This window comes from Triticum aestivum, chromosome 7D, assembly GCF_018294505.1.
Source record: "Triticum aestivum cultivar Chinese Spring chromosome 7D, IWGSC CS RefSeq v2.1, whole genome shotgun sequence".
NCBI lineage: Eukaryota > Viridiplantae > Streptophyta > Magnoliopsida > Poales > Poaceae > Triticum > Triticum aestivum.
The window spans coordinates 193,874,869-193,946,366 of NC_057814.1; the positions used below are offsets into that span (position 1 = coordinate 193,874,869).

Sequence of the window (71,498 nt, forward strand, 5' to 3'; positions counted from 1 at the left end):
GTGTCGGTCCGGGGTTAGTTTCATTCAAATCATGCAAATTAGAGTCCAAAACAAGAGGAAAAGTGTTAGGAAAAGTAGATACGTTGGAGCGTATTAGATGGCCGCAATGGCGTGGGGCGCCGGTGCCGCGAAGTGCACGACGAACAGGTCGTGCAGCTCCTCCCAGGAGGCCACCGAAAATTCTGGTAGGCTGAGCAGCCAGGCGCGTGGCACATCCGTTAGAGCCATAGGGAGCCAATTCGCCATGACCTTGTCGTCGCCGCCTGCCGCCCAACTGGCCGCCGCATACACCCGGAGGAACTCCACAGGGTCTGACGCGTCGTCGTACCGCAGTGGCAACTCCGGCCTGAACTTCAGCGGCCACTACACCTGTCGCAAGGCATGGGAGAAAGCTCGAAGGCCCGCGATGCCCCCGAAGGCGCCTGGCGGCCAGGCGGGTGGAGCAGCGCCTGCCATGGAAATCGCACGGCGCGGGCGGGGCACGACTGATGGAGAAGCGGATCTTTGACACGCCCCTACCTGGCGTGCCAAATGTCGTATTCAGGGCTCCGCAGACCCAAGAAAGGTTCAAACTCTGGGGTGTGTGCGAAGAACTCAACCTCTCCGGCTAACCGATGCGTCACCCTAGAGCCTAGCTCGAGGAACAAGGAAGAAGATGGACACGTCAGTTTACCCAGGTTCGGGCCACATTGTGGTGTAAGACCCTACTGCTTTGTGGTGAATTAGCCTCACGAGGAGCTGAGAATGAACTAGTACAAGGGAAGAACAACCTCGCGAGGTCGGTTCAAGTGTGAGGTGGTGAGGTGTGGATCGGATCCCTTTCCATGGTAGTGGCTAACCTATATTTATAGTGGCCTCAGTCCTCTTCCCCCCAAACGAAGGTGGGAAGGGATCCCACATTAGCCAATTCGAAAGGGGACAAGTAGTACATCTTATCTACACGAAAGGTGGTCTTCTCCTGCAAAGCTTCTGGTTGTGACACTGCGGTGGGCTCGACGATGACACCCGTCCTGGCGGTCTTGGTCTTGTTGCATGAGAATGGAAACCTTTGGCTGATGTCGGCATCCTGGGAACGGGGGTACCCAGACTTGCCTGCCTGCAGCCCATGGCGTGGCTCCTTCAATGGCCCGGTACGGCCCAGCTTCAACAACAACGCAAGACCCTCGCGAGGGGCCAAGCCTCGTGAGGCGGACGACAACAAGACCTCCCTGGGGGCGGCCTCCCCAGGATGGCTCCCGAGGGGTGGAGATATCTATGCAAGCTGCACCTCGCGAGGTTCATATGATGTGAGCCGTGACGACGACCAAGGCCAGGCGGGCGCAGTGTACCAGTTTCCTCTTTGTTGCTAAGGAGGCAAGCGCAGGTGCGGAGTCCCAAGGAATCAAGCAAAGGTTTCCATTCCGGTGCAACAAGACCAAGACCGGCAGGATGGAGGTCATCGCGGAGCCCATCGGGCGTCACCACTAGATGCTTTTGCAGGCGAAGACTACTTTTGTCAGGATAGCTTGTACTAGTTGTCCCCCTTCAAATTTGGCCATTGTGGAATCCCTTCCCGCCTACATTTGGGAAGAGGGCCAAGGCCACTATAAATAGGACTTAGCCACCACCATAGGAGGGACAGTTCATTCAGACCATCCTCACACCCACCAGCTCATCGAGCACAAGAACGCCTCACCTCTTGAGGCTGTTCCTCCACTGTACTAGTTCATCCTCAACCCCTGAAGGCAATCCACCAAAAAGCTGGAGTAGGGTATTACACCGCAAGGTGGCCTGAACCAGGATAAACTGTTGTGTCCCTTGTCCGTTGGGTTCATCGAGCTAGGCCGTGGAATCGTTGAGCAGGCAGACTGGGGAGGAGGAGTTCTTCGCACGCACCCCAGAGTTCGAACCTCTCAAGGGTCTGCGGAACCCCAAATCCGACATTTAGCGAGCTAGGTAGGGGTGCGTCGGAGCCTCTCTTCTTCCAGTCGGCCCACCATCGCCTTGCAGTTCCAGTGGCTGACGATCCGAGGGCTCATGCCAAGCACTGGGCTGCTTGGCCCGCCCGGGCAGTGCCGTCCGCCCAAGAAGATCTCCACTCCGCGCTCCAGGCGGCCCGCAAACCGCCCAACACCGCCGGATGCGGGCGGCGCGGGCCGGCGCCGTCCGTCCTCGCACCGCGGTGCATGCGCGGCACCACACGATCTTCGGGCTACGCCGCGGCGACAGCGACGCACACTTGGCGGGAGCAGGCAAACATCCGAGCCGCCCTCATCGTAGCACGAGAGCCGTTGTGTTGCAGGTTGGCAGAGGACGGCAGTGACGCCCTGCTGGAGCGGGTCGCCGAGCTGCTTGACGCCGCCTGCAAAGGTGCGGCGCCTTTCTGCTCCCTGCCCACACCTCAGGTTGTGGCAGGGGCGCGCGTCGGGCCCCGGCATGCCCGCGCGCCCCCCAGAGCACCTGGGGGATTTGACAGCATCAACATGGCCAACGGCGTCGCTCGTCCTACCACGACTGCGCCGCCTCCAGGCGGGCAAGCTCTGGCAGTCCCCTGCGGGGCCGCGCTGGGATGCCACCCCACGGCCATCAGGGCCAGGCGCCGGGCCTGGTGTCCCAAGGCGTGGGGGACCCAGGCGACGGCCCCGGCGCGGTAACTTCAGACGCCTACGTGCCCCGCATGATGGACCCTAAGTACACACCGGAGGAAGGCCCCAGCTCGTTCCTCGAGCCAGGCTGGGCAGAAGGGACGCTAGAGGCTGAGGCTTTCCACGAGCCGCCCAAAAGCTTCGCCGACCCCTTCGACGACAATAACCACAGGGTACAACCGATATCTCAGGGGCATGCTTACTCTAACCATGGACCGCAGGTGAACCAGGAACAGCAAAGGCCGGAGACCCCAGGGCAGTGGCTCCGCTCCCGGCGGCAGTGGCACACTGGGGGCTGCACGGGCGGGGCCAGGAGCCAGGGCCTCCCCCGCGCCGCATGGAGCAGGGCGTTGCATGGAGGTAGGTCCTCTGCTCGGGAAGACACCGGTGAGCCCTTCCCCCCGGCAGAGGGCCCGTGGTTGCCGAGGGCACCGCCAGCGTCCCCCTTGCCCCTTGGTCTCGTCCTGGTTTCTGGATGCCCCAACGGTGGTCGGGGAAGGCGCAGGGCGGGGCCCTCATCTGGCGACATGAAGCAAGGCTCACGCCTGTGAAGGTCTCCTCTCATGACACTCTCACATAATAATGAGTGGGGCTATACACGCCCCGGAGTCTCCTGAGTGCCGCCCTCGGGCCTCACGAGGGCTCCTGCCCACGTCCAAGTGGAAGCCCCATTCTCCGCGCTGGCCGTCGACACTGTCCCCCAATGACTATGCTCACGCCCAGTGAAAGCACTTAGCTCCACGCTGGTGGGAAGACAAGAAGACTAGCTAGGTGTCGGACGTGACTCTTTGCTTTCGCCCCTTTTTCTGTAACTCGATTCGCCGCCTTTTGGACTCAGATTCGAAGTTCTTTTGTGTTATCAAAAACGGGGGGAATCTTCTCTTGTTCGTGTTGATTTATTGCGTTCTGGTTGCGTGTTTTACTTTGAGGCTCACACCTGCGGCCCCCCTGCGAGTGCCCCGCGAGCGGGGGCTGGTCGGCGCGCGGCGCCAGTCACGTCCGGACGGCCCGGGCAGGACCCCCTCGGGGTCAAGGATGCACTCGCCGCAGGATCGCCGCGTGCACATCTTGCAGTAGTCCGGCGCTCGCTCCTTGCGAGGCCCTCTTGAACGGACCAGCAGGCTTCTCGGGAGACTTAGAACCTCATGAGCCCCGAAGGGTTCACCTCGGGAGGAAGGTTCGACCAGGATGTCGGGGCTCGCCCAAGACCTGCGGAACCAACTTAAGACGTAACAACTGGCCCACTCGGGAGCCTCACGGGCCCGTGATGGCGCAACTCAAGCCATGTCCTTAAAAGGTGCATCATCATTTCATACGTTCTGCTTCATACATTATAAGGGGACCCCTTTTCAAAATGCTTTCACACCCAGTAGGGCCACCCCTAGAGGTTTTCTCTTTCACACAGGTTAAGGCAAAAGGAAATGCAGGATTAGCCGGAGGCGCTGCCTTACACGCTGTCCCCGTTGTCTACATCTTCGCCAGCCGAGCTGTCGCTAGCGTCATCTTCATCATCGTCGTCCGCGCCACCTTCTCCGACCACCACCACGGCCGCGTCATCCTCAGGGGCAAACTCCGCGACCAGGGCGTCCACGTGGTCATCCACACAGTTCGACAGGTTGTCTCAGATAGCCCCGGGCATGGGGGCTATGGAGGCGTCGAAGTCAAATTAGGGGTCGAGGCTCTGGAGGTGACTGAAGACGCATGAGAATGCATGCCCAAGGAGGCCCCGGCTCCTCTCCTCAACGAGCTCGCGAGCCCTCGCGACCCGGTCCTCCAGGCGCGTCACGACCTCGGTGAAGAAGCGGAGGTGGCTGGCGTAATCTTCCTCGCGCGGGTGAGGGGCGCTCTCCTCGCAGATGGTGCTCAAGGCTCAGTTGGCTCTCACCCTGAGGGCCTGGAGCATAGAAGCATGCTCGCGCTGCAGCGTCCGCCGATGACATGCCTCACCCGGATTCTTCTTCGCAATGGACGCGGCGCCATCCATCTATTGCTGAAGTGAGAGCAAGTCGGAGCGTGCGGAGGCCAAGTCATCCTGGGCGGAGGCCTGAGCTGCCTTGGCGGCCCTCTCGAGCTGCTCCGCCTTGTTCAGCTTTGTCCTAAGGGCGGCGGTCCTGCCCTCGACCTCGGCCTCTAGGGTCTCCAGCTTCAGGCGGTGCTCGTCGGCAAGATCCGCGCGAGCCTTCGCCACCCTCCGATCGACCTCCTCCTGGATCTTGGCTTCTTGCGCGATGACGGAGTCCTCAGCCATGGCCACCTGGCGCTCCCTCACCTCCAGCCGCTCAAGCTCCAGGCTGCGCTCCAAGGCCTCCAGCACCAATGCGTCCTCGCGTTTATGGATCTCCTTCTCTTCAGAAGGCGCTCCCTCAGTGACGCGACCAAGACGGCCCTGTCCGCTTCAATCCGCTGCTCAAGGGTAGCGTTCGAGGCCTGGAGTTCCCGCTCATGCTCCTCGGCAGCCTCGCGGCAGTGGTCGGCCGCCCTAGCCTCCTCCAAGGCCCGGGCACAAGCCTCGCGCGAGGTCGCAAGGGACACCGCTGCCTTCACGCTGGTGCGCTCATGCTGAAGATGACCGAGGTTGATGGCCACCTTCAACTGGTGCCACTCATGCGCCAGCCGAAGGTCCTCCGTCTCAAGGCGGGCGTCGACATCGGCGACCTCTTCTCCGAGCCGGCTTAGCGCACCCATCGCCTCCCGGAAAAGCTCGTGGCATACAGCACCGCGCCTGCGTGCGAGCTCCAGCGCATGGCCAGGCCCATCCTTTGAGCCGGGAGTTGTTGGGGAAGCTTGAGATGGCCCGCCTGCCCCTAGCGGGGGCTGGAGGCCGGTGCTTTCCCCGCCACCCTTCGGGCCTCGGCGGAGGTGCTGGGTGGCGTGGCACCGCTACTCGAAGACGAAGCCAAGGCTGGGATTACCCAGCCACCTGTGATGACCAATGGAGGAGCCCTCGGCACGCCTTCCGCACCCCGGGCCGAACCGCGAAGGAGGGGCGACAGGAACGCAGGATTAAGACCCCCCCATCAGTGCGTCCGCCTCTTGGACAGGCCCTGCGCTTCGCGAAGTGGTCCGACGTGGGGGGCTCAAGACCAGGGGCGAGCCAAGGACTGGTGGAGGCCGCTTCTTAGGAGATCTCGCCGTTGCAGCCGAAGGGATCCTGAAGAGCCATTGTCAAGAAAGGACGCAATACGCAGGAAATCGTGAAGATAAGGTACTTACTCGTCTATGGCTATGTACTTCCTCTGCTTCAGCGGCCGGTAGGTGTCACCACTGCAACTTGGAGACCCTTTCCTCTTTACGGACTGCTTCGAGGTTCAGGCGAAGCTGGCCGAAACCCAGAGCGCGACCGTCAGCGTCTGGGGCATTCGGCGGGGCCCCTGGGGTGGCGACCTCGGGAGCGTCAGACTGCGCCAGCTCCTCAGCCTCCACCTCGGGACTGCTTTCCCGAGCTTCGGGGACGGCGACCTCGGGAGCGTCGTACTGCGCCAGCTCCCCAACCTCCACCTCAGGACTGCTTGCCCGAGCTTCGGAGGCAGCAACCTCGGGAGCCTCGGACCACGTCAGCTCTTCGGCTGCCCCCTCAGGACGACTCGCCCGAGCCTCGGGGGCTGCCATTTCAGGAGCGCCGGGCTGCGTCGTTTCTTTGGCAGCTGCCCCGGCGGCACTCGGCGGCACTCGCCCCCTGCATCCGCCTCTGGGGCGCGCGCCGCGGGGAAGGCGGGTATAGGAACCACGAGGATGGGGTTCTCGCGGGGTCCTTCAAGGCCGGCTGGGCGCAACCCCCACTCGTTGAAAAGGGGCATCTACCTCACGAACTCCTCCTTGTTCGAGCAATAGTACAGGAGGCAGCCCTCCTCCAGGAGCATGGCTGGTTCCGGGTCACCCATCAAGAGCTCGAGCACCGTGCGCAGCGTTTCGGGAGGAAGTGCAGGCACATGAAGCCTCATGGGGTCCCTGCTGCCAGTGAAGGCCCACATTTGCCGGGAATGACGCTGAAGCGGAGCAATGCGGCACCGGATGAACTCCTTCACCACCATGGGCGCCGTCACCCAAGCTTCTTCAACCTGGCCAGCCTGCGCCAGACGTGGGCAAGCCGATGGTCAATGAGCTTCGCATGCCCCCAGCCAGAGTTGGGTACGGCCGACACCCGTGGAAGCAAGAGCAGAGAGTTGAGCACGCCGACATCCACGAACACCCACCGCTTCCGGAATCCACTTACAACTGGCGAGAGCTCAAAGTCGGTGCCCGACCCGGCTGTCGCTGCTACGGCCTAAAAGGCCACGCACCCCGAGCGCTGGAAAGCGTCGACCAGGTGAAGCGAGAAGAAATGACGAAACAAGGCCACGGAAGGGGCAATGCCCACCATGGCCTCACAAACGAAGGCGAAGACGGCAAGGAGAATGATGGATTGAGGATCCAGATGTAGTGTGAGGACCTGGTAATGCGAGAGTATGGCGTTGAAGAAATCAGAGAAAGGGGGGATCAGGCCAGCCAAGAGAGCGTGAAGGTAGATGGGGATCTCAGTGGCTTCCATGTCGACCATGGCCCGGGAAGCAGGCCAAACCACCGTCGCCTTCCACTCATTGGAATTGGCGGCGAGCACCGGACGGATCTTGTCCAGCCTTTCTTGATTGATCACTGTCGACCGCTCGAGGGCGGGCTCGAAGGCCGGCAGAGGTTCGACCGAAGCACAGGTTTTCCCCTTCTTCTTCAACCGTTGTGCCATAGCGACAGGGGAGGACCAGTGCCGGCGTCAGATCCGGGAAGGGAGCCGCTGTTTCTCAGGAAGGCGAAGGAGCCAAGGGAGCATGCGGCAAGCAATGAAGGTGGAGCTGTGTTGGCAACGGTGGCCGCTGAGCCCGGCGAATATCAAGGCCGAGTGGGGAAGTGGGGGCGCCCACATCCCATCAATCGCCACGCAACAACCAAGGCCGCAGGCGGTTGGGGCCCGCGGCGCTCCGCACTTGCCCCTTGGCTTTGCCTCGACGCCAAGTCCGAGCGCGCCTTGGGCCCGGGGGCTACTGTCGGCGTCCTGGGAACGGGGGTACCCATACTTGCCTGCATGCGGCCCATGGCGTGGCTCCGTCAACGGCCCGGTATGGCCCAACTTCAACAACAACCCAAGACCCTCGCGAGGGGCCAAGCCTCGCGAGGCGGACGACACCAAGACCTCCCTGGGGGACGGCCTCCCGAGGAGCGGAGATATCTATGCAAGATGCACCTCGCGACGTTCATATGACGTGAGCCGTGACAACCAAGGCCAGGCGGGCGCCAGCGGGCGCAGTGTACCAATTTCGTCTTTGGTGCTATCGAGGCAAGCGCAGGCGCGGAGTCCCGAGGAATCAAGCAAAGGTTTCCATTCTGGTGCAACAAGACCAAGACCGCCAGGACGACAGGACGGAGGTCATCGCGGAGCCCACCGCGGCGTCACCACCAGATGCTTTTGCAGGGAAGACTACTTTTGTCAGGATAGCTTGTACTAGTTGTCCCCCATCGAATTTGGCCATTGTGGTATCCCTTCCCGCCTACATTTGGGGAGAGGGCCAAGGCCACTATAAATAGGACTTAGCCACCACCATAGGAGGGACGGTTCATTCAGACCATCCTCACACCCACCAGCTCATCGAGCGCAAGAACGCCTCACCTCCTGAGGATGTTCCTCCACTGTACTAGTTCATCCTCAGCCCCTCGAGGCAATCCACCACAAAGCTGAGTAGGGTATTACACCGCAAGGTGGCCCGAACCAGGATAAACTGTTGTGTCCCTTGTCCGTTGGGTTCATCGAGCTACGCCGTGGAATCGTTGAGCGGGCAGACTAGGGAGGACGAGTTCTTCGCACGCACCCCAGAGTTCGAACCTCTCAAGGGTCTGCAGAACCCCGAATCCGACAGTTGATTCCTCGGGACCCCGCGCCTGCGCTTGCCTCCTTAGCACCAAAGAGGAAACCTGCTCCTCTATGCCCGATGGCGCCCGCCTGGCCTTGGTCGTCATAGCTTGCTTCACCCCAACCTCATGAGGTTGGGCATTTGCATAGAAATCTCCGCTCCTCAGGAGGCAGCCCGGGAGGCCGCTCCCTCAGGAGGTCTTGACGTCGCCCGCCTCGCGAGGGTCTTGTCTTGAAGGGGTTGTAGATGGGCCGTACCAAGTCGTTGATGGAGCCACGCCATGGATCGTAGGCAGGCAAATCTGGATACCCTGCTTCTCGGACGCGGACACTCACAGATCGAGTGCGTAGGCACTCCTGCTCGCTGTCAGCATTAAACCCTTCCCATTTGTGCCCGTGGCAATGTGGCTCCTCGCTTTCCCTCCCTTAAACCCCTCCTCCTTCCGTCCCTTCGTGTCACAATGGCAGTGACGGAAGGGGCAAATAAAGGAGGGGGGCAGGAAAACCATTCTACCACTCCTTCGAGCGTCCCTTCGTGTGATGGTTCAGTTCTAGGTAAGAATGTCGATCCTTTCTTCTCCCAATCCTTCTCCCTGGTTTCCCTAAAAAATATTTCCTCGCATCCTTTGTTTGTTTCATTTTCCGCTTTATCTTTTGGGCGCTCTGGAGTTCTTTCCGGGAAGTTAGATCTAGGACATCGATAACTGCCACACGTGTGGCATATTCAACATGCGCCCACACACCGTGTGTGGTGTGAGCAGGAGGCAGCCCACATGGGCTGTGTGTGGGCGGATATTAGAATTGCCCACACGTGTGGGCGCGGCTACTTTGTGCCACACGCCAACAAGTACTACTCATCTCCAGCCCGCGCGTGTGGCACGAAACAAAAATGCCCACACGTTCTGCCGCAACTACGTTAGGTACACCGCGGGATGACGATTTAGTTGCCATCCTGGTTGGCAGATGTAGTTATCCGGGATGGCAAGTGTAGTTGTAAAAGCATGGCAACTCTATCTGTTTTGGTTAACTGTAGTTGCCATGTCTAATTTATGGTAGTTGCCGCGTGTAATCAAACAGTAGTTGTCGTGTGTGATTAACTACTTGCCACATATGGTCAAACAGTAGTTGCCATGTGTGTGTACCTAGTTGCCACATGTGGTCCAACTATAGTTGTCGTGTGTGATTAACTACTTGCCACATATGGTCAAACAGTAGTTGCCATGTGTGTTTACCTAATTGCCATGTGTGGTCCAACCATAGTTGCCATGTGTGTTTATCTGGTTGCCACGTACGCGCAACTGCAGTTGCCGTCTAGCAAAAATCACAGTTGCCATGTGTGTTTACCTAGTTGCCACGTTCGTCTAACTGCAGTTGCCATTCGCAACGTAGGAGTGTCGTGTGGGCGAAAAGTAGTTCGCTCACACGCGCATGAACTAGGTGGCTGGCTGTGTGGGCAGAAACCAGTTCGCCCACACAGCGCAGCTGGCAAACAGCATGGTGCTAGCGTGTGGGCAAACTCTTCAACGCCCACACACCAGCCCCGTCCTAGGTGGCACACAAAATCAACATTTTCATGCCAAGATTCGTGCAAAAGGCACTAGACGACAATCGAGGCGTGTGGACGAGTTGGGTAACGCTCACCCGTGTGGGCGTTAGTGTTTCCGTAGATCTAAGATTTTGGGGGCTGATTCGTTGCCGCAGCTTTAGGTGATTGGAGGGGAGAAATTCGGTGCGTCTAGAAATCAAGGGATTGTGCGTTCCGCCTCTCGCTTTTGCCATGGATTTTGATTTCTCTCTCGAGGTTTTCTCTTCTATTGTCGAGCTGGGAGCAGTCTTTACTTTTTCTATGGAGAGATGGGAGCATTGTCTCCGTGCCTGCAATTTTTTGTACCCAGATCAATTTTATTGTTTGGCGTATTGCGAATTTGCGATGTTCTAAGATTTGGGACTCGGTTGCAGTTCATGGTGATAAGTTTCGCATCCAGAGCGAGCGTTGTGCAAATAAGTTACATACACTCTTTTCTTCATGCCAATGCCAAGATTATTCTGTGGACTGTGATTACAGTAGTGACATTATCTTTTTTCAAGGGTACGGTCGGTGTTGTGGGAGTTGCATCTTCCAAATTCTATTAGTAGTGTCATTAATTTATTTGTCCTGACATTTTTCGGCTTCCTGCTGCTTTATTCAGGCTCTGCATTTCGGAACACTTGATAGTTATGGACCGCCCGAGTTTGCTGCGGAGGCATGATCAGGTTCTACTCCATGCCTTATTTTCTACCGTAGGGATATTGGACAGATCCCATTTTCGTAATATTGGAGGAACTCACTAAACATGAAAACTCATAGTTTGACCTGATTCAAGTAGGGCACCGGGTTTGACATGCTGATGTTTATTGAACGCGTTGTCATTACGATGACAGATACTGTGATAGAGAAAGACCAACGAGTATACTGTTAGTTCCAGACTTACTAACCTGTGAATCGTATTCTGTTCATGCAAATTGAAACTCAAGTTACATTGTTGGGAATTGAGAGTTCTGTTGATGCTTGAAATCGATCATGACAAAGTAAGTCAGAACTTAACACGAGTAACCACTGATTACATGAACCGCCACTGGATAAGTGCTAATTCCTTTAACGCCATCGGTTTTCCAAAGATATGCTTTCCATGTCATCATCGTCATTTATATTTATATGCCCCCAAGCCATTAAGTCCAGCTGGTTGTCAGGTTTAGCAGTTTCTTGTTTGTTATTATTCATGACGAGAAAACATTGAAAAATTTCTTTTTGTCTCGGTGCCTAAAAGCTAATTTCTGCTATAGGGTGGGACTTAAGTAAACTTGATGTTCTAGTTTTACCCCAATGGTGATTCATTGATGACACCATGTTTAGTTGAGTCCCAGCCCACGATGAGCCATTCTTAGTTTGCCCATAACATTTATATTCTTCACTTTTGACTTTCAAGGGTCAAGGCTATGAAGTACTGCAAAGCCATGTTCATGTACACTTTTGTTAACATTTTGACCTTTCCTCCAAATAAAAGTAATTGAGTTGCCTAATGATATGTGGGGCCTTTACTAAGTAATACTCCACTTCTTTTTAACATAATATAGAAGGCTAACATCTATTGCTAACTTTGGAGTGTGGTTACTACGTGCGTATTTCAACAAATAATTCACTTTTATGAGATTATTATTTTCTCAAAGCTTTATTACTTTGTTTTCTTATGTTAAATCAGGAGGTTGTGAGGCCGATCTCAAACAAAGGTTCGCCTGAAGCTCATGAGGAAGAAATGATTCGAGCTGCTGTAATAAACCGCTCGGCCCTTGCCACACTTCAACCAAGGAGCGCTTCCACATTTGATATCACTCTTCCAGAATATCCTGATAAGAAGTTTGTCCCAAATTTTCCACTCGTTATGAGAGATGAGCTAACGGAGGATAATGACATGACCCTGAACCCAGGAGGAGTCAGAGAAAAGGCTTGGAGAGACAGTTGTCTGACAGATCTCCCGAGCATACATCTACGCAGGTTAAATGGGTGCGACTTATTGGAGCTCTGTAAGGATGTACTTGCTGGGTTAACTCATCAAATGACAGAAAGAAGAGCTGCAAATATCATGTTGTTAGCATGGAACATGAGACAATTTGATATGGTGTCTCATGTATTTCCTGTTAAAAACCCGTGTGCAGCTTCGGCTGACATAGACATGAATACTTTGACAACAAGACCGTTTGGGGGAAGTCATACTTATACAGACCCATATGTCAGGCCAGAGGGCATTGAAGATGATCAGTATGTTGCTGCATGTGCATACATATCGGCCAGTACACTCCGCTTGTTCAGTAAGTCACCTGAGAACTACTCCCTCCGTCCGGAAATACTTGTCGGAGAAATGGATGTATCTAGATGTATTTTAGTTCTAGATACATCAATTTTTATCCATTTCTTCGACAAGTATTTCTGGACGGAGGGAGTACATGAATGCAGTTGCTAAGCACATTCCACGTATGTTCTACAGATTTTATAACATTGACTTTCCGCTTACCGGGTTTAAGCCAGATAAGAAATGCATTGAGGCCCTAAAACTTATATATGAGACAAAGTCGGCCTACAGGAACACCTTGGCCCCTTTCTTGTATGAGTTCAAAGGCCTCGGCGATGCAAAGGGAATGTGTCAGATGCTTTATGAGCAGGACTTGGCTTATACAGGCTACATGTTGTAAACTTATACCTGCGTGCTTGTTTTGGACTACATGCATCACTCATTCAGCTAGGAGCATGCCTTTGGCATCAGATGACGAAGAACACTCTCATTTCACTGTGCAGAGTCTGCAGAACCTATGTTGTCAATCCATCTGTGGAGAATTCAAGAGAGACATGGAAATATGCACGATTATATGGCACCGAGTATTTTCCTCTTCTTAAATCCGACAAGTGTAATCTTCTTCTATGTTGCCTGGCCATTATTTGCAAGAAGCTTGGAATAAGTGAAAATCAAGATATGATGGTAATTGCACGGACGAGGAAGGCTGACTTTATATGGAAAAACTCCAACGTTTGGGCAAACAGGGCAGTGCTCTGGTTTAAGGCAAATGCTTCACCACACCATGGCCGATCACAGGAAGTATCTGCAAGGGTTTGGGATGATGCACCGTCAAAGAAAAGGATGAGGGATGATGGGACCCAAGATACCAGAGTCACAAAATCCACTCGTCGGAGTCTTCATTGAGCCATTCGCAGTTGGCGAGTGACCCTAAACCTCGTCCAGACAATGGTTGCGCACAATCGTAGATTTTGGGAAATTATCCTGTGTTTCTTGGAACTGCAAACCATTAATTTATAGCGCACAATGGTGGGCCTGACTTGATGGTAACTTATCCTGAATGTTTTTCAATTATTAGTTCTACTGCTCAGTGCCATACAAATGATACAATATGTTAAATTCTGTGGTGGGTTTGGTTCTGGCTGGGGTCGCAATAGTAGTAGTAGCTGGAGGCAGTTTCATCATGAGACCACTCCCCCATGTTTTTCTTCTTGTCCTTCACCAAGCTGTAGACATGAACAAACGTTCACAAACTTCAGGTGAAGAACAGTACTTCTTATATAGTGATCCTCGATATGAAGGCTGCATGGAATAGCACATAAAGCCTAGTTTGTTTAGTTTGCTAGCCTGGATGGAATTGCGTCATCTTCCTTTCCTAGCTTGTTTGCTTAGTAGTCTAGAACTCTAGATTGCACTGTCTTCAGTTGCGAAATCTGTTGGGAGAGAAGAACTGAATACCCTGTCCTTTGCCTTATCCGCCTGAAAAAGAAAATTCAGAGTTTCAGTCTACCAGCATATGATATATGTCTCATAATTAGATTCAGTGATATCAAATTTGACATCTCTGCTAAGCATTCATCCATCTCTGCATGTATACCTCTTTATCCCAGTCTGTGCATATCGTGATGGCCATGAGCAGCAGGACTTGCACCATCAGGCCACAGATGATGCCCAGCCAAAGTCCCTGTTCGTGTTCACCGATAAAACCCACAGCATCAGTCACTCAAAAACCACTGGCACATATGAACTCACTACAAATTCAGGGCAGGAAAAGGGATTTTTATTTATTTATCATTTGATGTACCGTCCCGCCGACTTGCAAGACGAAGGCTATGAGGTAGGCCGAGGGGATGCCGACAATATAGTAGGCACCAAGATTGATCCAAGCACCAATCTTCTGCCATCCACAGCCTCTAGCCACCCCTGCATAGTGCATTGCACATCACAGGAGAACATTCTTATATTTGCTTCAAACGCAGGCATGTCTATGATTTCTGGTTTCTGTGCTGAGTACTCCTTCCGTTCCATATTAGTTGTCGCTGATTTAGTACAAATTTATACTAAATCAACGACAACTAATATGAAATCGAGGGAGTAGTAAATATCATCTAGCAACGAACTTGAATCGCAACGATGAAAGTTTTGCATGCTATTGTGGCGAAAAGATGTTGATAATCTGTACCTGAAAGGACGCACTGAATTCCGTCGAAGAAGTTGGAGACCGAGATGATGAGCATCATCCAGGCAACGTAAGTCACAACCTCCTCCACGTCGCTGTAGGCATGCCCCCAGACGTATCTGATGCAGATCAGCACCAACCCCATGACCAGTCCTTCCGCCATGGCCAAGAAGACGACGACACGCACCGCGAGGCGGGCAGCGTCGGGCCGCCCCGCTCCGAGCTCGTTTGAGACACGGGTGCTGCATGATCAGCAGATAGAGATCAACAGAGATGAGCATGGCTGCCGCACAAGTCGTATGGTAGTCATGCACAGTACGAACTACCTTATGGCCGAGCCGAGGCCAAAGGGGATCATCCATACGAAGGCAGCGGTGTTGAGGCTGCCAAGAACAAACAATGCACATGTTTTTCTTCAGCCGGAAAAAAACAGGGAAAATGTGGTAATTTGGGTCTGCCATTAAGCACCTGATGGACAGCACCGAAGTCTCCAGCTTTGGATTGGGAAGAAGGCCTGACAGGAGCACTATGAGCTCAAACGACCACATCTCCAAGCTGCAATTGCACCACCATCATCATCATTTTGTTTGTGTGATCAATATCTGGCAACTTCAGGAAGAGTAAAATAAATATAGCAGGCTCACCAGACCATGAGGGCGGACGGGACGGCGAGCCGGAAGAAGCTGAGCACGTCGCGGAACGCCTCCGTGGAGAACCCCGTCCACGTCTCCTTGCAGGATCCCGACACCCGCACGTACACCGCCAGCACGATCACGTAGACCCAGTAGGAGATGGCGTTGCTGAGCGCGGCGCCCTTGCTGCCCATCCCGGCGACGTACACGAGCAGCCAGCAGACGAGGAGGTGGAACGCCGCGGCGGCGCCGGCGCTGGCCATCACGGGGAACACGATGTTCTGCGTCTGCAGGAACCGGACGTGGCACTGCAGCAGCCCGTAGGCGAATATCGCCGGGATCATCCACCGGGCGTACGTGCCGGCCTCCGCGGCGATGTCGGGGTCCTGCCCGAACAGGAGCAGGATCTCGCCGGTGTAGAACCACACGACGGCCAGCGGGATGCTGACCAGGGTGAGGATCACCATCGCCCGCTGCTTGTAGACGCCGAGGAGGTGGTATTGCCTGGCTCCGTATGCTTGGCCGCACAGGGTGTCCAGTGCACTCGCCATTCCAAGCTGATCAAGGTGGTAGGAAATGCGAGGGCTAGCTGTTAAACTTGCAACAGGGGAAAAAAGAATCCATCACATCCGTCCACATAGAACCTTGTTTTTTCTTTTCCGGTGGTGTTACTGTTAGCATTATACGACACCTAGCGCTCACTAAATTATAACTACTCCGCTTGGTAACCCTCTGTGACCTCTTTTTTTCTACTCGCCATTAAGGGAGTAAATAGCATAACACTACTACTTTACAGGCTAGGGTTTCAAAAAACTACCGGTTTTAATTTTTTCTCAGATAACTACCAAATGGGTGGTCGGCTGTTTCAAAAAACCCAAATCGTCGAGTGCTTTACGATTAATTGTGGTTATGACAGTCGGGCCCCACGTGTAAGAGCTCTGATTGTTTGACCGTTTGTTTGACCGTTAGGGGTGGGGCTGCACACAAATTTAAAAAAGCAATCAGGAGCTCTGATTGTTTGACCGTTTGTTTGACCGTTAGGGGTGGGGCTGCACACAAATTTAAAAAAGCAATCAGGTCCCTGTAAGTTTGTAAAAAAGCAATTGGGTCCCTGCCACACATCACGGCAGCCATTGACGCAGGTCTACCCGGAGCTCGCGATGTCGCCTCCTCTAGCCGGCGAGCCGCCCGCCGCCCGCCACCGGCGATCACCAGAGATCAACCCCGACCGCTCCTCAGCCTTGCTGCTTCTCTACACCCGCCGTCGACCAGTGCTGGACAACGCCATCGGGCCAGTGGCCGCCTCTGCGCTTGGCGAGGACGCCGGCTCCCCATGGAGGGCAGCGAGCCCTAGTGGCCCTATGGCGGGCCGCGACCCCCAGACGGCTCCCCACGCGGGGCGGCGGCGCGATGACCTGAGCGGAGCCCCATGGCCGGTGGCGCCCCAGGCGGCTTCCGATGGCGCGCTCCGGCATGGCGACCAGAGCCGGAGCCCCATGGCTGGCGGCGCTCCAGGCGGCTCCCAATGGCGCGCGGCGGTGCGGCGACCCGAGCCGGAGCCCCACGGCGCACCCAGCAACGACCCCCGCCACGAACGAGACCGTTCGGGCCTGTGAGCTCCTTGTCGCCAGGGGCTCCGGCGAGCTCCTACTAGCAGCAACCGCGGAGGGGGGGAGCGACGTGGCATAGGGCGGCAGCCGGACCTGGCATAGGACGGCGGCGTGGGCAGTGTGGCCGGCGGCCATGGCAGTTCCTTCGCTGGCAGGAAGAGTGGAGGAGAAGAAGGGAGGCAGAGAGGAGAAGATGACTAGATGAAAAGAGACACTGACATGTGGGCCCCACATGTCAGCTAAAGGTCAAACAAACAGTCAAACTAACGTTTCGTTTAGGTGTGGGTCCGACCTATCATAATCACGGTCAATAGATAAGCACTCGGCAATTTGGGTTTTTCGAAACAGCCGACCCCTGATTTGATAGTTATCTGAGAAAAATTAAAAACCGGTAGTTTTTCGAAACCCTAGCCTGTAAAGTAGTAGTTTTACGCTATTTACTCCCATTAAGGAGATGCCAATGACGGGGCTCCTCCCCGCACATCCATGTATGTAGTGGTCTCAGCAGTTGCTCTTACCTTGGCGAGGCAAGGGTGCACAAGGTCATGAGAATGATATTGCTGACCTCAACCTCAATGGCCGGCATTCGGGCTTTGCACCTCTGGTTTGGTGTTCATAGCTGTAGCCCGGGTGGCGGCTGTGCTTTGCTTTTGCATTTGTCTTGTACGATTTCATATTTAGATTCTTCCAGGGTTTTTCAGTAGTCCTCTCGGATCATGTATTCATCTTCTAGGGCCTCATGTTACTCTTCTTAGTCTTCCTCTTGAATCATATATTCTTCCTCTAGCATCCTATATCTAAATTTAACAATCCTTGAACCCTTTTTTAATCTTTTTTGTATCATGGATTGTCAAAATACTCCCTCCATTCCAGAATATAATGTGTATTAATTTCTGTGCAAGTCAACCATTTAAATGTTTGACCAAGATTATAGAACAAAATAACAATATATGTAATAACTAATAGATAAAATATGAAACTACTTTTCAAGATGGATCAAATGGTATAAATTTCTTATCATGGATATTGATATATTTTTTCCAAAATCTCGGTCAAACATGTACTTGTTTGACTTCTGAAAAAACAAATACACCTTATATAAAGGAACAGAGGGAGTGAGAAATAAAAATAATGTCCTTAAGTTCTTTGTAATGTTGTAAAGTTTTCTCAACTCTCTGAGCAGTTTCATAATGTTTGTTGCCAATGATCTGAGGTTGTAACATAGTTGACATTGAATCTAAAGGATTTACTCTGCATAAATACTCTTGGAAGCTAATCCTCTGGAAAGTATGATACTAGCATCTAAAAAAGCAAATGTTGTGGCAGGGCTAGGTCGATCAAATAGTTTGCACGCACATAAACTGCTTGATCGAAGTTATATATCCTTTTTAGTAGAAGCAATTCTTTCTTGTAAAGAGCCCATTTCTGTACTAAGTATAGGTTGATAAACCCACTGGGGAGGGCATTCTTTGACCAGGGAGATAAAATTATGGCGATTGACATCCTGCTGGTTGATCCAGGTCTTTCTCTCATTAAACTGAAGTTGCACTATTTGGAAACGAGACGGACAGGGCAAAATCTCACTTGACTGAGACGTAAACGGACCTTGTTGTTTATGGGTACCTTTCCTTTTCAGTATTTGGTGCTGGTATTTTGGTTGCATCTCGCAATCTTTGTGATATTATTATTGTGTGTAATCATGTTGGCAGAGCCACTGGGATTTGCAGAAGATTACTTGCTTCAAAGAAAACTTTGTTCAAAGACAGATATACGAGCGCGCACCCCGTTGATGCGTCCGTCCCAAACTGTTTTCATGCCGGACAGAAACATCCTAGAAGGGGTGGTGGTCCTGCATGAAATGCTCCATGAAATCCACACGAAAAAACTAGATGGGGTTGTTTTCAAAGTGGATTTCAAAAAAGCGTACGACAAAGTCAAATAGCCATTCCTCCAACAAGCGTTGCGTATGAAAGGATTTGATCAAGCCTGGAGACAACAGGTAGAATCTTTCACGCAAAAAAGGAGTGTTGGAATTAAAGTGAATGATGATATAGGTCACTATTTCCAAACACATAACGGCCTGAGACAAGGAGATCCAATGTCACCTATTCTGTTCAACATTGTAGTTGACATGTTGACGATTCTAATAGGGAGGGCTAAGGATGCTGGCCAAGTAGGTAGTTTGGTACCTCATCTAGTTGATGGAGGTGTTTCTGTCCTACAGTACGCCGATGATACAATCATCTTTATGGAGCATGACTTGGCAAAAGCGAGAAACATGAAGCTGGTGTTATGCTTATTTGAACAATTGATCGGACTAAAGATCAATTTCCACAAGAGCAAATTGTTCTGTTTTGGAAGAGCCAATGAGGAACAAGAGGCATATAAGCAATTGTTCGGATGTGAATTGGGGGCTTTACCTTTCACTTATTTAGGTATACTAATTCATCATCGTAAGCTAACAAACAGAGAATGGAAGTGCATTGAGGATCGATTTGGGAAGAAATTGGGTTGCTGGAAGGGCAAATTGATGTCATATGGAGGCCGTTTAATTCTCATTAATTCGGTTCTCACAAGCATGCCCATGTTTCTTTTGTCTTTTTTCGAGGTACCAGTGGGAGTTCGGAAAAGACTTGATTTCTATCGGTCCCGTTTTTTCTGGCAAAGTGATGAGCTGAAGAGGAAGTATAGACTAGCTAAATGGGACATTATCTGTCTACCGAAGGACCAAGGGGGTCTAGGAATCAAAAATCTTGAGGTGAAGAACAAATGTCTTCTTAGCAAATGGCTGTATAAGTTAGCTGGAGAGACCGAGGCCACATGGGCATAGATTCTGCGTAATAAGTACCTTCATTCCAAAACTTTATCCCAGGTGACAGTGAGGCCGATGGATTCGCCTTTCTGGAAAGGACTGATGAGATTTAAATCGGTCTTTCTTAATCGGACCAAGTTTGTTGTCGGTAACGGTACTTCTACGAGATTCTGGGAGGATACTTGACTAGGGGACACGCCCCTCGCGCTTCAATATCCTTCTCTCTATAGTATTGTTCAACGGAGAGATGCAACCGTTGAGTCAGTATGTCAGTCCACGCCTCTAAATATCCATTTTAGGAGAGCGCTAGCCGGCAACCGTTGGGAAGCTTGGCTCCATCTTGTGAGAAGATTGATGGATGTTCAACTTTCTCAATGTCCCGATCAGTTGTGTTGGAAGCTTACTAGGAATGGAGAATTTATGGTCAAATCCATGTATTTGGATGTTATTAATTCTAGCTCTATTCCTAGTTCGAAACATGTTTGGCATGTCAAAGTTCCCTTGAGAGTTAAAGTGTTTATGTGGTTTGTACACAAACAAGTCATTTTAACTAAGGATAACTTGATTAAACGCAACTGGAATGGATCCACTAGATGTAGCTTCTGTAACCGAGATGAAACGATCAAATACCTCTTTCTTGATTGCCCTTTGGCAAAGATTCTTTGGCAATCAGTTCACATAGCCTTCAATATTACTCCTCCGAATAATATTAACACGTTATTTGGGACATGGTTGGATGGGATTGAGCCCCAAACAGCGAGACACGTTCGTGTAGGAGTATGTGCTTTATTATGGGCTATCTGGAAATGCGGAAATGATTTGGTCTTTAACAGAACAACAAATACTCATTTTTTGTAAGTTAACTTCCGAGCCACTGCGTTGATCCGTATGTGGTCGCTACTCAGTTCGACGGAGGCCACGGAGCGTTTGTTACTGGATCTATCCGATGGGAGATGGTAACACGGGCTATTTTCAACCGGTTTGGATGGCGGTCATGTAATAGGATAGGCAATTAGTTTTCCTATCTTGCTTTTACTAGCCGGTTGTGGCTTTATTTTCCTTAGCTCTTTGTGAGCATCTTTTGTTTGGGACTTTAAGACTTTTGTTGGACCTTTTTGCTTGCTAATAAAGGTGGTCGTATGCATCACTCTGATACAGAGGCCGGGGTTGTCCCCTTTTTCGAAAAAAAAAATATGTCAGTAATATATCCATGTTGGCGAAGACACTGGGATTTGCAAAAGATTTCTTTCTTCGAAGAAAACTTTAGTCAACTATAGATATAGTGCGTGCACCCTGTTGATGCATCTGTGAGTAATATATTTATAGAGTGCCATCTTTGTTGTTGAAATGGTGTAAACTGGCCCTCGTCAATTGAATTAGCAAAAAAATAGAGAATCACTGACCATTGTGGTTGCACAAAGCAGAACTATTTGACTTAGCATTAGGCATGAATGGTGAGCTATATAAAAAACAATAAGGAACTATACTAATGGGACGGAGTAGTATATGACTTTGGCTCCTTTACACGTTAAGTTCTTCATCCGCATTGCTTACTAGGACAGTTGGATGGCGGAGAGATTTTCTAGGCACGGCCCCCTCACCCCATGTGTTGTGTTGTGTGACCAAGAGGATGAGTCGATGAACAACATACTCATTGGGAGCCCCTTCTTGTGCACCATTTGGTACGAGGTCCTTGCCTAGATCCAATCAATACACCCGTCCGTCGAGTTAGGTTCACGGATTGGTGAGATGAGGCCACCACTCTGCCCCTATAGCCGTGCGCAAAGGCACGTCAACGATGACTATGCTGATGGTCTGGCGGATTTGGAAACATCACAGTGCGGTTCTCTTCGAAGGTGCGCATTAGGACATCGTTAGCCTGCTCGACACGGTCTAGGCGGATGTTAGGCTGTGGGTGCCGGAAAGCGCTACGGGGCTTGGAGATGTACCTTTTAATCCCAGTACTTAGGTGCGTAGCCTTCTACTCTTAGTTGTGGTTCTTCTTGGGTTTGTACTGCACATTCTTTGCTATTCATACATCAAGATGCAAACTTTTGCGTTTAAAAAAAGTGAACTCAGCTTCGCAACTCTCTATGACCTCTTCTCCCACTCGCCATCGCCGCCATTGCTCATTAGGGAGGTGGCGATGACAGGGCTCCTCTCCGCGGATCCATGTATTTAGTTTTGTCAATGGGCCGCTCTTTCCTTAAATGAGGCAAGGGTGCAAAGAAGTCATGAAAATGAGATTGCTGACTAGAATCTCAATGGCCGACATCTGGGCTTTGCACCTATGATTTGGTGTTCACACGTGGAACCATCCAAACATTTCTTGTATCCCTATGAACTTATTTGAGCAATAAATGAAGCGTGTTTAGACTAAAAAAAACCTGGAGCCCGTGGCGCACATCAGGGCGATCGACATCCAGTTGGTTGGTTTAGGTTTATTTTTCGTTAAACAAGGCAGATATGGCAAAGTCTCACTCGACTTAGACGCACAACAACGACTCATTTGTTTTTCCTGAAATCGAAATCTTAAACGCGCAGCTGTGCTCGTTCGTCGCTTCGAGCGCACGCTCTTGTCCCTGTCTCCCTCCCTCACGTGGTCCCCTAATCGACAGTATAAATAAAATCAACCCAATGGGCCCATAGAAGGACATAAAGCGTAGGAAAAAGCACATGGTCACAGCGTTTCCGCGTGCCTTCTCGTCCTTGACTTATCAGCAAGATCCCACGTGCATGCATTTAGTTTATGTTTTTAAATTTTCAAAAAGCTATAACTTTTGAACCAAACATCGAAATAGATCTGATTTCACCACTAGGTTCCCCGCGACGGGCTCTTTAAAACTAGATCCCATATGAGTATGTTTCGACTAACTTTTTTTCTCGAGCAACTTTGGATGCTAAGGAAGCAATTTTAGTGTTATATGAAAGCAACTTCTTGTTAGTGTGTGCAGTATGACTGCCTAATCATCGAAGACCCCTTCAAAGTTGGTTATCATGACTACCAAGTTAACTAGTTTCACCTCTAAGTTTCGTACCATAACTAGTAAGTATTCTATCATAACTAGTTTCGCCTCCTAGTTTATAGTATTGCTGGCAACTTAGTTTTTCGAGGTAGGCTTACATTTATACTAAGCTTGTTGCTATGACTAGCGAGTAGCTTAATGACATCCTTGGTTGCTTACAATACTTTTAGGTATGGTAAGCAACTTAGTTTCATAGATGAGCAACTTAGCAACACTAATATGCAACTTTGCTATGTATTGTAGGCAACTGAAATAGTAATTGCAAGCAACTAATATAAGCATCACCGGTGGGCAACTTTGGAGTGTTGTAGGCAACTTAGAAAAAGCAATGATAAGCAACTTCACACTATATGTATGCAACTAATTTATAAAGTTAGGCAACTGAGCAGCAATGGTAGGCAACTAATTACCAATAGTAGGCAACTAAGCATCACCGGTAGGCAACTTTATAGTGTGGTAGGCAACTTAGAAAAGCAATGGTAAGCAACTTCACACTATATCTAGGCAACTAATTTATAAAGTTAGGCAACTGAGCAGCAATGGTAGGCAACTAATTACCAACAACAGGCAACTAAGCATCACTGATAGGTAACTTTATAGTGTTGTAGACAACTTAGAAAAACAATGATAAACAACTTCACAATATATGTAGGCAACTAATTATCAATGGTAGGCAACTAATTACCAATAGCAGGCAACTAGGCATCAATGATAGGCAATTCCATAGTATTTATAGACAAATGAGCAGCCACGATGGGCAATTTAGGATAATGTTAGCAAATTAACATGTGCACGTGGTGCAGTGAAGTTGCTTGCATGTAGCACTACCTCATGTTTCGTGTGATTTTTCTCATTCTTTTTACACAAACCAACCTAATTGGTAGTCCTGCTAGGCAAAAAAGGAGTTGCTTCCCTATAGCGCAACTTAGAGGTGAAACTAATCATTGTTGGTCATAGTAACTAATTTAGAAGGACTCCCGACTCATAGTTAGTCATATTAGGAAATAAAAAGGAGTTGCTCTCCTATAGCACTAAAGTTGCCTCTATAACACCCAAAGTTGCTCTAAAATAAACTTTGACCAAACCTACCCATATGGGATCTAGTTTTGAAGAGCTCATCACGACAAACCCAACGGTGAAAACGGATCTTGATTCGGATGCTCGAATCAAAAGTTATAACTTTTTAAAAATTTTAAAACCCGAAAATTAATGCGCGTGGGCTCTTGACTGAGGCAGCGTGAGGTTGCAGGCTCATGTACTTTCCTTTTTTAACATAGTAGGATGACGTGGCACATAGGTTTCCTAATATAAAGGGTATGCTCGGGCACTCCATCTAGCGCCCGCGCTGCCTATCCACGTCCTTTGTTTTTGAGTGCCTTTCCCGTTGAGTATTTGATATTTTGGTTGCATCTTGCAGCCTGCGCGTCATGTTGTTGTGTGTATCTCTAGTTGGTGGAGGGACCGAGATTTGCAAAAATAAAAAACTTTGGACGATGACAAGATATGACAAATATGTGCGTGTACCACGTGGATGCATCTGTCAGTAAATATAGCTATAAAATACCACGGTGCTGTTGAAATGGCCTCAACTGGTTCTCGTTTAGATAGCAACTGAATGAACAAATATTGGAGAATGACTGACCTTTGTGGTCGCCCAAAACAGAGGAAAGTCCTAAAGCAGACAGCAACGCGCATAGACCAGGCCACCATCATAGTACTCTAGACACAGACATTTTCTATAGAAAACATACTGTATCTCCGACCCTCTACACGAGGAGAAGGGTCACGCTTCAACAATGACCGTGCGTGGACTTTGATCTTAGGAGGAGCTAGACCAAGATCACTAGTGTTGTGGCACACCCGGCCGATGATCTCTTTGTGCAAACTATCAACGCAGTACCGGAGGTCTAGAACCCGGACGAAATTCCATCCTCCAGGCTCAGCCGCCTTGAGCCTACGTACGTAAGTACTACAAACTAGTCGTGTAATGCCCCGAGTGGAGCGGAGTAACTACAAACTGTGGTGGTGTGAGCGCACGTACCAGGAGGCTGAAGCCGGTGACGGTGGCGAAGGAGCTGGCCATGGAGGCGCCGGCGAGGGCGAGCTCGCCGAGGTGGCCGACGTACATGACGGAGATCATCTGGATGAGGTTCTGCAGCAGCGCGCCGGCGATGAGCGGCCCGGCCAGCCACAGCTGCTTCTTCACCTCGTCGCGCACCCCCAGCCCGAGGCCCTCGTCGCGGCCGCCATCCGTCGCGCGGCTCGCGAGCAGGAGGGCTTCCTCCACGCCCTCCTTCGCCATGCCGGTCGAGCACGAGCAGCTCCCCCGTCGCCCCTTCCCACGCTCTCGCTCTCTCCCGGAGTCTCCCCTGAGACGAGAGGAAGAGAAGAAAAGGCCGGTGGAGAGGGAGAGTGCGTGTAATTAAGTGGAGAAATTGAACACAAGCGGGCTGCGGCAGAGAGCAAATGTTGACGAAGCAAAAACAAACAAACAAACAAACAGAAGGACGACTCAATTATTCCGGAGCATCGCTTTTGGTGAGCAGCTACGACTGAAACTCTTCAAGATTTCCCTCGGGTGGCCAGGAATACCCCTCGGCCCCGGACGGATCGTGACATACTGACACGCCTCCAATCACGCTCTGAACTTGCAGGACAACGTGTGCAATAAAACCTGCAGCTACAAGCATGTGCCGTCAGGAAAAACAAGGACCCAGATATCTAGGGAACGTTCGATCTGAGCAGGTCACAGACTGAATGAACTACAGGTTCACTATGAGCAAATCATCCTCGCAAACTAACACGTTCGATACGAGCGAACGCATCAAATGGGCACTCGCCCAGATGAGTGCGCCTAGTGACCTTTTCTGATGGGTTCTTGTAGCAACACTTGGTGACCCTTGAAAAACAAAAACAATACCTACAGAAAATTGGCATGATAAGCTAGAAAAAAATCCCTACAAGAAATTGCCATTGCTCAACTACAAACCAAAATTTCCACACACAAAAAAACTACAAACCAAAATTTCCACACAAAAAAAACTACAAACCAAAATAAAATACCTACATGACAATAATATGCCAACAAGATTTTAAATATTTTTTCAATAATAAATGTTCTAACAAATTGAAAATGTAAAAAAAAGAATTATCTTGATGGATAATATGTGAAATAAAACAAAATACCTACATGGCAATAATATGACAACAAGATTTCAAATATATTTTCAACGATAAATGTTCTAACAAATTGAAAATGTAAAAAAACAATAGACAAAGCACCTGAATGGCAAAAAGAATTAAGGGGAAAATGTTCTCCAGAAACATATAAAGTAATTAAAATGTATCTAATGATCAGATGGCTAAATTTATGAAAAAATATACTTGAACATGCCATGATAACAATTATAAATGAATTTTCCCTTGGGAAAATTTTGAAAATGTATCTAATGATCACATGACAATTTTACCATCGCAATTTTGAAACACATAGTAAACATGGTGTGGAAAATAAATTTGCCATGGGTCTATGAAAAATGAAATTGCCATGATTCTTAAAATAAATTTGTCATGGTTATGAAATTAAATTTGCCATGTCTTTGAAAAATATTTTGCCATGGTCTAGGAAATAAAATTTTCCGTGGCTATAGAAATAAATTTGCCATGGCCTAACAATGCAATTTGCTATGGCATATGAGAATAAACGATATCTAATTCATGGAAAAAAATTGACCATAATTCATTCATGGAAAATTTATAAAAAGTATCTCATGATTTTTTTATCTAATTGATGGCAAAATTGATATAAAAGAACATAGTATATTGACATGAATTTTTTTAAAATTGAGTATGTTTAGCATGGAAAATGTAGGGAAAATATATCAGGCACATGGCAAATTGCATGAAATTTTGAAAAAAAAAATTATAGCATGGCAAGTTCATATCTGGTCGCATGAAAAAAAAATGGCAAAAATGTATAAATCTTTGAAATGTCCATATGGCAATTCTATGATTTTGTACACTTGTCACATGGAAAAATTATAATTCTTGGACATGGAATTTTTTTGCAAATTTGGTATACGAAAACAGGAGAAAAATTGTCATGTGACTAAGATACAATTCCGGAATATCTACACATTTGCCATGGGCTTAATCAATTTTGCCATACGCATAAGTGTCAAATGCTTCTACCATGGGGGGCATTTTGGAAGAAGAAAAAAATCTGTGATTTGCCATCGGCTTAAATCAATTTCAAAATCGCACATCTACATGCATAGCAGATTGACAACAAATATATCAATTTGATTTTATCCCCTATAAGTAATGGCAAATTTTTCCACTGCAAAATAGGATTCTCCAGCCATAACAGACCCGACAACGAACTAGCAAAGTAGCCATAGCATGGCAGAAACAAAAGTTCGCTGCGAAAATGCCTTTTGATATTTAACAAGGTTCAGAAATATGTACTAGACTCAGAGCATGGTCAATTTCATGTTTGATTCACGTGCTTCACAGAGTCTAGCATCGCAAAAAAAAAATGGACATATCATACAATGAAGATCAAAAGAAAACAAGAGCAGGGCATCCCGTGTGTTAACCTCTCGGCTGAGGACGGTGCATGGCAGAAGTGATCTCTCTCGAAATAGGCTTTGGCCCCGTTTTATAAATAAAGCAACGGTCCACACATACCAAGTTCAACCATACTCGACATATAACGGCTGGGGTCACAGCACAATCACGCCCAAGAAAGCATAAAAGAAATAGAAAAAACACTACGAGGGTGAAAGACGACGCGCCGACGCCAGAAGCGCATCCATCATCAAGCCGAGTCGGTCGTGATTACACTGCCTCGAGAGCGGGTGCCAGTGCTGCAGGAAAGCAAGGAATTTGAAGAAGGAGTGAGACGCCTTCCTCGGGAAAACCTTCTCAATCACCATCTTATTCCTAGTCGTCCAAAGAGTCCACGATAGCGCCGCAAAAATGAGCCAAAATAAGCGGCGATGCTGTGACGGTTGTAAGGCTCTATGCTGGAGGAACTCCGCGAGATTTAGGGCCTCCCATTCCGGCCCCAACGCCTCGCGGACATACGTCCAGAGTACCCTCGCCGCGGTACAAGAGAAGAGGATATGGGTCCCGGTCTCTGGTACCGCACATAGAGGGCAAATACCATCGCCAGGACCATTTCGCTTAAGCACCTCAGTCCCCGAGGGGAGGCGATCTCGGAGTAATTGACAAACAAATATCTTAATCTTTAGGGGGGACGGGTGCTTTCCATAATGGAGACAGCCAAGGAGTGGCCTGAGGCGGGCACAGGGCATGGTATGCCGTTCTCACAGAGAACTCCGCCGTCGGCGCGAGACGCCAGGATAGCGTGTCCGGATCATCTGGGAGCACGAGTGGGAGGACAGCCCGAAGTGTAGTCCACTCGTTATTCTCGGCTTGTCCAAACGTGCGGCAAAACCCAATGTTCCACTGTCCAGCTTGGAAAGCCATAGCAACTAGGACAGCCGGATCCGTACATATCGAGAATAGGCCAGGGAAGGAAACGCGTAGGGGTTCGGCTTCTAGCCAGGGATCCAACCAGAATTGGATCCCTTTCCCGTTCCCCAAGGAGAAGGAGATCCCTAGGCGGATGTCCTCCTTGATCCTTTGGATGGCGCGCCAGAATTGTGAGCCTTCCGTCCGGTTGCATGCTAAGAGCGGGTCACCCCTCAGTTATTTCGTTTGAATGAGCTGTAGCCATAATCCTCCCTCGTCGCGTAAGATGCGCCAGACCCATCTTAACATGAGTGCCACGTTCATACGGCGGGAGGCAATGATGCCCGGTCCTCCACGGTCCTTGGGCAAGCAAATATTCGCCCATTTTACCATGTGGTACTTTTGGCGGCCATTGGCCGCCTGCCAAAAAGAACCTCGCGAGATCCCTATCGAAGGCACTATGAACGCCCTCCGGTAGGATATACATCCCCATCATGAACATAGGGAGGCTCGTAAGGTTAGAACTAATAAGGACCGATTTACTCGCTTTGGAGGTAAACCGTCCTCGCCAGGGTTCGGCCCGGGCAGCCACTCGATCCACTAACGGATCGAATGCACTAGAACGGTTCTTGGAGTCTCTCAACGGCATCCCCAAATACGTTGTGGGGAATGCGACTAGCCTACAGTTTAGGTTATCCGCGATCCTCTGTTGCTCCTCAGCAGAATATCCCAAAATGATGACCTCGCTCTTGTCAAAGTTGATCTTGAGTCCCAGCATAGCCTCAAAGCAGAGGAGTAGGAACTTAAGATTAACTACAGCATGGCAAAAGTGATGGCTTCTCTTTGATGCTCCTTCCCCTCGACGGGCGCCGCGCCGCCTCCTCGTTGCCGTGACGACCGCCCACGGTCGCCTCTGTCTCCTCCTGCTGCAACATCGTTCCCAGCCTCGCCCCGCCGGGCCTCGCGGCAGGGCGATGCCGCCTGGGCTGGGCTGACGTTGTAGAGGAATAGGATGCAACTCTCAATGTATTGATCGGTGCATATGCACAAATATATATAGTACATAGGGCAAGTCATATCCTCAACTATACAAAAGGAGGAGACTTGGAGTACAAGAATACATGTGCTAAATACATATCTCAACACCCCCCCCCCCCCCCCGCAGTCGAAGCGACACCGTTGCTGACGCAAAGACTGGACCGGAATTCCTCGAAAGACGTCGTAGGCAAGCCTTTGGTCATGATGTCGGCAAATTGTTGGGAGGTGGGTACGTGTAGAACACGAACATGGCCAAGAGCCACCTGATCCCGAACAAAATGGATATCAAGCTCAATGTGCTTGGTGCGACGATGATGAACCGGGTTGGCGGAGACGTTGTCGCAGTAGACGACCGTGGCCTTCTCAACAGGACACACGAGAGCTCGTGAAGAAGCTGACGAAGCCAGGAACACTCAGCAACAACGTTAGCCACAGCGCGGTACTCAGCCTTGGCGCTAGACCACGAGACGGTGGGCTGCCGCTTGGACGACCACGACACCAGGGACGGTCCAAGGAAGATGCAGTAACCCGAAGTAGAGCGACGGGTGTCCGGGCAACCAGCCCAGTCGGCGTCGGAGTAGGCGACCAGATCAGTGGCAGTGGAGGCGCGCAGAGTAAGACCAAGATCCATAGCACCGCGGATGTAGCGGAGAATCCGCTTAACGGCAGTCCAGTGAACGTCTCGAGGAGCATGCATATGCAGGCAGACCTGCTGAACCGCGTACTGAAGCTCCGGCCGAGTGAGAGTGAGGTACTGGAGAGCACCAACAATGGACCGGTAGAAGGCAGCATCCGGAGCGGGAGTACCATCGGTAGCGGAGAGCTTGGCCTTCGTGTCGACAGGCGTGGCGGCCGGTTTGCAGTTAAGCATCCCAGCACGGTCGAGGAGCTCATGAGCATACTTCCATTGATGAAAGAAGAATCCATCAGGACGGCGCACCACCTCAACACCGAGGAAGTAGTGTAACGGACCCAAGTCCTTGATGGCAAACTCAGCACGGAGACGATCAGTGAGCCGGCGAAGGAGCTCAGAAGTGCATGCTGTCAGGATGATGTCGTCAACATAGAGAAGCAGATACGCCGTGTCGGTGCCCTGGTGATAAACAAACAGCGAAGCATCGGAGCGTGTAGAGCGGAAGCCGAGTTGATGAAGAAACGCCGCGATGTGCTGGTACCAGGCATGAGGAGCCTGCTTGAGCCCATATAATGAGCGTGAGAGTAGGCACACATGATCAGGACACGCCGGATCAACAAACCCCGTGGGCTGCTGACAGAAGACCTGCTCCTCAAGATGACCATGGAGGAAAGCGTTGGAGACGTCCATCTGATGAACCGGCCAGGCACGAGAAACCGCCAACTGTAAAACAGTGCGGATCGTCCCGGGCTTAACAACCGGAGCGAAGGTGTCGGTGAAATCCACACCGGTGCGTTGCCGGAAACCATGAACAACCCAACGCGCCTTGTAGCGATCAAGAGTGCCATCGGGACGAAGCTTGTGTTTGAATACCCACTTCCCGGTGATCACATTGGCGTGCCGGGGAAGGGGAACAAGCTGCCAAGTCCGGTTCCGCTACAAAGTGTCGAACTCCTCCTGCATCGCGGCCATCCAAAGGGGATCGCGAAGAGCGGCCCGAACCGAGCACGGCAGCGGAGAGGGAGCGGATGTCGAGGCGGTGCAGACGTAGTCAACTGCATAACGCGAGCTCGGCCGGAAGACACCGGTGCGCGAGCGCGTGACGGGCCCGGCCATTGGAGCAGCCGCGGGTGGCGGCGAGGCTGCAGGTGCATCTCCAGAAACCGCCGTGGCATCCACAGCGTCCACGGGAGAAGCGTCAGCAGGCGACAGAGGCGGCGTCGTGGCAGTGGTTGTGACGCCCGGGTAATCAAGCTACAGTAACCCTCTGGTAATGATGCCACGTCACCACGATTACTGTTGCTAATCTCGTGCTAGTTTAGAACCGATCCAAATTCAAATTTAAGATCAAGTCAAACAGTTAAAGTTTTCAAAAGTGAAAACTAAAATGTTGTAAGTGTGTTAAATAAATCCTGGGTAATAGTGGTGAAGAAACCTAAATTTAATAAAGTGATTAAGTGTTCAAAATAATTAAAACTGTAGGTTAAATAATAAAATAAATGCCTTTTGAATTTTATAAAATATTAAACTATTTTAGTTGGGATAAGAATAATGTGGCAGTAGTTTATTTAAAAGTACCAATTTAGGTGTTAGTGATAATTTTTACTAAAATAAAACAGAAAAGAATAAATAAATGAAAAAGGAAAATAAACAAAAACAAAAAAAGGGAAACCCAGCTGGGCCAACCGCCCGGCCCGCTGCCCCCTGCTTAACACCCCCCCCCCAGCTGGGCCTCGGCCCAGCAGGCTACAGGGCCGCCAGGCCGGCCCAACCGCGCCCGCTACTCCCCCCCCCCCACTCCCACAAACCCTAACCGACACCCCCACTCTCCCCCACTCGTTCGCCCTCTCCCTCTCCCCACCCGATCCGATCTGGATCGGGGCACGAACGCCGCCGCCGAGCCCTGCGGCCACTACACCGGAGCCCGCCCTCGCCGCGACGCCCTCCCGCCCCTACGCCAACCCCGATGAACACCGCCCCGTCACCGTCACCGAATCGCCTCCTCATCCCCCTCCCCACCGGTCGCCATCGCGCCTTGACGCCGCCCCGCTGTGGTCGCCGTCACCCCGCCGCCCGGACCCCCTCGCCGGACTGCCTCCCCATCGCCCGTCTCCAACCACCGCCGCCTGAGGCCCCGACGACGGCGCCGCTCTCCCCGTCGCCCCGCCTCGCTGGACGCCCCTGGCACCTCGACGCCGTGCCCCTGCCTCGGGTCGTCGTCCACCCGTCGCCTCGCCGGCGCCGCCCGACCCGCGCCACCTCGTCCGCGTCGCGCTCGCCCCCGTCATCGATCTACCTCGCCGGACCACCCCGAGCCCGCTGCCCTCCCCGACCGGCCCCTTGTGAGCACGCCTCCCCGTCTCTGCCCCCGCGCTCACTACGCCTCCATCGCCGTAGGCCTCGTGCCCCTGCAGCTGTCGCCGCTCACCGCGCTCACCCCCCTGCCCGCGCGCCGTACCCCCTCGTCGTAGCTCCTCTGCCGCCCCGCAGCGCCCGGTCGGGTGCGCCTCTGTTCGGGCTGTGCCCGACGCCCGCGCCCGCTATGGCTCCCCCAGAGCCACTGACTAGGGGGCCCCACGCCCCAGAAAACATTAAAGAAAAAGTGATTAAAACAAATAAATAAATAGTTAGTTAATGAATTAATTAACTTAATTAATTACGTTTAATTAAACTAATGAGACTTAGTTAACCTAATTAACTAATTAAGCTAATAAATCATGTTTAGTTAGTCTGAGTCAATGACGAACGGGACCCACACGTCAGGTTGACCCAGTCAACCCCCTGTTGACCGCTCACGTCATGCTGACGTCAGCTTACACTATTCTGGATAATATTAGAATTAAATAGATAAATAAATTCAGAAAATGATTAAAACTTTAGAAAAACATAGAAAATAAACCGTAACTCGGATGAAAATGTTTTGTACATGAAAGTTTCTCAGAACGACGAGACGAATCCGAATACGCAGCCTGTTCGTCAGCCACATGTCCTTAGCATAGCAAACGTGCAACATTTCACCTCTAGTTCATCTGTCCGAAAACGCGAAACGCCGGGGATACTTTCCCGGATGTTCCCCCCCTTCGTTGGTATCACCTACTACCGCGTTAGGGCACACCTAGCACTGCGTATTGCCATGTTACACTTTGTGATGCTTTGATTGCTCTGTTATTTATTGTGTTCCCCCTCCGTTACTTCTTTCCGGTAGACCCCGAGACTGCCGGCGACCCCTAGTTCGACTACGGAGTTGACGACCCCTCCTTCTTGCCAGAGCAACCAGGCAAGCCCCCCCCCCTTGATCACCAGATATCGCCAATTCTTCTCTATACTACTTGCATTAGAAGAGTGTAGCATGTTACTACTTTCGGTTAATCCAGTTCTGTTGCATAGCCTGTCATTGTTGATACAGTTGTTACCCTACCTGCTATCCTACTACTTAGTATAGGATGCTAGTGGTCCATCAGTGGCCCTACACTCTTGTCCGTCTGCCATGCTATACTACTAGGCCGTGATCACTTCGGGAGGTGATCACGGGTATATACTATATACTTTATATACATGACACATGTGGTGACTAAAGTCGGGTCGGCTCGTTGAGTACCCGCAAGTGGTTCTGATGAGGGGGCTAAAAGGACAGGTGGCTCCATCCCGGTAGAGGTGGGCCTGGGTTCCTGACGGCCCTCGACTGTTACTTTGTGGCGGAGCGACAGGGCAGGTTGAGACCACCTAGGAGAGAGGTGGGCCTGGCCCTGGTCAGCGTTCGCGGATACTTAACACACTTAACGAGATCTTAGTATTTGATCTGAGTCTGGCCATTTGGTCTATACGCACTAACCAACTACGCGGGAACAGTTATGGGCACTCGACGTCGTGGTATCAGCCGAAGCCTTCATGACGTCAGCGACGGAGCGGCGCGCGCCGGATTGGACTGGAACGCCTGCTAGGCTAGGTCTGCTTCCGGCCGCCCTCGCAACGTGCAGGTGTCCAATGGGCGATGGGCCCAGACCCCTGCGCCATAGGATTTAGACCGGCGTGCTGACCTCTCTGTTGTGCCTAGGTAGGGCTGCGACGTGTTGATCTTACGAGGCCGGGCATGACCTAGGAAAGTGTGTCCGGCCAAATGGGATCGAGCGTGTTGGGTTATGTGGTGCACCCCTGCAGGGAAGTTTATCTATTCGAATAGCCGTGTCCCTTGGTAAAAGGACGACCCGGAGTTGTACCTTGACCTTATGACAACTAGAACTGGATACTTAATAAAACACACCCTTCCAAGTGCCAGATATAACCCGGTGATCGCTCTCTAACAGGGCGACGAGGAGGGGATCGCCGGGTAGGTTTATGCTATACGATGCTGCTTGGTGAACTTACCATCTACTCTCTCCTACATGCTGCAAGATGGAGGTGGCCAGAAGCGTAGTCTTCAACAGGATTAGCTATCCCCCTCTTATTCTGGCATTCTGCAGTTCAGTCCACCGATATGGCCCTTTACACATATACCCATGCATCTGTAGTGTAACTCCTTGCTTGCGAGTACTTTGGATGAGTACTCACGGTTGCTTTTCTCCCTCTTTTCCCCCTTTCCTTTCTACCTGGTTGTCGCAGCCAGATGCTGGAGTCCAGGAGCTAGAGATCCCGAGGATGATTCTACATGGAGTTCGGCTTCGAGGAGTAGTTAGGAGGTCCCAGGCAGGAGGCCTTGCCTTTTCGATCGTTGCTACTTTTGTGCTAGCCTTCTTAAGGCAAACTTGTTTAACTTATGTCTGTACTCAGATATTGTTGCTTCCGCTGACTCGTCTATGATCGAGCACTTGTATTCGAGCCCTCGAGGCCCCTGGTTTGTATTATGATGCTTGTATGACTTATTTATGTTGTAGAGTTGTGTTGTGATATCTTCCCGTGAGTCCCTGATCTTGATCGTACACATTTGCGTGCATGATTAGTGTACGATTGAATCGGGGGCGTCACAAGTTGGTATTAGAGCCAACTGCCTGTAGGAGTCCCCCTTCCCAACTCCTTGGCCGAAGTTGGGTCTAGTCGTTGCAAAACTTTTACTAACATGGTTGTGCGGCTTACGGGCCCACGTCGCCATTGGGTGGTAGTAGGATCTTTTATTCCTCGACCTTTACTTTGGGACTCTGAACTCTCTCCTATTCGGGTTAAATGATTTTGCTAAAAAGACTAACTGTAGGTTCTCGTAAATACTTTCTCCCGGAGAGCGCCTTCCGGCCAGATGATCGCCTGCTGCACCAGAAGATTCTGAAGACACTCTCTGATGCTTTCCCGAGACCCTTGTGCCCTTCGCCATTGCGATCCCTACCACCGATAAATGTTTATGGATAACTACATACTTTTGTCATTCATACCTTCATCCCAAGTTGCCCTAGTTATTACAAGGTGCCCTCAAATACTCTCCGATGTTCCAAGCATCCATTATGCTTACTACCCTGCAGTTCCTTGCCGCATGAATACCCCTACGAATAATTCTTCACCCTTATCGAGGAACTGTTCATTACTAGTTGATCATATGACCCACAAGGTACATTGATATACTATCCGGTCTTCCGGTAATTCCCTGCCAGCTGTTGCTGTGCAAATACTTGTCTGCTTGCATTATGGTTGCGTTCCATATGTCTAGCAATATTCATTAGTATCCCTTGTCATCATCATTTTCAGCCTTTGATTTGATATGTGGTGAATGCTCGCAATCCTCAGTCGAAATCCTAGAATTCATCCTTTCGGATCAGATGTCATTTTAAACATGAACTGGTTCTAGACCAACCGAATAGCCGTCGGTTGTACCCGTAAGTTTACTCAACTTATCCATCCTCAATCAGAGCGTTTGCTTCTGATCTCTTGATTTGGAAATCGCAATTCCTTTGCATTTGAGATTTTAATTAGTTAGTTATTCCCATAATCTGATGCCTTGCATTCTTTCTTCCTCTGATTGAGTACCGATACTCACATCAGCTCTGTTGTGGATCGCCCGATCCATTGTTGGATTTTTATCCGACAGTGTCCTTCATATTCAATCACCTTGAGAAGTTCTTCCCTCATACATAATGCCTTCGGTAAATTGTATCCTCTCCTTTTGTCACCCATGCTCTACTATCAAGCTTGTGTTATTTACTATTGAAGCTTGTGGTATATGTTCCCAATATGACCCTAAGGGTTGAACCTATGCCTTTCCAGTTCCGGGTAAACCCGAGAGCTATCACGAGTCATACTCTTCTGGAGTTTTGCTAGATAAAATTTAAACATTACAACTTCTTCGAAAAATGAGAAGTGAATGAAAGGGTATGCATTGGAGAAGTGGGAGTCGACCTTGAACTTTGTGTTCATGCCCATGGACACGATGTAGATCCTATCATAGAAGCTTCTTGTAATAATAACAATTTCCTTGATATGATATCGTCTAGTATCTGTGTATTGATCCTTTTGCAATCGTGGTTCCGACCATGTTCTCCTTTAAATACCATTTCTCGTGCAAGTTTAAGCACTTGTCCTCTGCAGAGCAATACCCCCGTCCAACCTCTACTTTGGTCTGTCGTCGAGTATTACCCCCCTGGTATCTCGAGAATGCCAAGGAACTACTTAACTTCTTATGAGTTCTTCATCAACTAATATTCTTGCCGATTCCATTTTTCCAACGGGTTCTGAGTTGTTAGAACCCCTCAAGGACACCGATAAGTGAATCAATTCCGCACTCCGATTCAATAACTCTAAGTAATTTTTGTTGCTTACGAGTTTAATAATCCTTCAAGTCATTCCTAGCCTGCTCGGCTATGTCATTATCGTGCCGATTTTAACTGTGCTACCTGGACCTTCCCAGCGCACAAATTTCGACAGTGAGCTAATCTTGCGTCGATCTTCCTCGTCATATCACTTCTCCTTGAACAACAAACTTGACTTCGAGTTTGTGTCCTACCCGTGGTTCCAATAACCTTTCGCTTTCATCATTCCTTTGACTTGATGTCATCGTCGATCAATTACATCTTCTTGAAAACCTCTCGACAAATTTGTCGTGATCATTGTCAACAATTTGACTTCTTCCAAGTTGTGTGTCGAAATTCAGGATGAGAAATACCATCCTTGCCCCTCGATGTATTGTGTTATCATCGACAACATTCTTGCCTCCCCCCAACACAAACTTGTTCATATTTTGTGTTGTATCTTGATTTCCCTGCTATCCAACCTATGTTATGTTCTACCGTGGAGTATTACCATCTTGATGTCAAGAATGTCGTGAGCATTACTCCACCTCTTAAGAATTCTTGGTACAGTGATACTTCTCACCATCACCATTCTTTCTTGGTCCCCGTGTTGTTTCTAAACGAAATACCGACAAATGGCCTGTGATGTGTAAATTCTAAACTTCTAGCAACCCTATTGCCTTGAAGTTATTGGTCTATAGTTTCATTCTACGTCTATGGCTTAATGAATCATCATTCGAACATTGATCGTGCTACCTAGCCCATATTTCGGGTGCACCTTTCAACCCATGTTTAATTGTGTATGTTTTCCTCGAGCATATCTCATTATATCATTGATCTGACAAATGTTATCTCCTTGTTCACATAATTGTGGAAATCCATCCTTTGAAATTCTGATGAATTGTTGTTGAGTCCATCAGCCACCTCGTCATCCTCTCCTTGGTTTACTGATGAACTCTTGTTTCGGAACTCGCTTCCATAGTTCATTTCCCGAGAATCTTATAATGTCTTCTCGTCAATTTGTCGCACCTTTGTCTTCTCAGGCATCCCGAGTCTGAGGTATCCTGACACCAATCAAGTCTGAATCTCGGTCAGATATGATGGTTGGAACATTTCCAAGAGTTATAACATTTTGTCGTTATATGGCCCATTAAGGTGATGTCATGCCTAACACACCTGGCCGGAGGACCTATTATTATAGTTTCCTCTTTAGCAAGGTTAACCATTCTTCCATGAGGAAATTGTAAGACTTATTCTATGAGTTGCTCCTAATAAGTCCTTTGTGTATCTAGAGTCTGACCTTTGCCTGAAGATCATGTCAATGCTATCTCGAAGCATGTATGTGGTACTCCGATTTTCAATAAGAACATCTGAAGCACCATGCTGAATTTTCTTTATCAAATTATTCAAACACCATTCTTTGGGTAATGTCATGAACTTCCTCTTCCCTAACCGAAATGGTTCTCTTCTAACCATTGTCCTTGGGAAGGATATACCCCCTGAAATATGTGTTTAAACACATTTTCCTTTCCATTGTTCTGTTTAATCTGATAATCATATTTTCCTTTCCATTGGTTGGCTTAACGTTTCTGGTGATCATTACGATCTAAGCAGTATTAATTCCCTGCTTGTGCAAACACCTCGGTGTACAACTCTGTCAGTAAGACCCTGTTACTATTGTTGGTGACATTCCGGTAACCACCGATGGACGAGAACTTTGCCTATTGGTCCGCCTCGTTTCAACGAGCAGGAAAATGGTTCTCTTCATCCCTTGCCCTTGGTACCGACGATGTTGCTGACATATAACTGACAGGCTACCCTCTGACATGCCTTGCTCTCATGATCATGCAAGATGTCACCGCCCTTCCTACTTTAACCACATGGTGGGCCCATAACCCACAGTTCCACAGGATCAAAACCTGACTCTCCTGTGCACCCCCTGTTCCCAAATTTATTCATCGCGCGTGGCCTCGTATGTAATTCACGGACCACCGTCCTACTGATCTATACTGGCATCAGACATAATTCTTATTCCGAATTCTTTGAACCCCTTTCACACTTTGTTTCAGGCTTCGAAAGATTGCCTACCCGTTTGAAACTTCTCATGGTACTTTCTTACTTGCTCTCGGCTTTTTCTTAAGATTTAGTTCGAGAGTTACTTTCCGCCACCTTCCCCGATGATATTGACCAGATAGTCAACCTTGCAGAGGTCCGTTCTTCCAGAATACCCCCCTTACTCTGTCGTAAGTACGATGGAGATCCCGAAGAAAGGATGACGACTTAATCATGGTGACTTGAAGCAGAGTAATGAAGACATCAACGAAAGGGATGAACCTCTTCGAAAGGGCAGCCAAGACCGACAAGACCCGTTAGGTTTTCGCTACCAGCACTTTTTCCCCCTTACTCCACCGCTTAAATCTCGGGACGAGATTTCTTGTAGTGGAGGAGAATTGTGACGCCCGGGTAATCAAGCTACAGTAACCCTCTGGTAATGATGCCACGTCACCACGATTACTGTTGCTAATCTCGTGCTAGTTTAGAACCGATCCAAATTCAAATTTAAGATCAAGTCGAACAGTTAAAGTTTTCAAAAGTGAAAACTAAAATGGTGTAAGTGTGTTAAATAAATCCTGGGTAATAGTGGTGAAGAAACCTAAATTTAATAAAGTGATTAAGTGTTCAAAATAATTAAAACTGTAGGTTAAATAATAAAATAAATGCCTTTTGAATTTTATAAAACATTAAACTATTTTAGTTGGGATAAGAATTAATGTGGCAGTAGTTTATTTAAAAGTACCAATTTAGGTGTTAGTGATAATTTTTACTAAAACTAAAATAAAATGTAACTAAAATAAAACAGAAAAGAATAAATAAATGAAAAAGGAAAATAAACAAAAACAAAAAAGGGGAAACCCCACTGGGCCAACCGGCCCAGCTAGCTGGCCAACCGCCTCGCCCGCTGCCCCCTGCTTAACACCCCCCCAGCTGGGCCTCGGCCCAGCAGGCTACAGGGCCGCCAGGCCGGCCCAACCGCGCCGGCTACTTCCCCCCCCCCACTCCCACAAACCCTAACCGACACCCCCACCCTCCCCCACTCGTTCGCCCTCTCCCTCTCCCCACCCGATCCGATCTGGATCGGGGCACGAACGCCGCCGCCGAGCCCTGCGGCCACTACGCCGGAGCCCGCCCTCGCCGCGACGCCCTCCCGCCCCTACGCCAACCCCGGTGAACGCCGCCCCGTCACCGTCGCCGAATCGCCTCCTCGTCCCCCTCCCCACAGGTCGCCATCGCGCCTCGACGCCGCCCCGCTGTGGTCGCCGTCACCCCGCTGCCCGGACCCCCTCGCCGGACTGCCTCCCCATCGCCCGTCTCCAACCACCGCCGCCTGAGGCCCCGACGACGGCGCCGCTCTTCCCGTCGTCCCGCGTCGCTGGACGCCCCCGCCACCTCGACGTCGTGCCCCTGCCTCGGGTCGTCGTCCACACGTCGCCTCGTCGGCGCCGCCCGACCCGCGCCACCTCGTCCGCGTCGCGCTCGCCCCCGTCGTCGATCTACCTCGCCGGACCACCCCGAGCCCGCTGCCCTCCCCGACCGGCCCCTTCTGAGCACGCCTCCCCCTCTCTGCCCCCGCGCTCACTACGCCTCCATCGCCGTAAGCCTCGTGCCCCTGCAGCCGTCGCCGCTCACCGCGCTCACCCCCCTGCCCGCGCGCCGTACCCCCTCGCCGTAGCTCCTCTGCCGCCCCGCAGCGCCCGGTCGGGTGCGCCTCTGTTCGGGCTGTGCCCGACGCCCGCGCCCGCTATGGCTCCCCCAGAGCCACTGACTAGGGGGCCCCATGCCCCAGAAAACATTAAAGAAAAAGTGATTAAAACAAATAAATAAATAGTTAGTTAATGAATTAATTAACTTAATTAATTACGTTTAATTAAACTAATGAGACTTAGTTAACCTAATTAACTAATTAAGCTAATAAATCATGTTTAGTTAGTCTGAGTCAATGATGAACGGGACCCACACGTCAGGTTGACCCAGTCAACCCCTTGTTGACTGCTCACGTCATGCTGACGTCAGCTTACACTATTCTGGATAATATTAGAATTAAATAGATAAATAAATTCAGAAAATGATTAAAACTTTAGAAAAACATAGAAAATAAACCGTAACTCGGATGAAAATGTTTTGTACATGAAAGTTGCTCAGAACGACGAGACGAATCCGAATACGCAGCCCGTTCGTCAGCCACATGTCCTTAGCATAGCAAACGCGCAACATTTCACCTCTGGTTCATCTGTCCGAAAACGCGAAACGCCGGGGATACTTTCCCGGATGTTCCCCCCTTCGTTGGTATCACCTACTACCGCGTTAGGGCACACCTAGCACTGCGTATTGCCATGTTATGCTTTGTGATGCTTTGATTGCTCTGTTATTTATTGTGTTCCCCCTCCGTTACTTCTTTCCGGTAGACCCCGAGACTGCCAGCGACCCCTAGTTCGACTACGGAGTTGACGACCCCTCCTTGCCAGAGCAACCAGGCAAGCCCCCCCCCCTTGATCACCAGATATCGCCAATTCTTCTCTATACTTCGGGAGGTGATCACGGGTATATACTATATACTTTATATACATGACACATGTGGTGACTAAAGTCGGGTCGGCTCGTTGAGTACCCGCAAGTGGTTCTGATGAGGGGGCTGAAAGGAGAGGTGGCTCCATCCCGGTAGAGGTGGGCCTGGGTTCCTGACGGCCCCCGACTGTTACTTTGTGGCGGAGCGACAGGGCAGGTTGAGACCACCTAGGAGAGAGGTGGGCCTGGCCCTGGTCAGCGTTCGCGGATATTTAACACACTTAACGAGATCTTGGTATTTGATCTGAGTCTGGCCATTTGGTCTATATGCACCAACCAACTACGCGGGAACAGTTATGGGCACTCGACGTCGTGGTATCAGCCGAAGCCTTCATGACGTCAGCGACGGAGCGGCGCGCGCCGGATTGGACTGGAACGCCTGCTAGGCTAGGTCTGCTTCCGGCCGCCCTCGCAACGTGCAGGTGTCCAATGGGCGATGGGCCCAGACCCCTGCGCCATAGGATTTAGACCGGCGTGCTGACCTCTCTGTTGTGCCTAGGTAGGGCTGCGACGTGTTGATCTTACGAGGCCGGGCATGACCCAGAAAAGTGTGTCCGGCCAAATGGGATCGAGCGTGTTGGGTTATGTGGTGCACCCCTGCAGGGAAGTTTATCTATTCAAATAGCCGTGTCCCTCGGTAAAAGGACGACCCGGAGTTGTACCTTGACCTTATGACAACTAGAACTGGATACTTAATAAAACACACCCTTCCAAGTGCCAGATATAACCCAGTGATCGCTCTCTAACAGGGCGACGAGGAGGGGATCGCCGGGTAGGTTTGTGCTATACGATGCTGCTTGGTGAACTTACCATCTACTCTCTCCTACATGCTGCAAGATGGAGGTGGCCAGAAGCGTAGTCTTCAACAGGATTAGCTATCCCCCTCTTATTCTGGCATTCTGCAGTTCAGTCCACCGATATGGCCCTTTACACATATACCCATGCATCTGTAGTGTAACTCCTTGCTTGCGAGTACTTTGGATGAGTACTCACGGTTGCTTTTCTCCCTCTTTTCCCCCTTTCCTTTCTACCTGGTTGTCGCAGCCAGATGCTGGAGTCCAGGAGTTAGAGATCCCGAGGATGATTCTACATGGAGTTCGGCTTCGAGGAGTAGTTAGGAGGTCCCAGGCAGGAGGCCTTGCCTTTTCGATCGTTGCTACTTTTGTGCTAGCCTTCTTAAGGCAAACTTGTTTAACTTATGTCTGTACTCAGATATTGTTGCTTCCGCTGACTCGTCTATGATCGAGCACTTGTATTCGAGCCCTCGAGGCCCCTGGCTTGTATTATGATGCTTGTATGACTTATTTATGTTGTAGAGTTGTGTTGTGATATCTTCCCGTGAGTCCCTGATCTTGATCGTACACATTTGCGTGCATGATTAGTGTACGATTGAATCGGGGGCGTCAGAGTGGTCGCGCCAGCAGGCGACCGAGGCGGGGTCGGGGCGGGTGACCGAGGCGGTGTCGGGGCAGCGGTCGCGCCAGCAGGCGACCGAGGCGGGGTCGGGGCGGGCGACCGAGGCGGTGTCGGGTTAGCGCCAGGAGAGGCCGGCCCAGCCGGCGGCCAAACATGCGGCCCAGCATGCATGGCGGAGGACCGGGGCGACGTCGACGCGGCTCTAGGCGACGAGGGCGTCGAGCCGAAGGAGAGAGCCGCGGACGTCCCCAATCCGGAGGAGGCACCGCGGCCGTCCCCGATCCGGAGGAGGTCGCCGCGGGTGGGGGTGCCGGAGCACCCAAGGCCGGCAGCGGGCGGCGGCGCGGAGGAGAACCCGCTGCGGGAGGGGAAAACGGCGCCACCTGTTCGTGTGCAAAGGGAAACACAAGCTCATCAAAGTACACGTGTCGTGAGGTGATGACACGGTGAGACACGGGGGCATAGCAGCGATAGCCCTTAGTGTTAGCCGGGTAACCAAGGAAGACACATGGAATGGATTGAGGAGCGAGTTTATGAGATGTGGTGGCGGTGATGTTGGGATAACAGTGGCAACCGAAAATACGGAAACCATCGTAGGAGGGAGGAGTGCCATATAAGAGATGGTGAGGCGCATAGTTCCAGCGCGGGCGACATGGTCGGAGGTTAAGGAGTAGGGTGGCGGTGGCGAGGGCGTCGGGCCAGAACCAAGAAGGCATGTAGGCATGTTAAAGAAGGGTACGCACACACTCATTGAGGGTGCGAAGGATGCGCTCGGCACGGCCATTCTACCGGGAGGTGTACGGACACGTGAGACGAAACATAGTGCTGTAGGTGGAAAGAAGATGGCGAATGGTGAGGTTGTCGAATTCTTTTTCGTTGTCGGTTTGAAGTGCGAGTATGGGTCGCCCGAACTGTGTGGAAACATAAGCATAAAATGCGATGAGGGTAGCTGCAACATCGGATTTCCTACGAAGAGGAAATGTCCACACAATGTGAGAGTAATCATCCAGTATAACAAGATAGTAAAGATAATCAGAATTACCGGGTACTGGAGATGTCCATACATCACTGTGAATTAACTCAAACGGAAAAGAAGCAACTGTGGAAGAGGAACTAAACGGAAGGCGAACATGTTTGCCTAACCGGCAAGCTTCACAGGAGTGAGCGGCCGTTTTATTACATGAAAAAGAAAATCCTCTCATTATTTGACGAAGTGAAGAAGTGCTAGGATGCCCGAGACGAGCATGCCAAAGATCGACGCCGGCGGAAAGAGCTCGAGGACCACCCGGAGATGACGGCAACTGAACTGGGTAGAGGTCGCCGGGACTGTTACAGCGGTGAAGAATCATCCTGGTGTGAGCGTACTTAACAGAAAAGCCAACTTCGTCAAATTCCACAGTTACAGAATTATCACGAGAAAGATTACGAACAGAAACTAAGTTCTGAATAAGACCAGGAGAAACAATGACATTATTAAGAGAAAGAGGTCTAGAGTTAGAGGGAAAGGGTGCAGAACCGACATGAGAGATGGGAAGACCAACACCGTTGCCGATGATGATGCGAGAGGGAGTGGAAGTTGGATGGACGGAGGAGAGGTTACCCGAATGAGCGGACATATGAGCGGTGGCGCCGGAGTCCATGATCCAATCGCCGCCACCACCGGAGTAGGGTGGCGGCTGCTGCAGCGCCGCTAGGAGGGCCGGGTCGTAGTAGGGGGCGCCGTACGCGCCGTAGTAGGGCGCGACAGGAGGGGCGGGAGTGCCGCCGTAGGCGCCGAGAGGCGCGGCCAGGAGCGCCTGGTGGGTGCTCGGGCGGGGGCCGAGGATGCCCGGGGCGGGGGGCCGCGGCACCGGCATGCTGTAGGCGTGCACGACCCCCGTCCAGGGATTGTAGCCGCCGGCCCAGGGTGGCGGGGGCTGCTGCTGGGGAGGTGGACGACCGCCGCCACCTTTCCCTCCTTCTTGGCGTTGGCGGCCACGACCGCGGCGACGGTTGCCGCCGTTCCCACCGTTGCGCGGTGGTTGGGGCGGCTGGGGCACCGGCGTGGGCTGCGGGATAGCCGGAGGGCGAGGCGCCGAGGGTGGTGTAGAGGCGCCATTGGAGAGGCCGGCGGCCAGCGCGGTGTGGACGACACGGGTGCGGAGGTGCTTCATCCGCCGCTCCTCAAGACGAAGATAGGCTACCGCCCGCTCGTAAGTAGGGTTGGCCATGAGGGTGAGGTTGGAGGCGGCGTTGCCGAAGTCCTCGTTGAGGCCGGCGGTGAGCGTCGAGAGGAGGATCTCGTCGCCCACCTTGAACCCGACGTCGTTGAGCTCGTCGGAGAGGGTCTTGAGCCGGAGACAGTAGGCGTCGATGGTGGAGTCGTTTTGATGACACCCAAAAAATTCCTGCTGCAAGAAAACAATCCGCTGAAGCTTGTTCTCGGTGAAGAGTCCATTGATCTTGGTCCACACCGTGTAGGCATCGTCGCCATCGCGAACGACAGTGTGGAAGATGTCCGGGGAGACGGTGAGGAAGAACCACCGGATGAGGGTGGCGTCGATGGTGAGCCAGTTGGCGTCGTGGTTGCCGGCGAAGAAGTTGGCGAGACCGTCCACGTGATCACGAAGGTTGTGCTCACGGAAGAGGAGATTGAAGTAGGTTTTCCAGGCATAGTAGTTTGCGGAGGTGTGGGAGAGGATGATGGGAACGTGATCGGAGAGGTGGATGCGGCGGATGTCGGCGGCTTGGGGCTCATCGGGTTCGGACCCATAGGAAGAGTCGAAAGGGTTGCTAGGGGGAGCGCCGGAGGAGGAGGAGGTGCCGAGGGCCGACATGGCAGCAAGGGGAGACGGCGGCGCGGGATGGGTTCGGTGGGGTGTTAGGGTTTTGGGAAGGGGGCGGCTCAGGTGGAGCAGCGGGGCGCGGCGGGGAGGGTTGGGGGGAGGAGGCGCGGCGGGGGGAAGGGGTGTGGTGGGGAGGGGGCAGGAGGCGCGGCGGCCGGGGAGGCGGCGGCGCAGATCAGCGGGAGCGGAGGCGACCACGGCACGGCTAGGGCTGGGATCGAGTAGTTAGGGCTGATACCATGTAGAGAAATAGGATGCAACTTTCAATGTATTGATGGGTGCATATGCACAAGTATATATAGTACATAGGGTAAGTCATATCCTTAACTATAAAAAAAAAAACTTAAAGTACAAAAATACATGTTCTAAATACATATCTCAACAGACGTACACGGACGAGCCCGACAAAAGGGGCACACGCGGTTGCGGCAGATGCGGCTGGGGTACCTCCTGCACCGCCCCACCTCCGTTTCCTTGGACTTGACCACCGCGGCAGCTAGGCGCGGCGGGCCCCAAGCACGCGTGCTGGCCCGGAAGATGGCCGCTCGGGAGCAGCTAGACGGCGGGAGATGATGGATGGAGGCGGCGACGCTGAGCAGCGTGTCAAATGGATTGGGCCTTCCTGCCAGTAGCGTTGTGTTGGCCGGAGGTGGGCAACACAGCGAGAGAGCAGAGAGACGATAGCAGAGAGTGGGAGGGGGAAAAATAAGGCTCACCAAGGGCAGGGGCGTTCGCGCGAGGCAGTTTCTGAGCGAACCATTTTCTTTCCCTGACGTGGCAACTGAGCAAGCGCCAAGGTTCATGCGATTAATCTAACGGCAATGAAGTTGTTCGCTCCAACCTGCTAGAAATCTGACGTTTGATATTTAGCCTTTTTAAAAAGGTGTGTGCTTCGTGTCCGCAGCCAGGTCGCGAGCCGTATCTGCCGCATCCAGCGGCCGAGCATGCCTCCACCGTTGCAACACATGTCTTTAATAATTATTTTTGCAATACGGATTTTGTTGCAGAAAAAAAATCAACAGCTGTTTTGTCAAAAAAATAAATTCTGCAATAGAGGTTTGTTGCAAAACATAGATTCGTTGTAGGCCATTGCAACACCGCATATGTTTCACAAGTGTAACCCTATTGCAGAAGCGCATTCGACGAAGGATGGTGTGCAGGGAAGGTGGTGGACGCGGCCGCCGCGATCCGCCGGGCGATGATAAGCATTTCCCTTTCGAAAAACAAACATGTACAACAGAGAAAGAAAGATTTTCTTTTTACCAAACCAACAAGCGAAGCGTGACACTTGGTTTGGCTTTTTACCGGGATTTTGCTGCTTGGCAGCCAAATCATGACCAAACTACAAAACGAGTGAGACGGATTTCATTGACAACCAGCAAAAAACGCACGCACAGGTGAGAGTGACCATAGAGGCACTTTCCTGGCTTTGGATGCATGGCCCTGGCTTTGGATGCATGGCCCTTTGAACATATCTCTGGACTTGACATCAAATTACTCACATTTGCCACGTGCGTGCCACCTTTTCTTGTCTCCCAATGATGGTGATTCAAGGGTCCCCACCCCCCGTCGCCGCCCTGCCCGTGGCTACCAACCTGCTCCTGCTGCGCTGACGGAGTGACACCTTCCTTCATTGCCTCTCATCGGTGTCGCCGTTGGTCTGTCTCGTCTTCGGTGGCCTTAGGGCTATAGCGGCACGGTGGATCTCGGTCCTTATCGGTAGGAGGGCTCTGTTTTTAGTTGTTCCTTCGTGTTTTGTTAGAGTTTGTGTCGCTCAGAAAGACGAAACGACGGCGGCTCCCTGAAGATGGAATAAGGTTCTTTCCATCTAGCCCTGTCCCGATGGAGTGTCTAGCATCATCGATGGGCGTGCGGAGGTGTGTCTCCGGCAAATCTATCCTTGATGAATTTTCTCGGATCTGGCCGTAATTCGTCTATTTTCATGCGTTTTCAGGTTGGACCCTTACGATCTACGCCACTCTTCGTCGGCGGCGGTTGTTATTCTGTTGGTCTTATGGGGTTTTAGCACGACGACTTTTCGATTGTCTATTATAACAAGTTTTGTCCGGCCTCGGCGAGAAAGGGACAATGACGGCGGCGCGCCTTCGACTCGCTTAAGTACCTGTAGTCGTCGCTAGATGGTGTATGGATCAGGATGTAATTTTTATTATTTTTTATATTCATTGTACTGCCATGATTAAAGATGAATAGATGGAAAGTTTTTTTTTTAATGGATATCATCGTACAGGTGAAATTGGACGTACGTGTCTCTACCGGCAGAAAAAGCAACACTACTTAGTTTCTTAGATGACCTTTATTTCTCAGAGTTTTGAGATTAGCCCGACGCGGATTTTTGGACATGCGGCCACGCGCAGCCCATATCCAGGACATCCGCCTGTGCGTCGTGATGACTACTTTTAGTAAGCCATCTGGAATACCGGGCGGCTTAATTACAAGCTTTCAAAATACCTCACTTTATACGGCCGTTGTATGGGTCAGGGCTGCATTTAATGTCGTATGAATACACGGGCCAGGCGACGCCCAACCGATTGAATAATTGCTTTGGGCGCTGGCTGGACATAACTGAGTTGTTGCCAAGTTCGGTTCTCACAGTGCGCATCTCGTCTTTCCGTCGACCGTGGACGAACAGAGCAAGGTGTGGAGATGGGTTCTGCACAGACGGAGAGCGCATTGGTTGCACAACATACCCACTGCACGCTTCTCTCGCGTTTAGCAAGTAGGAAAAATCCAGCGATGTCGTCGTCGTCTTCTAGCTGCGGCACGCCCGTAAGCATCTCTCCAAATTTCTTTGTTGCGGGAGACACGCAGCTAGGAGGCCGTTGCGTTGATGGATCATCAATGGATTGTTGGGTGCATTTACGTTTTGCAGGGGCAGCTGAGCGTATTCACTCCTCTGTTGTGTCTTTAATATGTGCATCGCATGTGGGGAGGACATATCTAGTAATACGGGTCTCAGGTGCTACAATGCTCAAATGAATCCTGAACCGCTAGATCATATTCTAAGGGACATGATGAATGCAAGGGTGATGACCAGCTCCTCCACCGCAGAATATACCAGAAACACCCGGAATTCTATACTTAATTAAGACCAAGGGAATGGGAAGATGATGATTTCTGGATTTCCTCAATTTTGCCCATTGTTTATTTAGCAGAGCATGCGTGAAATGATGCATGTAACCTTGTTATCACAAGAAAAAAAAGTACGACACGCTCTACTGGTAAAAAACATATACACATTCTAAAACTGTAGGTGTTAACTTAGAAAAAAAAGTTGTGCATTTTAATTAACCACAACATTCACTCAATTAGATTCAGTTCCTCTTCAAGATAGCTGGAAATGCTTGCTTGTACATTCTCTACAAAAAACTCAGTTAGCTTCCGTGAAAGCAAATATAGCATGTACTAGGTTAGTTGTCCAACTGATTTGAGATTGTACAAGCTAGAACGGCACATGGAATATGTGAGGACCAACAACGGAAAATATTCATTTATAATAGTACTCTTTGTGGATTATCATAATTGACATTATATGCAAATTTACGGACTAGACATACCAGACTACTATTAGTGTTTGACAGACAAAGTAACCAAAAAATTACTAGATTTATTTTGTTGAACTTTTAGCAGTATAAAAGCAAAATACGGAGATGGCATAATTTTATATGGAGATTGCACAATAGCAAGCCTTTTTTTCTGCCCGTAAGTGAAATCAAGGCTCATAAACTAGTATAGTACTAGTAGGAAAAGGGCGTGATGCTTAATTAATAACATGAATCAGAGTGTTTTTGTATATTTTGCGGTGGAGAGGCTGCTCATCACGTGTGCCTTCATCGTGTCCCTTCCAACATAATCCAAAGGCCCATGATCCATCGGAGCATTGTATCACTTGAGTTGCGGTATCACCAGATATGTTGCCCGCATGTGGGCTGCTAGATCGTTGAATTATTGCCATTGGGATGTTGGGTGTGGGATTAATGCATGCGCTGCCTCACGGGCCATGCACTGCATGTGTCAGGTGCAAATATACACGCTATACCGAATGCTATACGACGAGGTGAATTCCTTATACGGCCAGAGGGTATTAAAGCTGCACGCATCGTGCGGCAGCGTGCGATGTGGATTCCGGACGCGCGTGGTGGCATGTCCACTCGCGATTTATCGCTCACAGCCCACTAAAACTATTGAGATGTCAAAACTATTCATCAACGGGAATTCTCATGGTTTGATCAAGTTCTAATTAGCTCGCGGATGCAACAATATATTTTACATAGACAGCAGAAATATTTGCTAAAACATCTCATCACCCCGTTAAAAGCTACTAAAAAAAACGAGACAGTGGCAACTGGCAAGCAAGATCCATGGAACCTGATGTATCAGCAGCAGCAATCTGTCAATCAGTGAGTGAAAGTGTAGAAGACGGTGCTGATGTACACGACGAGGGCGGTGGAGACGAGCCCGACGAGCCCCGCGGCGGCCTTGGCAGCGGCCCGGTTGCTGGCGCATCCCAGGGTGCCGAGCCGGATCTGCACGACCATCACCATGGACGCCATCAAGAAGACGCAGCCGACGACGGAGCCCACGGCGGAGGCCAGCATCCCCAGCCGGAGCAGGCGGGCGTCGATGTGGGCGTGCGTGTCGTCGGGATCCTTGGAGTTGATGAGGTTGATCGCGAGCTTGAGGCCCTGCGCCACGAGGCTGGAGAAGAGGAAGGAGGAGAAGGCGACCACCTCGAGGACGAGCAGGGACCGCGCCACGTCGGGCCCGGCGTCGCAGGACGAGTCGCCGGCGAGGCTGCGGAGCTCGCCGGGGGTCGCGAGGGAGAGGCCCACGAAGACGGCCACCGTGAAGAGCGAGTTCACGTTGACCACCCCGTCCAGCGCCGTCACGTGCACGCTCGTCGTGTTCGCCGACAGCGCCGCCGGGAGCTTCCACTCGTAGCCGTGGTGGTGGCCGCCGCCGCCGCCGTTGCCGCGCTCGTCAGATCTGGGGCAATCAGAAGCAAAAGGAAAACAGCATCTTCAGGCGCTTCCCTTCCAAAAAATGAAGTTCTTGGTCGGTGCAACCAATGCAAGAACATCTTGTTCGGATTCGAGGAGGTCAATCTGAGAGTGCGCGAGGTACAGAAGACTTACTCATCCATGGGGCGCCGGGAGGAGGTTGGATCGGATGCTTTGCTTCCTCAGATGCTGCTGTCTTGCAGATCGAGTTGCTTTTGCTGGTTGGGAATGTGGGGATCAATCAAAAGAAAGATGCGGAGAGCGTTTGGGGAACTGAGGGGCCAATCGCAAAACGACCGTGGCGACCGACCGTCCGCGTGACATGGACGACCGTGGCGACCGGCCATCCGCCTGACATGGGTGGGTACGTGCCTTCACGCGGAGCTAGCAAGAATACCGTGCCACGTCATCGAAATACGAGGCAGAAGCGAGACGTGGCCTATTTCTTTTTGGAAAAAGTTCAAAATAAACCCTGAACTCGTAGGCGCTAGCTAAATCGAACCCCCAACTCACAATCCCCGAAATTGGCACTCTGAACTCATTAATCCTGGTCTAAATCAAACCCTGAGAGCCCTTCCCAAACAGGGATTGCTGACGTGGCTAGTCGCAGCCGGGATTGCTCTTTTTTTTTGGTGGAAACTGAGAGAGATGGCCGGTTCAGTGCGTACAAAGGTGGCCCGGCCCACTTCGAGAGCCCATCGAACGAAGCAGTCGAGGAGGCGTCCCCCTGTATTCTTCTCTGCTCCCGCGACGGCAATGGCGGCAGGTGGGTGATCGACGGCGGCGGCGACGATCTAGCCGGCGTGCGACGGCGAGCGACGGGCTAAGGTATGTGCGCGACGTTCTCCTCCTCTGGGCACCGTTTTTTTTTTACCTTTGCGCACAACATTAGGGTTAGGGTTTTAGGTGCGGGATTTGCAGGATTTTGTGGAGGGAAAGTAAGGATTTTTATGTGAGTAGGTTATGTTTTTTGCATTCGAATTGTGAGTTGGGGTTCGTAGTAGTGCGGGCAAGTGACTTATGTTCTGTTTATTTCAGTTTCATCATGGATCCGACGGAGATACTGAACATGAGATTCCATTTTGGTGGCGAGTTCATCAGTATTGGTCCAAATTTGCAATATGTTGGGGGGATGATGAGATGTCAGAGATTGAGAGGGATAAGTTGTCACTGCAGGAGGTGAAAGGGTTTTTGAAAGATCATATGCAGTTGAAAGAATCAATGAAATTTTATTTTCAGATACCTGGGAAATCAATGGCAGAGGGCTTGATGTTTCTGAATGATGACAGTAAATGTGTCCAGATGGGAGAGTACACTGATGTGGGAGGAGTAGCTGACATATATGTTGAGTACCATGGAGAAGAGGACAGTGAGCATAGCAGCAGTGGGAGTGATTTTGAAAATGATGAGATAATGGATGTAATTGATGATGATGATGAACCTGACATTGTCATCACTACAGAGCCAGGTGAAGGTTCAGATGATGAGGTGGAACTTGTGCATCATGTTATGGTTCCTGATGATACTGGTGTGATCACTCAAGTACTTTGCAGTCCAGTTAAGCAAGTTCATGGAAGAAGAAGGCAAGTGGAAGCAGAGCAAGTGTCAGTAGAGGAAGTGGTAGCAGCCTCCCAGCTTCTAGTTTCCCAGGTGTTTAATCCAAGTCAAGCAACAACTGCTGCAGTAGGAAATGGTTCAAGTGAAGCACCAGCTGCTGCAGATTCAGTTAGTGAGTCTGATTCAGACCCTGAATATCAGCCACACAGTGAGGACAGTGGGGAAGATTCAGAAGTTGTGGAGCTAAGAAGGCATGCTAGAAAATTTAAGAAGAAGATGAGAGACACCAAGAGTTGGATTCAGAGAGATTCCACAGCCCCAGTTCCAGTTGAGCTCATTGCAAATATGGAGGAACAACTAGAAGCAGAAGAGAAAGATTGGGGCTATGATTCATCTGATGAGGATTACTCATATGATGAAGATTCTGATGGACAAGTGGTGAGGAGGAAGAGTCAGCTTCCTAGATACCATAATGACACAGAGATTCCACACTTCAGCTTGACAATGGTGTTCAGAAGCAAGAACCAGTTGGTGAAAGCACTAAAGAGATATGGCATTGTAACCAAAAGAAGCATTCAATTTCTTAAGTCTGAGTCAGATAGAGTTAGGGCCAAGTGTGGATGGCCTGGTTGCCCTTGGCTGCTTTATGCTGCCAAAACCTCAAGAACCAGCAGGTTCCAGATCATTACCTTCAATGATGAGCACCATTGTGCACAGAATAGAGAAAACAAATTAGTGACTGCAAAAGTAATTGCCCAGAGGTATGAGCATTTTATTGTAGCAAATCCAATGTGGAAGATTGAGAGCATGAAGGCAACAGTGCTTCAGGACATGTTTGCAGATGTATCCACTTCTAAGTGCAAGCATGCAAAGAAGATTGTGATGGACAAGTTAAAGGTAGGCATGAAAAATGAGTACACAAGGGTATTTGATCACCAGCTGGAGTTACTTAGAAGTAATCCTGGCAGCACAGTTGCAGTGTGTTTGGATCCTACCAACAAAGTGCAAAATGTTTTTCAAAGCTTTTATGTGTGCTTCAATGCTTTGAAATTGGGATTCAAGGCTGGCTGCAGGAAAGTAATAGGTTTAGATGGTTGTTTTTTCAAAGGAGCGGTGAAGGGAGAGCTGTCGTGTGCCATTGCGAGAGATGCCAATAACCAAATGTATCCAGTGGCTTGGGCAGTTGTTGAGCAGGAAACAAAAGAGAGCTGGAAGTGGTTTGTTGCCTTGCTTATCAAGGATCTAGACATTAACAATAATGGAGCTAGCTGGGTCTTCATTTCTGATCAGCAAAAGGGTTTGATTAATGCCATGAGGGATTATCTGCCAAATGCAGAGCACAGGCAGTGTGCTAGACATATCTATGCCAATGAGGAAGAAGCATAGGGCACATGAATGGTAGAAAAAATTCTGGGCAGTGGCCAAAGCATCTAACAGACAAGATTTCAACTACTACAAAGCAAAGCTAGCACAAGAAACACGAGAGGGTGCAAAGGATATCATGAACACAGAGCCAGGACACTGGGCAAGAGCATTTTTTGCAGTTGGTTCTTTCTGTGAGTCAGTTGACAACAACTTGTGTGAATCTTTCAATCATGCCATCATTGAAGCAAGGTTCTATCCCTTAATCTCAATGCAAGAGAAGATCAGAAAGAAAATTTTAGCTAGAATTCAGGAACAAAGGGAGAAAGGAGCAAGGTTTCATGGGAAAATATGTCCAAGCATATTTAAGAAGTTGAAGAGCAGCATAGCAAGGACACAGTCCATGGAGGTGCTCTGGAATGGCAAAGATGGCTTTGAAGTGAAATTATTAACTGGAAGAAAAAGGCAGTACACAGTCAGCCTTGACAATAGGACTTGCTCATGTGGTTATTTTCAGTTATATGGTCTCCCATGCTCTCATGCAATCACTGCTATCTACAAGTGTGGAAAGAAAGTGGAAGATTATATTGCTCCTTGTTACTTTGTTGATACCTTCAACAAAATATATGAGCATTGTTAGAGCCAGTAGAAGGTGAAGAAATGTGGCCAATTTCTGAGAAGCCTAGGCCTGAAGCTCCAGACTATGTCAATGTAAGAATGCCAGGCAGGCCAAAGAAGAATGACAGGAGGAGAGAAGAGACTGAGAAACCTAAGCCTACCAACAAAATGAGCAAGCATGGCACTGTAATTACTTGCTCACTCTGCAATACTCCTGCCACAACAAGGGAGGTTGCAAGAAAAACCCAGAGAGAGGCAAGAAGAGGAATGCACATCTTGTGAGGACTACCAAAAAAAGCAAGGCATCAGAGGTAATTCAACATGATTTGTAGGGTTTTAAGATGCAATGTAACATGATTTCTAGGGATTTTAATTCAGTTCATGCAACTTAGCATGATTTGTACTGATATAAATTCAGTTATTGCAATTTAAGATGATTTGTATTGACATAAATTCAGTTCTTCCAATTTAAGATGATTTCTTTTGATTTTAATTAAGTTCTTGCAATTTAAGATGATTTCTATTGATTTTAATTCAGTTCTTGCAATTTAAGATGATTTCTACTGAATTTAATTCAGTTCATGCAATTTAAGATGATTTCTACTGATTTCTACTGACTTGTAGCATCCTGGAGCAAGTGCACATCATGGAGCAACTGCAACAGCAAGTGCAAGTGCAGCTGGTGCCCAAGCAAGATCAAGTGCACCTCCTACCCCCCAAGCTACATCATTTGCAACAGCAAGAGGTAGTGCAGCTGGTGCCCAAGCAAGATCAAGTGCAGTAGCTACCGGCCTAGCAAGAACATCCACATTTAAGCCTCCAAGAAAGTCATCTACAAGTTCACAAGCTGGGCCATCTACTGGGACACATGGTGGTTCCACAAAGAAGAGGAAGAGAGCCCCTGCATCTTCAATACCAAGCTTTAAGTACTTTACTGCTAGTGGCAATGTGTAATCTTGCCTACTTTCTAGTGTTGCAAACATTAAGGCTGTTGGAATCTTTTGTTATAATCCAGTGTATTGTTGCAAACCTGAAAGTGCACCAACTTTTGTAACCTTTGAAAACATGGATTTGATGTTGCACATGCTATCTACTTATGAAGCCAGAGATATTTGCTTTAATTCTTGATGTCAGCTACTATGTACCTATGATGCTATCTATTTCATTTAGTTATCTATTTACAATGCCAGCAAAATTTCAGTTCCAATTGACAGAAATTGCATACATTCCAAATGGCAGAAAATATACCAGTCAAATTGACAGAATTATATAGCTTGATTTTCATTGACTGCCAGAACACATGTTCATACATAACAACCCAGATCACAAACTCCATTACAATCCATTGCATACTAACTTCAAAATGACTACAGTGCATACTAACTTCACTTGCCAAACTGACATTCAGTACACTAGCATTTTCCCAACAACTACACCTACCACAAAGACAATGAAAACCATCACCATATTCATATATTTCCCCTTCATTGCTTCCAGTTATGCATTCCTCTCCTTTAACTCAAGCTCAAGAGCCATAACCCTTAATGCTTCATGTCCAGGCATAGGCACATTTGGGCACTCATCTTCAGTTTGAACCACACATCTTTGACCCTTCAGCCTCCACACCTCATCTCTCAGATCTCCAATCAAGTCACTAAAATACTGGGGCACATGATCATCATGCCATTCCACATAGCCACATCCACCATGCTATTCAACAAAAATGAGGCAAGAACAAGAAATCAATCAATTTCAGACAAAACCAAAAAATGAGCAGAAGAAAAAGGATATGAGCACTCAAATTGGGGCTCACCATTGCATCTACGCGCGCGTAGTACCTCCTGTCGGGATTTTGATGGCTCGATGAGATCCATCTCGGCGCCTTCCGCGGCTGTCTGCAGTGGCACAACTTCGGCGGCTCGTAAGCCATTGGATTCTCCCTGTAAGCGACCGGAGACCTCGAATCCGTGTCCCTCCTTCCACTGGCGCGACGGAAGCCGGGGGCGGAAGAAGCCCCGGAAGTCCACGACATCGCGGCGCTGCCGCTCTGCGCCCCGTCGCCCCTGCCGCCGCTAACCCTAGCTTCTCCCTCCCCAAATTCCCCAATCGAGCGCACCACTTAAGTCAAGGGTAAACCACTGGCTTGCCCACAAGTCAGGTCAATCCTGGTTGACTATTGCCACGTCAGCGTTTTTCCCACTAAAACGCTCTCAGGGTTCGATTTAGACCAGGATTAGTGAGTTCAGAGTGCCAATTTCGGGGATTGTGAGTTGGGGGTTCGATTTAGCTAGCGCCTACGAGTTCAGGGTTTATTTTGGACTTTTTCCTTTCTTTTTCAAATGATAACTCAGGAACGTTCTCTCTCTTTAGGAGGCCTCAGGAAACGTCCTCACATCCATTGGATCCAGATCATGCAGATTACAATTTCGTTTTAAATCGCTTGCATATTTTTTGCGCTACATGATAATTTTCACTTTTGATCATGGCAAATCATGTAAAGTTGTCCTGACAACTTTAGTTGAAATTGCATGGCAATTAGAGCAATTGCCAGTGCGATCCAAGAGAGAGAAAAACACGTAAAAATTGCCCTGTGTGATCTAGTTTACCCTCAGGTTCCACTGTTATTTTTTTGTGTTTTTTTGTGATGGTAAAAGAGTTTTATTTCATATTCATAGGGTTACAATCGAGTGGTAAAAGCTCCTCGACACACGGAGGGCCTTGCCCAAGCCATACAACAGTAGTACTCCTGTACGACTATACACCACCAAACGATCTGCTATCCTATTCTATTCTCGCTTAATTTTCGAAGGAATAAACTCTCTTTCACCCATAAGATGAGGAATCTCGGCAACTAAATGTCCATATGCCGAACGGGTAAGACTTTCACCCATCAAGGCCGAAAGTGCCTCCGAAGAGTCAGATTGAACGATGATAGGAAGGCTACAGTGCTAAATTGCTAATGTCATTCCTTGCATTCAGGGGCGGAGCCAGAAAATTTGGTCATTGGATTCGCTCATTCACTCTTTATGAGAACTTGGTACAAATTTATTGTGATGCCCCAAGACCGGCGCTCCAGATGCCTTCCATGTTTTGCGTGTCAGCTCTGTTATTTATTTATTTTTGCATTGCATCATGTCATCATGCCAGCATGTCATTTAATTTTTTTTAAACTCAACTAAATAAATTGCATAGATCTTTTGATCTATTTAAATCGAGGGAAATGCACATGGTGATTTCTCTTTATAACATATATCCACCCAATATTATTAGGGAGCTATAAAATAATTATTCCATTAATTTGGAATTAACCACAACCCACTTGCATTTTAAAGTTCCTTTTGTTTCCGAATATTCACATCCTTGCTCTATTCCCCTTTTGACTCCAATTCTTCCTGTCGAGCCTTGATATATTCTAGTGAGGTCGCTTGCCAAATTTCACTTAAATTGGGATTTATTTAGACCTCCAAATAAATCCTTTGGCCCCTCTTTTCTTTTCCAATGAGAAAACCTTTTTTTCTTTTCTTTTCACCAGGCGACCAGGTCTCTGGTCGTTTCCCTCTCCGCTGGGCTGGCCTCCCTGGCCCAACGATCCCTAGGCCCAGCCGCGCTCCAACTCTTAACCCTAGCCTAGACCCCTCCTCTCGATCTCTCCCTCTCGTCCTCCCACACCGCCGCCACACACACGCATCGCACAGGAGAGGAGCGCACGCGCCCGATCCCCATGGCGCCCCTGTTCCCCGCGCCCGTGGCCCTCGACGCTCGCCGGCGCTGCAGCTCCTTCTCCAGTTCGTCGTCGTCCTCGCCTCGCCTCTGCCCTGAACCTGCCGCGACCACCTCTCCTCGCCCTTCCAGCTTCGCCGCTGCTCCAGCTCGCCTCTGCTCCGCGCCGCTCCTCCTCTACCATGGCCTTCCTCCTTCAGCGTCGTGCCTGCACCCATCGTCGCCGCCCCAAGCCGCTCCCTCACCACCCCTCGCCGTCCCTACCAGCAGCAGGAAACCAGGAGCTCAAGCCCTGTCATGGCCGCCGCCCGTTCGTCGCCTCCGCCGCCAGATCCGCGCCGCCGGCCCCTCGTCGGAGTCGCGCCAAGCTCCCCTGCATCGCGCGAGTCGCCGAGCCCCTACCTCCTCGCCCGCTCCGTGTTGACCAGCTCGCCAGGTCCCTTGCACTAGCGCCGTGACTTCCTCCTCTGCTCGCGAGCCCTGCTTCGCTGTTGCGCCTCCCTGGTCTCGCTGCCTCTGCCGCATGCCAGCAGCACATCCACCTCACCGTCGACCTCCTGTTGCCGTGGACCCAAGGTCACCGCACTGTACAACTACGTTGAGAGGACCCGGATCGCCAAGTTCTTTTCGGAGACCTCTCCAAGACCAGGATACGCCAAGACCCGTTCGTGGATTTCGTCAAGTTCGAGCACCGCCAAAGGAGGGCTTTTGCCTTGCTCATTTTGGGCGAGCCAAGTTCCTCTCCGAATGTGTACGACTACCAACGAGTACCTCTACCGTCGCCGTGTACAACTACTTCCACTACCGTCACAAGAACGTCTACTTCCTTCTACACCGCATCGAACTCGTTCCGCCCCGAAAACGCACGCTTCAAAGGTATAATGACGAGACGACCGCCGTGGACCGAATGCATGTGTTGTATGAGATGCACTGTTTGCACCGTGTCCGGTTTGTCACTCGTTTCCATGCCACTGACCCGTGGGAACCCGGTAGTCGGGAGCACCCCACCATCTCTAGCATGTTCCGCACATCCGCACACTTCCTTTTGAACCGGTATCTCCATGAGCTACTGGAACCGATATGTTGCCGTGGCATCATTTTCGGATTCGTCGCCGTGACACCCTTTCTTTCCGCCACGGTGACAAATGCCTCGTGTCTTGCTCATGTCAACATTTTCATAAAATTGCATAAAACTTGTAAATGTCATCCGCATCATGATAACAACATTTAAAATGTTTATATTTGTTGTTTCCATTAAATTGCTAGATATGCATATGGGGATTTTCCGGAATTGTTGTTTGTTATTTCCGGCCTCATTTAAACTTGCCTAAATAGTCAGTTTAATTATGCTTCACCTGTTGCCATGTTAATCAACATTTAATCTTGTCTTGTTCATAAACAAGAGCAAACTAAATAACTTGAATGTGGTGTTTCGTCAATATGCAACTCGTTGCATATTGAGCTCCACTTAATTTGTTGTATTGTTTGTTGTATTTTGCCATGCCATGCCTCATTTAAACCGGACATGCATCATACTTGTTTGTGCATCATGTCATGCTTATGCTTGTGTGTTTACCATGTTGTTTGCTTCTTTCCGGTTTGCTTCTCGGGTTAGCTTCGGTTTCGTTTCGGAGTTGTGAGGATTTGTTCGACTTCGTCCGTTTGTCTTCTTCATGGACTCGTTCTTCTTCCTTGCGGGATCTCAGGCAAGATGGCCATACCCTCGAAATCACTTCTATCTTTGCTTGCTAGTTGTTCGCTCTATTGCTATGCTGCGCTACCTACCACTTGCTATATCATGCCTCCCATATTGCCATGTCAAGCCTCTAACCATCCTTTCCTAGCAAACCATTGTTTGGCTATGTTACCGCTTTTGCTCAGCCCCTCTTATAGCATTGATAGTTGCAGGTGAAGATGGAGTTTGTTCCATGTTGGAACATGGATATGTTGGGTTATCACAATATATCTTATTTAATTAATGCATCTATATACTTGGTAAAGGGTGGAAGGCTCGGCCTTATGCCTGGTGTTTTGTTCCACTCTTGCCCCCCTAGTTTCCGTCATACCGGTGTTATGTTCCTTGATTTTGCGTCCCTTACGCGGTTGGGTGATTTATGGGACCCCCTTGACAGTTCGCTTTGAATAAAACTCTTCCAGCAAGGCCCAACCTTGGTTTTACATTTGCCTCACCTAGCCTTTTTCCCTTGGGAGTCGCGCATCCCGAGGGTCATCTTTATTTTACCCCCCGGGCCAGTGCTTGTCTAAGTGTTGGTCCAAACTAGAGCACCGTGCGGGACCATCCCTTGGCAACTTGGGTTACGTCGGTACCTGTACGCGTCGCTTATCCGGTGTGTCCTGAGAACGAGATACGTGCGACTCCTGTCGGGATTGTCGACACATCGGGTGGCTTTGCTGGTTTTGTTTTACCATCGTCGAAATGTCTTGTAACCGGGATTCCGAGACTGATCGGGTCTTCCCGGGAGAAGGAATATCCTTCGTTGACCGTGAGAGCTTATAATGGGCTAAGTTGGGACACCCCTGCAGGGTATTATCTTTCGAAAGCCATGCCCGCGGTTATGTGGCAGATGGGAATTTGTTAATGTCCGGTTGTAGAGAACTTGACACTTGACTTGTTTAAAATACATCAACCGCGTGTGTAGCCGTGATGGTCTCTTCTCGGCGGAGTCCGGGAAGGGAACACGGCTTTTGGGTTATGTTTGAAGTAAGTAGGAGTTGAGGATCACTTCTTGATCATTACTAGTTGACGACCGTTCCGTTGCTCCTCTTCTCGCTCTTATTTGGGTATGTTAGCCACCATATATGCTTAGTGCTTGCTGCAGCTCCACCTCACTACCTTCTCCTACCCATAAGCTTAAATAGTCTTGATCTCGCGGGTGTGAGATTGCTGAGTCCTCGTGACTCACAGATACTTCCAAAACAGTTGCAGGTGCCGACGATACCAGTGCAGGTGATGCAACCGAACTCAAGTGGGAGTTCGGCGAGGACCTTGGTCGTTACTATGTTTCGTTTCCTGATGATCAGTAGTGGAGCCGAGTTGGGACGATCGGGGATCTAGCATTTGGGGTTATCTTCTTTTTATCTGGATTTGACCGTAGTCGGTCTATGTGTGTATCTTGAATGATGTATGAATTTATTTATGTATTGTGTGAAGTGGCGATTGTAAGCCAACTCTTTATCCCATTCTTGTTCATTACATGGGATTGTGTGAAGATGACCCTTCTTGCGACAAAACCTACAATGCGGTTATGCCTCTAAGTCGTGCCTCGACACGTGAGAGATATAGGCGCATCATGGGCGTTACAAGTTGGTATCAGAGCCATCCCCGACTCAGGAGCCCCCTGCTTGATCGAATCACTGTCGTTGTTGAGTCTAGAACAAAAATGTTTTGAGTCTTAGGATTATATATATCGGAGAGTAGGATTCTTTTTACTCCTCAGTCCCTTCGTCGCTCTGGTGAGGCCTCCTGACGTAGAAGTTTTGACTTTTCTCTCCTCAAATTTCACTAAAAAAATTTAGCATCACGTGGGTATCTTGGAATCGTTTCGATGGTTTTGTGACGAGAACATTGTTCTTGGTGCCTCCTGACATTTAGGGGTTGTGGCAGTGTCCCGGGGAGTTGAGCTCCGAGGTGTTGTCGTCACAATTTTATCGTTGCAGTTCTGGAATACCTGAGTTTCGCCGACATCAAAAATCTCTTTTATGCAGTTGTTGGTGAGATCACCTCGACGCCACCCAGTACTGGGGCGGGAGTTCGGGAGTATTGCCATAACTCGTATAACGGATGCTTTTCGAAGGTTGAGGTAAATGATTTCCGAAGGTTTCTTGGTTATGTGTTGAAGGATGGATACAGGTGGATCTAGGTATTGTTAGTTTGGGTGAGATATATTGTGTCCCCTGTATCCCCAACACCAGATTGCATAACCAGAAAGTTTCGGGAGTTTATAAGTGGGAATTCAAGTACCTCGTAGGATATCTTTCCAACACACACATGATACGATATGGGATCTATCATATGTTTGTTTCCGGCTTATTCTGCAAGCCAAATCCTTTGTTTTGTTTTGAATTATGGTATTCGAGTTGCTTCATTGTCAAGTGTTGATCCATACCTTCCCTAAACGGTGTTCTCATATTTCTATGGGAGTGCTAATCCTTCTTGATCTCTGAGGTTGTCATGTCAACTCTTTTCCAACCGGCGTGCTTCTCTTCAAGTGGATCCGATCATTTCACATTCGCAAGATCACCTCTCAGTTTTCCCAATGTTGTTTGTTTCATCCGTCCCAAGTTGCCTTTGTTTTCCCACCCTCCCACCTATTTCTTCAAGGACTCATATTTCTTAATCAAGTATCATTTTATTGATGGGAAGTCTCTCCATTCTTTTCCGTCAATGTTCTTATCCGGTGATTCTCAGGAAGATACTAACGAAGCTTCAAGTGTATCATTCTTCATTCTCGTATTCCTTTTCGGTGGATTCAATTCAAGTTGCAGGTGTTGATCTTATCCCCTTCCCCGTTTCAAGTGCTTTCGTATGACGGTGTATCTCTTAATCTTTCACCGCTCGCTATTCTTTTGTTCCGGAGTGTTGAAGATATCTCAGGAGTTTCGTGTTTTCATTCAAGATCTGTTCAAGCTATTTCGAGGTTGTTATCTCATTCAAGCCATTTAATTCAACCGGTGCAATCTCCTTTTCAAGTAATCATTTCAACGGTGTTTCTTTTGAGTGGGCCCTAACCCACATGTCTTTTCCCAGGATCTTACCTGACTCTTCTAGATCTTTTCGGAGTTATTCTCAAATTCATTGCAAAGTTTGACGTAAGAATGAATTATCATCAGTCAAATGTCTTTCTCCAAGATCTTTCAAATTATTTTCGTCGTTGGTTCAACCTTTCTAATTTTCATCCCAGAGTATCTCAACAATTTATGGTGGTGTTTCTTGTCATCATTCTCAACATTTGAAGACCGAAGAAGAGTTTTTCCTCCAAATCTTATCCGTTCTCTCAAGATTCATGGTTCTAGCTTCATGCCATCCTCTCATAATTGTTTGCGATTATGAGAATTCTTTTCACCCATCCGGAGCAATGCAGGAGTCTTTTCAGTTTGATTCTCCGTAGCCCATCATCTCAGAATTATTCATTCTCAGCTTTCAGCTCTCGTTCTCCAAATCTTATCGGTGCATCATTCAAGTATTCTCTAATCAGTTCATGATCTCTTCGTTTCACTTGTATCTAAATTATGTCAAGTATCTTTATTCGTTTTCTAATTCTTCCCGGTGTTTCTTTATCTTATCTTCGCTGATTTTCAGATTCTTACAGTGGTTCGTTCAAGATTTCTCTTCCTTGGTTATCATATCAATTCATTCGTTCTTTCCAAATCCTACCGGCGGTTCATTGAAGTCTTTTCTCAAGTTTGCGCTATATCTATATTAATCCTTTCTACAAGAATAAGTAGTATGCCAAATCCGTTGCTCATCATCAATTTAAATTGGTGAAGGATGCGCATAACATAATTCTATTCTTGCTTCATCCAAGTAATTAATTTCTTCTTTCCGGAGTTGTTCATCATATTACATGTTCGGTTCGAGATGCCTCATCTTTTCTTTTCGGAGTTCCAAGTTTTCTCGGTTATCTCGTCACGAAGCTCCATCTAAATCATTGCAATGCTTCAGTTCTTGTTTTTTTCTACCTTCACTTCCTTCCTACCATTTCTTTTCTTATCGGAGTTCTTCATAGAGGCTCTACAGGGTGGTTCGTCAAGGATTCTTTTCATTCTTCATTTGTTCTTCAAGATTTCTCTCGGAGCTATGATCCACTAAACTTTACTCAAAATTTAACATGGTGTTCAACACATGTTTTGTTTTGAGGAGTTCAAGCATTCTTCATCTTGCATTCAAGGGCAATTCTTTCTACCTTATCTTTTGAAATGGCGTGATGTCATTCTTGATAATTTCCCTTCGTGATTCAACTTGTCAAGAATGAGATATTTAAAACCATCATATTTTCTTCGTTCATGGTATCTTTTCAACCCAACAATTTCTTCGTTGATGTTATCTTGGTATAGATTTCACTTAAAGCCTTCTCGAAGAAATGTTGCCAATTGTGGTGCTTATTAATGATCCAAGTTTTCTCCTATCCTCTTGGTGAAGAAGTTTTCATCTCCTTGTTGATCCCAATTCAATAAATCATTGTTTCCGTTAGTGGCAGTTTGTCACCTCATAATGTTGGGATGTTCCCATAAGCCCACTACAAGCTTATTGTTTTTGTTGTTGATTTTTCAACAATTCCGTTCAAGCCTTCTTCGTAAGGATGGTTTTTTTAAATTCATTTTTGGAAGGAGTTGTCATTTTCTTCTCCGTTCTTTTCCTTCCATCAATCTATCTTCTATTCTTTCTTCTGGAGGCATTGTGATATTGCTCTCTTCGACCCATCTTCTTGTTTTGTCAAGATCATCTTCTTTCCTTGCTTATCCATTCAACCGGAGTGTTGTGTCATCTCTTCAATTTCTTTTCATCTTATCAAGTTTCCTTCTCTTTTTCAACCGGAGTGGTGTCAAAATTATGTCATTCTTGTTCCTTGGCTATCTCGTTATACCGGTGTGAATTCATATTCTTTTGGTTCGTTAAGCCCTTGTTTCATGTCTTTCAACCCACAAGGTTCTCATAATGTTCCTTGTTCCCCTTTTCTAACGGAGTGTTTGTAATCTCGTTCATCTCCGTTGTATTCTTTTCTCAAAATTGTTTAACCTCTCAAGGTTTGTGGGTTTCACTCGTTTGTCAAAGAAGCAACTTTGTTTTACCTCTTCCTCTTCCGTTTCTCTCCGGTGCCATCCTAGATCTCGGGACGAGATCCTCTTGTAGTGGTGGAGTGTTGTGACGCCCCAAGACCGGCGCTCCAGATGCCTTCCATGTTTTGCGTGTCAGCTCTGTCATTTATTTATTTTTGCATTGCATCATGTCATCATGCCAGCATGTCATTTAATTTTAAAAAAAAACTCAACTAAATAAATTGCATAGATCTTTTGATCTATTTAAATCGAGGGAAATGCACATGGTGATTTCTCTTTATAACATATATCCTCCCAATATTATTAGGGAGCTATAAAATAATTATTCCATTAATTTGGAATTAACCACAACCCACTTGCATTTAAAGTTCCTTTTGTTTCCGAATATTCACATCCTTGCTCTATTCCCCTTTTGACTCCAATTCTTCCTGTCGAGCCTTGATATATTCCAGTGAGGTCGCTTGCCAAATTTCACTTAAATTGGGATTTATTTAGACCTCCAAATAAATCCTTTGGCCCCTCTTTTCTTTTCCAATGAGAAAACCTTTTTTTCTTTTCTTTTCACCAGGCGACCAGGTCTCTGGTCGTTTCCCTCTCCGCTGGGCTGGCCTCCCTGGCCCAACGATCCCTAGGCCCAGCCGCGCTCCAACTCTAAACCCTAGCCCAGACCCCTCCTCTTGATCTCTCCCTCTCGTCCTCCCACACCGCCGCCACACACACGCATCGCACAGGAGACGAGCGCACCCGCCCGATCCCCATGGCGCCCCTGTTCCCCGCTCCCGTGGCCCTCGACGCTCGCCGGCGCTGCAGCTCCTTCTCCAGTTCATCGTCGTCCTCGACTCGCCTCTGCCCTGAACCTGCCGCGGCCACCTCTCCTCGCCCTTCCATCTTCGCCGCTGCTCCAGCTCGCCTCTGCTCCGCGCCGCTCCTCCTCTACCATGGCCTTCCTCCTTCAGCGTCGCGCCTGCACCCATCGTCGCTGCCCCAAGCCGCTCCCTCACCAACCCTCGCCGTCCCGACCAGCAGCAGGAAACCAGGAGCTCAAGCCCTATCATGGGCGCCGCCCGTTCGTCGCCAGATCCGCACCGCCGGCCCCTCGCCGGGGTCGCGCCAAGCTCCCCTGCATCGCGCGAGTCGCCGAGCCCCTACCTTGTCGCCCGCTCCGTGTTGACCAGCTCGCCAGGTCCCTTGCACCAGCGCCGCGACTTCCTCCTCTGCTCGCGAGCCCTGCTTCGCTGTTGCGCCTCCCTGGTCTCGCTGCCTCCGCCGCATGCCAGCAGCACATCCACCTCGCCATCGACCTCCTATTGTCGTGGACCCAAGGTCACCGCACTGTACAACTACGTTGAGAGGACCCAGATCGCCAAGTTCTTTTCGGAGACCTCTCCAAGACCAGGATACGCCAAGACCCGTTCGTGGATTTGTCAAGTTCGAGCACCGCTGAACGAGGGCTTTTGCCTTGCTCATTTTGGACGAGCCAAGTTCCTCTCCGAACGTGTACGACTACAAACGAGTACCTCTACCGTCGCCATGTACAACTACTTCCACTACCGTCGCAAGAACGTCTACTTCCTTCTACACGGCATCGAACTCGTTCCGCCTCGAAAATGCACGCTTCAAAGGTATAATGACGAGACGACCACCGTGGACCGAATGCATGTGTTGTATGAGATGCACTGTTTGCACCGTGTCCGATTTGTCACTCATTTCCATGCCACTGACCCGTGGGAACCCGGTAGTCGGGAGCACCCCACCATCTCTAGCATGTTCCGCACATCCGCACACTTCCTTTTGAACCGGTATCTCCATGAGCTACCGGAACCGATATGTTGCTGTGGCATCATTTTCGGATTCGTCGCCGTGACACCGTTTCTTTCCCGGTGACAAATGCCTCGTGTCTTGCTCATGTCAACATTTTCATAAAATTGCATAAAACTTGTAAATGTCATCCGCATCATAACAACATTTAAAATGTTTATATTTGTTGTTTCCATTAAATTGCTAGATATGCATATGGGGATTTTCCGGAATTGTTGTTTATTATTTCCGGCCTCATTTAAACTTGCCTAAATAGTCAGTTTAATTATGCTTCACCTCTTGCCATGTTAATCAACATTTAATCTTGTCTTGTTCATAAACGAGAGCAAACTAAATAACTTGAATGTGGTGTTTCGTCAATATGCAACTCGTTGCATATTGAGCTCCACTTAATTTGTAGTATTGTTTGTTGTATTTTGCCATGCCATGCCTCATTTAAACCGGACATGCATCATACTTGTTTGTGCATCATGTCATGCTTATGCTTGTGTGTTTACCATGTTGTTTGCTTCTTTCTGGTTTGCTTCTCGGGTTAGCTTCGGTTTCGTTTCGAAATTGTGAGGATTTGTTCGACTTCGTCCGTTTGTCTTCTTCATGGACTCGTTCTTCTTCCTTGCGGGATCTCAGGAAAGATGACCATACCCTCGAAATCACTTCTATCTTTGCTTGCTAGTTGTTCGCTCTATTGCTATGTTGCGCTACCTACCACTTGCTATATCATGCCTCCCATATTGCCATGTCAAGCCTCTAACCATCCTTTCCTAGCAAACCATTGTTTGGCTATGTTACCGCTTTTGCTCAGCCCCTCTTATAGCGTTGATAGTTGCAGGTGAAGATGGAGTTTGTTCCATGTTGGAACATGGATATGTTGGGTTATCACAATATATCTTATTTAATTAATGCATCTATATACTTGGTAAAGGGCGGAAGGCTCGGCCTTATGCCTGGTGTTTTGTTCCACTCTTGCCGCCCTAGTTTTCGTCATACCGGTGTTATGTTCCTTGATTTTGCGTCCCTTACGCGGTTGGGTGATTTATGGGACCCCCTTGACAGTTCGCTTTGAATAAAACTCTTCCAGCAAGGCCCAACCTTGGTTTTACATTTGCCTCACCTAGCCTTTTTCCCTTGGGAGTCGCGCATCCTGAGGGTCATCTTTATTTTACCCCCCCTCCCGGGCCAGTGCTTGTCTAAGTGTTGGTCCAAACTAGAGCACCGTGCGGGACCATCCCTTGGCAACTTGGGTTACGTCGGTACCTGTACGCTTCGCTTATCCGGTGTGTCCTGAGAACGAGATACGTGCGACTCCTATCGGGATTGTCGATACATCAGGTGGCTTTGCTGGTTTTGTTTTACCATCGTCGAAATGTCTTGTAACCGGGATTCCGAGACTGATCGGGTCTTCCAGGGAGAAGGAATATCCTTCGTTGACCGTGAGAGCTTATAATGGGCTAAGTTGGGACACCCCTGCAGGGTATTATCTTTCGAAAGCCGTGCCCGCGGTTATGTGGCAGATGGGAATTTGTTAATGTCCGGTTATAAAGAACTTGACACTTGACTTGTTTAAAATACATCAACCGCGTGTGTAGCCATGATGGTCTCTTCTCGGCGGAGTCCGGGAAGGGAACACGGCTTTTGGGTTATGTTTGACGTAAGTAGGAGTTGATGATCACTTCTTGATCACTACTAGTTGACGACCGTTCCGTTGCTCCTCTTCTTGCTCTTATTTGCGTATGTTAGCCACCATATATGCTTAGTGCTTGCTGCAGCTCCACCTCACTACCTTCTCCTACCCATAAGCTTAAATAGTCTTGATCTTGCTGGTGTGAGATTGCTGAGTCCTCGTGACTCACAGATACTTCCAAAACAGTTGCAGGTGCCGACGATACCAGTGCAGGTGATGCAATCGAACTCAAGTGGGAGTTCGACGAGGACCTTGGTCGTTACTATGTTTCGTTTCCTGATGATCAGTAGTGGAGCCGAGTTGGGACGATCGGGGATCTAGCATTTGGGGTTATCTTCTTTTTATCTGGATTTGACCGTAGTCGGTCTATGTGTGTATCTTGAATGATGTATGAATTTATTTATGTATTGTGTGAAGTGGCGATTGTAAGCCAACTCTTTATCCCATTCTTGTTCATTACATGGGATTGTGTGAAGATGACCCTTCTTGCGACAAAACCTACAATGCGGTTATGCCTCTAACTCGTGCCTCGACACGTGAGAGATATAGGCGCATCGTGGGCGTTACATTTATGAAGATTAAAGTCTAATTTCAACAAAAAATATAGCACCCATAAACAATACAAATCCGTTTCATAATGTGGTGCATACAGTTTTTTTAAAAAGCCAAATTTCATCAACTTTGACCAATTTTTTAGGAAAAACCATCAGCATCTACGGCATCAAATATATATACTATGAAATATGTCGCATAATGATATGTGTTTGATATTCTAGAAATACATATTTTTTTCTATATAATCTTAGTCAAAGTTTGCATAATCTGACTTTTCAAAAAACCTATATAAACTACATTGTAGAACGGAGGGAGTATAATGAAAAGAAATATAGTATCACGAATAACATATTGTGTTGCATTAAAAACTGAAAAGTGCAAGATATACCTACGTTTAATGGATGACCTTGATATGCATGTATCATTATCTGGATCTGATGGTCGAGTTCTCTTCGAATAATACCGTCCCATAGCCAAGATCGATCAAAGTCCATGGGCAAAAACAAATAAAAAAACTAGGGCAAAATAAATTGTACTAGCCAACCAGGTTAGATAGAACATATACAAAAGAGAGAAGATCTGGCAACGTAATTTTTTTTGAAGGAGGCAAAAGACTTGCCTCATTCATTAATTAAGAGGGGGAAAAGGAGTTTAAAGTTTGTGTTACAACACCCATCATGTTACAACACCAGTACAACAGGCCTACTCTCGCGGCATGATAGATCCCAATTTCTTTGCACCCGCGGTGACCCAAGTTTGAGCCTCAATCTTGATGTTAGCTAGTAGAACCGTCGGTGGGGCACTCTTGAGTTGGAAGATGCGACCGTTCCTTTCATTCCAGATTGTCCAAGAGGTGAGCATAGAGAAGGTAGCCATGGCCTTCCTATTCGGTATGGTAGAGTCGGAGAGCCCGATCCACCACTCTTTGGTTGACCGTGCCAAGTGCCAAGTGGAAGTGTTGATGCTTTCGAGCTGGAGCCAATCTTTTATCATTCCCAAAGTCTAGTAGTGTACCGGCATCTGAAGAGGAGGTGATCGATGGACTCTTGCACGCGCCTGCAAAGAGGACAAAGCCCACATTGGGCCACCCTCGGTTGGCCAACCGGTCAGCAGTCCATACCCTATTTTGCATGGCCAACCACGCAAAAAATTTGACCTTGGGCGGGGCCAGGCCTTCCACACTGCAAGCTCCATGGGTGAGCAGATGATTCCAAAAAACTGGGCCAAGTAGGCGGACTTGGCACTGTAAATCTCGCTCTCTGTGTGTTTCCACACAATGTCGTCTTCGGCGTGCACCTCAAGAGGGAAGTCGCGATGGTGGATCAAAGCTCAATAAATTGTCGAAGATGTTCAAAGGTGAAGTTGGGAGTGACCTTGATCTTGCGAACCCAAGCATCATCTTGGAGGGCTTCCCGAAGTTTCCATGTATTCCGAGAGGAAGCGGCGTAGATAAGCGGTGCGATATCTCTTGGCTTGCGGTCCCGCACCCAAGGGGAGTCCCAGAAGGGCGGGCGCGCACCATTGCCAACAGTTATGGTCGTTGAAGCATAGAAAATATTTTTGTCCATCTCATCGCATGGATTGCCGGTCCCAACCCATAGCTTGGTGGGTTCCTTCCATTAAAACCAAAGACAACGCAAGCGAAGTGCCCTTGCAAATTTCTCCGTGTTTAGCACCCCAAGACCTCCATATTCGACCGGTCGACATACAGATTCCCAATTAACTTTGCACTTCCGCCGGTAGTCTTATCTGTTCCCGCCCAAAGGAAAGCTCTCTCAAGCTTGTTGACATTGTGGAGGATGCTTGCTGGAACGATCAATGGGGTGATGAAGTAGATGTCTTGTTAGGATAGCACAGACTTGACAAGGGCAACCCGACCAATGGCTGTGATATTTTTACCATCCCCAAGGAACAAGTTTGGAAGTGGTCTTGTCCACGAGGAATTTGAAATCCCGAACTTTTAGTTGCCAGACCGAGAGAGGTAGCCCTAGATATTTTATTGGGAATGAAGCCCGGGCAGCAGGAAAGTTCTAGAGGATGGTGTCGAGGTGTAGGTACCTGCACCGAATCGGGACCACCAAGCTCTTCTGGAAGTTAGTGCATAGTCCCGTGACTTCACCAAACGCATCGAGCAACACAGAGAGGTTGTCAATATCTTTCTTGATGGGTGCAATGAAAACAGCCGCGTCATCGGCGTAGAGGGATGTTCTCATGATGGGCTCACAGCCACGGATTTTGTGGAGCAACCCCTTCCTAGTAGCCAGCTCGAGGATCTTTTGAAGGGGATCAATGGCAATGACAAATAGCAGGGGCGAAAGAGGATCCCCTTGCCGGAAGCCGCTTCCATGGGCAATGGGGCTACCGGGGATGCCGTTGAGGAGAACCCGTGAGGAGGAGGTGCATAAGAGGGCGGTGATCCAATTACGAAAGGTTCTCGGGAACCCCCTCTGCTGGAGGATGTCAATGATATACTCCCATCTCACAGAGTCGAAAGCCTTTCGTATATCAAGCTTGAAAAGGAGGGATGGAGTTTTTCTCTTGTGAAGGCGATGCGCGAGATTTTTCACATACATGAAATTGTCATGGATACTCCTAGTCTTGATGAAAGCACTTTGCGCGTTGGAGACAAGCTTGTTCATGTGAGGGGCTAGCCAAATTGCTAAAACTTTTGCCACAATCTTCGCAATCGCGTGGATGAGGCTAATAGGCCGGAAGTCGGTGATCCCCTCAGCACCCTCCTTCTTAGGAATTAGTACAATGTTTACAGAGTTGAGCCAGTGGAGGTTTGCCGTGTGCAGGTTGCCGAAAAGAGAGACTACCCTCATGATGTCATCCTTGATAATGTCCCAACAACTCTTAAAGAACAAACCGGTGAAACCGTCTGGCCCGGGGGCTTTGTCGGTTGGCATTTGCTTAATGGCCTCATGCACCTCCTCCGCGGTGATGGGGTCCGCGAGGGAGTCCAAGTCGTGTACCTCTAAGCCGAGCTCTTCCCAATTGAAGTCGCGCACCCGCGGGCGCCCCTTTCCCATGGCCTCGGTGAAGTGGTCGTGGACAACCTT

The 71,498-nt window shown here is 49.3% G+C and overlaps 2 protein-coding genes and 1 long non-coding RNA gene across 4 annotated transcripts; 1 reads left to right on the plus strand and 2 right to left on the minus strand.

Moving 5' to 3' along the window:
* The first annotated feature begins 10,040 nt into the window (after positions 1–10,040).
* On the plus strand, positions 10,041–12,351 carry LOC123165309 (uncharacterized). The gene is made up of 3 exons (XR_006482925.1): positions 10,041–10,591; positions 10,692–10,755; positions 11,742–12,351. It is a non-coding gene; the product is annotated as an uncharacterized lncRNA (long non-coding RNA).
* A 952-nt stretch (positions 12,352–13,303) lies between these two features.
* LOC123165308 (protein DETOXIFICATION 16) lies at positions 13,304–25,065 on the minus strand. 2 transcript variants are annotated; one of them, XR_006482924.1, is made up of 9 exons: positions 24,630–25,065; positions 15,153–15,697; positions 14,977–15,063; positions 14,835–14,891; positions 14,512–14,750; positions 14,134–14,252; positions 13,927–14,013; positions 13,677–13,808; positions 13,304–13,555 (listed from the first exon to the last, which is right to left on the minus strand). XR_006482924.1 is itself a non-coding variant. In XM_044582936.1 (8 exons), the coding sequence occupies exons 1-8, from the start codon at positions 24,888–24,890 to the stop codon at positions 13,734–13,736; spliced, it is 1,470 nt and encodes a 489-aa protein (XP_044438871.1). In that variant the 5' UTR covers positions 24,891–25,065; the 3' UTR covers positions 13,304–13,733. The 2 variants fall into 2 exon arrangements, 1 of the variants encoding a protein (XP_044438871.1); XM_044582936.1 differs by having other exon boundaries at positions 13,304–13,808.
* A 24,461-nt stretch (positions 25,066–49,526) lies between these two features.
* Positions 49,527–50,696, minus strand: LOC123165362 (uncharacterized). Its single transcript, XM_044582992.1, has 2 exons — positions 50,463–50,696; positions 49,527–50,313 (listed from the first exon to the last, which is right to left on the minus strand). Exons 1-2 carry the CDS (start codon positions 50,468–50,470, stop codon positions 49,725–49,727), a joined length of 597 nt encoding a protein of 198 aa, XP_044438927.1. The 5' UTR covers positions 50,471–50,696; the 3' UTR covers positions 49,527–49,724.
* Positions 50,697–71,498: the final 20,802 nt, after the last annotated feature.

What these genes read in the sequence shown, in the direction of transcription:
- LOC123165308 (XM_044582936.1), bottom strand. Translation starts at nt 24,890, where the DNA reads ATGGCGAAGGAGGGCGTGGAGGAAGCCCTCCTGCTCGCGAGCCGCGCG. An exon ending in TCACCGGCTTCAGCCTCCTG is followed by an intron (nt 15,698 to 24,629) that starts GTACGTGCGCTC and finishes CACCTTGATCAG; the next exon opens with CTTGGAATGGCGAGTGCACT. An exon ending in ACTTCGGTGCTGTCCATCAG is followed by an intron (nt 14,892 to 14,976) that starts GTGCTTAATGGC and finishes TGTTCTTGGCAG; the next exon opens with CCTCAACACCGCTGCCTTCG.